Source organism: Spinacia oleracea, chromosome 4, assembly GCF_020520425.1.
Source record: "Spinacia oleracea cultivar Varoflay chromosome 4, BTI_SOV_V1, whole genome shotgun sequence".
NCBI lineage: Eukaryota > Viridiplantae > Streptophyta > Magnoliopsida > Caryophyllales > Amaranthaceae > Spinacia > Spinacia oleracea.
Window position 1 is genome coordinate 26,963,855 of NC_079490.1, and position 72,089 is coordinate 27,035,943.

At 37.6% G+C, this 72,089-nt stretch overlaps 4 protein-coding genes and 1 non-coding gene across 5 annotated transcripts; 1 reads left to right on the forward strand and 4 right to left on the reverse strand.

Moving 5' to 3' along the window:
• Nucleotides 1-11,950: 11,950 nt before the first annotated feature.
• TRNAE-UUC (transfer RNA glutamic acid (anticodon UUC)) lies at nucleotides 11,951-12,022 on the reverse strand. Its single transcript has one exon. It is a non-coding gene; the product is annotated as a tRNA-Glu (tRNA).
• An 8,956-nt stretch (nucleotides 12,023-20,978) lies between these two features.
• LOC110803983 (uncharacterized) lies at nucleotides 20,979-21,864 on the reverse strand. The gene has a single exon (XM_022009532.2). It carries the CDS (start codon nucleotides 21,526-21,528, stop codon nucleotides 21,151-21,153), a length of 378 nt encoding a protein of 125 aa, XP_021865224.1. The 5' UTR covers nucleotides 21,529-21,864; the 3' UTR covers nucleotides 20,979-21,150.
• A 1,537-nt stretch (nucleotides 21,865-23,401) lies between these two features.
• Nucleotides 23,402-32,853, reverse strand: LOC110803985 (uncharacterized). The gene is made up of 36 exons (XM_056841514.1): nucleotides 32,719-32,853; nucleotides 32,444-32,506; nucleotides 31,982-32,071; nucleotides 31,831-31,890; nucleotides 31,672-31,737; nucleotides 31,510-31,575; nucleotides 31,339-31,414; nucleotides 31,180-31,244; nucleotides 31,017-31,109; nucleotides 30,825-30,905; nucleotides 30,656-30,740; nucleotides 30,539-30,582; nucleotides 30,411-30,473; nucleotides 30,260-30,319; nucleotides 30,119-30,172; nucleotides 29,831-29,890; nucleotides 29,558-29,672; nucleotides 29,354-29,471; nucleotides 26,930-27,116; nucleotides 26,559-26,621; nucleotides 26,218-26,307; nucleotides 26,067-26,126; nucleotides 25,865-25,930; nucleotides 25,693-25,758; nucleotides 25,530-25,605; nucleotides 25,377-25,441; nucleotides 25,203-25,295; nucleotides 25,027-25,104; nucleotides 24,856-24,940; nucleotides 24,718-24,761; nucleotides 24,547-24,609; nucleotides 24,384-24,443; nucleotides 24,202-24,255; nucleotides 23,973-24,032; nucleotides 23,777-23,891; nucleotides 23,402-23,676 (listed from the first exon to the last, which is right to left on the reverse strand). Exons 1-36 carry the CDS (start codon nucleotides 32,845-32,847, stop codon nucleotides 23,543-23,545), a joined length of 2,847 nt encoding a protein of 948 aa, XP_056697492.1. The 5' UTR covers nucleotides 32,848-32,853; the 3' UTR covers nucleotides 23,402-23,542.
• An 883-nt stretch (nucleotides 32,854-33,736) lies between these two features.
• LOC110803982 (sugar transporter ERD6-like 5) lies at nucleotides 33,737-39,067 on the reverse strand. Its single transcript, XM_022009531.2, has 16 exons — nucleotides 38,734-39,067; nucleotides 37,123-37,185; nucleotides 36,940-37,029; nucleotides 36,796-36,855; nucleotides 36,638-36,703; nucleotides 36,466-36,531; nucleotides 36,265-36,340; nucleotides 36,094-36,158; nucleotides 35,870-35,962; nucleotides 35,561-35,770; nucleotides 35,411-35,473; nucleotides 35,231-35,290; nucleotides 35,044-35,097; nucleotides 34,614-34,673; nucleotides 34,381-34,495; nucleotides 33,737-34,231 (listed from the first exon to the last, which is right to left on the reverse strand). The coding sequence occupies exons 1-16, from the start codon at nucleotides 38,890-38,892 to the stop codon at nucleotides 34,107-34,109; spliced, it is 1,425 nt and encodes a 474-aa protein (XP_021865223.1). The 5' UTR covers nucleotides 38,893-39,067; the 3' UTR covers nucleotides 33,737-34,106.
• Nucleotides 39,068-41,303: 2,236 nt separating this feature from the next.
• LOC130471411 (uncharacterized) lies at nucleotides 41,304-48,405 on the forward strand. The gene is made up of 2 exons (XM_056841515.1): nucleotides 41,304-41,366; nucleotides 48,118-48,405. The coding sequence occupies exons 1-2, from the start codon at nucleotides 41,304-41,306 to the stop codon at nucleotides 48,403-48,405; spliced, it is 351 nt and encodes a 116-aa protein (XP_056697493.1).
• The last annotated feature ends 23,684 nt before the right edge of the window (nucleotides 48,406-72,089 follow it).

Sequence of the window (72,089 nt, forward strand, 5' to 3'; positions counted from 1 at the left end):
CCACAAGCCCAGCGCGCACCAAGGCCACGGATGCGTGGGCCGCGCTGCATGGGCTGCTGCTCGCATGCGCATGGGCAGCCCTTGTGGCTGCCGTGTGTGTGTGTGAGTTTGTGCTCATGCGTGATTCCTAAAACTGCAAGAGTTAGTGTGTGATTAAATTCCTATTCCTAATTAGATAAATTAATTAAATAGAATTCATGTAGGATTCTAATTTCAATTAATTCGTATCCTACTAGGATTGCGATTCCTTTTCCATAACTCTATAAATAAAGGCCTAGGGGTCATTATTTATATATAAGTTTATTAAGTATTCAAAACTAAGATTTTTAAGCAGAAAAATCAGCCAATATTCTTGCCTACCCAACCGAAAATATTAGAACCTTAAGGGCGATTCTAGTTGGTCAATCTTAAGGCGGATCCGGACGTGCTGTGGACTATCTACGGAGGGACGACACTTGGAGTCCTAAAGACTTGTTCTTGTTCGGTTCGGGCGCAGCTAGGGAAGGCACGCAACAAAGAGTATGCATCTAAACTATGCTAAATGATTATGTGTAAATAATATGTTTCCTGGCTTTATGGTTTTTCCGCATGATTTATGAACTGTCATATGAATCATAACCTAACAGTGGTATCACGAGCCCCTTATTATTTTCATAATCTAAATTGCATGAACATGGTTAAATATTACAAATTTGCAAGAATTAAAAGGGGTGATTAATTTTCGTAATTGTTAATTAATTGCAAATTGCGTTTATTTAATTATACGTACGCAGTTTTTCGGCAGTTTCTTCGTTACTCATCCAAATCGAGTGATTTTTGTGTCAATTCCGCATGTAAAAGGCATTCTAAAATTTTGACAAAAATAGTATTTTTCTGCCGAACCCAGAATTCTCAAATTCGAAGCCTAACTATGACTTTTCGAAGGTTTTAGTTTTTCGAATGCAAAATTTCGTAAATTTAAGATGTTAAATTAAATATTTGCGATTCTTGTTGATAAATCTTGAATTTTTGATTGACCTACTGCATATGTTTAACAAGTTTGAATGCCTAGTCTTGTTAATTATGCAATCTAATTTGTAATTATGATTAATTTGTTGAAAATTAGAATAATTTAGAATTAATTTGATTTTCATAATTAATTGTAATTTAATTAGAAACCTATGATTAAAAACCACCATAAAAATTGTAAATTTACGATAAATTTTAAATTTTTATGACCTAGACTTGAATCCATAACAATCGGAAATCAATTGGATAATAAATTTTCGATTTTTCGCCCTAAAATTATGAAATTAATAATATTTATTAATTTGTCATTAATTTTAAATATAAATTTTAAATTTTTTTTGCGATTCGTTCATATAACTTGCACGCACGAAGCAATGGACGCTTCGTGTTACCCTTAAGGGGTGTTGTATAATGCGGGCATGCGACGACGAGCAAGGGAGCTCGTCGCCCGTGCGGCACGAATGCAATGAGCAAGGGCGTAGTGCACAAGCACAAGGCAGCAGCCCTGCCTTGTGTCGTGTGCCACAAGCAATGAACGAATGGGCATGGGCGAAGGGCGAGCCAAGGCAGTCGCGTGTGGGCAGCAAGCGAGCTGCGCCACAGCGCGCGCTGCCTCGCACAAGAGCGCGCAGCCTCGCGCGCAGCGAGCGCAAGCTCGCGTGCCACGAGCGCTGCGCCCAGCATTACTCGCGCGCACAGCGCGCGATGTCGCCCGCCCAGCGAGCGATGTCGCGCCCCAGCGAGCGATGGCTCGCGCGCACAGCGAGCGATGTCGCGCACCCAGCGAGCGATGTCGCGCGCCCAGCGAGCGATGTCGCGCGCCCAGCGAGCGATGGCTCGCGCGCCCAGCGAGCGATGTCGCGCGCCCAGCGAGCGATGTCGCGCGCGCGCACTGCGAGCGATAGCTCGCGTGCGATGAGCGCTGGCGCGCGCAGCGAGCACCAATGCGTGCGGAGGCTTGCGATAGGGCAGCAGCAGCTATGCGACGAGCGCATGGGCTGCGCGCACATGGCCAGCAATGGCTGTGTGCGTACGGCCCATGGGCGTGCAACGCGTAGGGTGTTTGCGTTACGATTAGATCGTTTTGAATGTTTAATTTGAAAATTTCAGTTCACGTAATTTTAATTAATTTTAAAATTAATAATTTGAATTAATTTCTTGGATTTTAATTTTGAATATTATAATTATAATAAATGGAATTTATTCTAATTATTTTACTAAAATTAAAATCATGAATTAATTTAAATGCGACTGAAATTAAATTAAATTTTTGGATTCAATTATAAATTTATATGAGCTTTAAATTTTAATTAAATTTGTATGTTTCCGGTTAGACTAGAAATACAATTTTATGTTTAAAATTAGTAAAGCATATGAATTTATTGGTTTAAGTGGGAGCGCTTTTTAGTCATAAACTCTTGATTAGGTCTACAAATCCTTAAGGTTAAAACAACTTGATTAGAATTAATAAGGACTGAATAATTGGTAGATTGTTGGTGCCCTTGATTAATTGCTGCAAATGTTTACGTGATGCATAATGTGTTTTACTAACCAGCTATGTGGGCCATTCATGATAATGAATGGGTGAATGGTATATATTGTACATGTACTGTTTTGCAGGTTATGAAGTGACTAGTATGGCCCAAATAGGATAGAAAATATGGTCTGCGTACCATTAATTTGAATGTAATTGGTCTAAAGCACCAAAGTTATTTTTCAATTCAAATATGGTCTGCGTACCATCAAATAGTTGTAATTAGTTATAGCTTATCCTATTTGAAGAAAATGGTGCCTCCCACGGAGATTTTCAAGACGGACTTTGAAGTTAAAGCTTCAAGATGAAGTCGGGCCATACTAGATCACATTTATCTTATGCATGTTTTAAGTTATTTATTGCTTTAAATATGTCTTAATTATGCATAAGATTATGGCTTGATTATGTTGCATGATTAAGGATTTTAGTTCACTTAAAATCTAACCAACATAGTAAGAGCCTTAAGTTCCAAACTTAAAAATTGAGTTAAAAGGTGCCATGCCAAAATATACACTTGCTTGGATATCCTTTACATCAATCTAGTAATAGTTTTCGCTCAGCGAGGTGTTACTTATTGGTCCTAAAGGGGCAAGGTACACAAATAATTGTGAGTACATGTTAGTTTTGGTGAAACTCAACGATATAAGTAAGGAGTCATTTTATGTCGTGGCGAAATCGATAGGTTTACCTAATAAGTTCTTAGACGTGCCTATCAACCAAGAGTAGTTTCTAGACTATTAGCAAAAGGCTTTTGCTTACCTAAAATGTTTTAGAATTGAGTCGACAAACTGTGCTTAATTCTTCAATGGTTTTAGGGTCTTGGAATCATTTTATTCACACCTGCCGGAACACATAATTCGAATAAAATGCTAATAACTTGTTTGAATTGCATGGTTGCTTTAATTTCAAGTTATTATTCATGATAAATGTTTAGACTTTGCATGCTTCAATGTATGTTTTAATTATTGTTTATAATTAAATATCTTGCACTGCAATAAATCCTTTTAGAAAGGTAACAGTAAATTTCCTCGATTGGTAGTAAATCCAAGAACGATTCACGGAAAAGAGAGAAAGTGAGCAATTTAAAATGTACGTTTCTTATAGCGACTTTTATGGTTGTTTTCGAATATCAAAATCGAATGGCAAACCAATTGGTGCTTGTGAATTCAAAATACACTGTAGTTTTGAGATCATAAAGCATTGAGTTTAATACGCTCAGCTTTACCAATGGTTAACAACCTAATATCTTTGTCCATTTAATTCTCGAATGAGTCTAGTCCCTAGACATTCGAATAGATCGATGCTTAGAGAACTTTAGAAGCTTCTGGTAAGATCATCTAGTTGAAACAAAATATTCAACATAAATGGTAAAGAACCTTGTTGGTGACATTGGACATGTCTAACAAAGTATAAAAGTCAACACTAAAGAATTCAATTCTTAAGACTATAAGAAAGGGTACAAGAAATAGGAAAACAAAGGAACAAATGAAAGGAATTTACGATTCCGGTTCTACCTATAAGTTTAAAGAGAAGTGACCTAGCAATCAAACTTCCTTGGTATCATATACCGCTTGAGGTTCTTACTTCGGTAATAACTCAAACAATGGAAGCTAGGATACACTAATGACCTACAAGTGGGAAATGAAGCATGGCAATGCTACATTAGTTGTAGGGTCATCTAGTTTGTTTTAAGTCCTTTCAAGGCTGGAACTTAATGGCTATTTTGTTCCATAATCAGCATACCTAAATTTCTGCTTCAAACACAGAAAGACTCACATTCAAGAAAAACAAAAACAATGTTTGTTTGTTTATTTGAATGAAATGGTCAATTACAGGTTGAGTCAATATGCTTGATTAAAACAAACAACTCTTTAAAGAACTTTACTAGGTTCAAATCAACCCCTTGATTTGAGTTCCACTAAATCTTTGGCATTGTTGCTTAGACCATATCAACAAGTTAACATTCAAAAGCTCTATTTTAATGGACTTTTGAAAGTTGATTGATTTCTAGATCAATTTAAGACGACAAGTCTTACTTGTTGAAAGTAACAAAAGATATGAACTATTGTTAGAACGCCTAGACAATAGAGTTCAAAGCTAAAGAAAGATTTTATGACTTTATTATTTCACATGGATTTGAGTGAATATAGGTTTATTTACTCAAATGTGATATAAGTTGAATCTGTTTGGCTAGTTCAAAGATTCAGAAGTATAAAATCCACTTGGCAAGAAATCATAAAGATCTAGGTTAGATCATGTTGATGATTACTTAAGACCAAATATGATCATCAATGATTGTGTGTTGTAATTTCACAATCTAGGTCCATAAGATATGGCATATCTAAGTTGGAATGATCGAAGTCGATTAGTACTTGATTCGATCAATGATGAATCATAAAGACTTTTCCTATAATTTCTAAAACAAAATGCTCAACTACCACCAAACTAAACCAAATTCGTCAAAGCTATTGAAAAGTAATTTCAGGATATCTTTTCAATTATATATATATCTAAAGAGTTGCTAAACTCAGTGGGAGCTTAGTGTTTGTTATTCAACAAACTAAGGCTCAAGTCTAGATATATGTTTCATTGTGATTTATTCAAATGAGACACAAGGGTATTGTTTCTACCACGAATTTTTGAGCACATAATGTTTGTTTGCTCGAAATAATGTCCTTTTGGAGATTCGTTTCCAAAATGACAAGTGGGAGAAAATAGACCTCGAAAGTTTTCGAGGCGAACAACAAACATAAACGGACATTCCGGAGGCTTTTCGAAGTGCTTCAGAAAATCCGAACTTATTCTTTAAGGACTTTAGAAGTGGCTTTAAAGAATAGATATCTCTTAGAAGACTTTACAAGTGCTTCAAGGAGAACAGAATATTCAAAGGACTTTCAAGTGGCTATTGATATTCTATTGTTTGATGTTCTATACCCAAGTAGGCATAGAATTCAAGTCACTGAAACTATGAGACTCTTCTATTAGATAGTGAAGAAACATAGAGATCAGGTCAATGAAACTATGAGATTCTTCTATTAAATAGTGAAGAAACCTACAACTTGCAGTCAAACTATTATCATGTAGATTAATTAGTTTGTGACTTGTAAGAAAGCTATGACGAAACCCAGATTCCCTAAAATGGTTAGAGGCCATATATAGACTCAAATGTTTTAAATGGTTAGAGGCCATAAAACATACTCAATGTTTTGATGACAAAATTGAAATTTTGTTGATTTGCAAGAATGGGTTCACACCTATTGGTTGCAAGTTTGTTTTAAGGATAAAAACCATCAAACATGGAATTGTGTTCACACACAAAGCTAGATTAGTTGCTAAAGGTTACAAGCAAATTCATGGTGTAAATTGTGTTGAAACCTCATGCATAATCGTAATGCTCAAGTCTATAATTCAAGCAATGATTGCATATTGGTACATATAGCAATTGGATGACAAAACGTATTCCTCAATCAAATGTTGGAATAAACTATGTACATGGTATGTCATAGGATTTGTGGATCCAAATAAATGCTTGAAAAGGAAAGCTAGCTTATAAAATCTAAGTACAGATTTAAGCAAGCAATTGGGAATTGGAACTGTATTTTAAGTGAAGCTAATAAGCATTTTAGTTTCATAAAATATACATGATTCTTATAGATGTATAAGAAGTTTAGTGGGAGTACATAAAAACTTATTTGGTCCTATGTGTATCACACACATATCTCTCTATTGTGAAATAACATTCAAATGCTAATGACTTAGATTTGAAATTATTCATCAATGATGGACCATGGCGAAACTTAGTACATACTTGGTATTAAGATCTATTTACAAAAATCTTATGATATTGTTTTGGATTAAGTAATGGCATTTACTAAATCAAACACGAAAGTCTCCATTGGAGATATTCGACCCATGTGAATAAATCTAAGTAAAGGATGTTTGAACTATGTATAAGCATTTACTAAGTTAAACATCAAAGAGTCTAAATGAGATTCTTAACCTATATTATATGTCAAAGAATTTAGCTGGATTCAGTATCTGCTGAAATTGAATAAGCTAAAGTTACATGAATAGAATTCAATTGGGAATTATTCTGCAAAAGAATTTATCATGTATGATATAATATGAGGATCGCCAAAAACGTATCGTATGACTTTAGCCATGACGAACATATACCAATCTCTATTGATCTAAGTGAAGATCAACTAGATTGAGATCAAGAATACTTATGGTACTTGAAAAGGTACATAGGAATAGTTCTTGATTCAAGGAAATAAAGATATGCTAAATATTGATGCTACACGCATAAACACTGGCAAAGGATCAAGCAAGACCCTTTGGAGTTAACCATTGATAAGGACGAGCTAGAGAGCATCGTGTTTTGAAATGGCAACATGGATTGGAGACCATGAGTTGTTGCGTGGGAAATTAAAATAATAATTTCTATGTTCTAAGATATAGTTGGAGAGTCTTCCACATATCTATGAACTGCTTGGATAGGTAAATCCAAACAAAGCATCACTAGCAACCTATACAGTTGAAGTAAAAGTAATTATTGCCTAAGAAGCAATAAAACAGGGTTGTTTAAAGTTCTTCACTGAACTTGGGAAGATCACCTATCTGCTGGCTTGATGGTTCTTCATTGAAAAATGCGTAGAACCACTCTTGAAGCAAGAAAAAGGTCTGCTAACTTGATGGTTCTTCATTGAGAAATGCGTAGAACCACCATTGTAGCGAGAAAGACTAGATCACAAAATAAACATACTCAAAAGATCTTATCATCTATCTCGAAGAACATTCGATGAAAAGGATATTAAGATTGGCAAAGCATGATAACTAAACCTATGCAACAAGTGAGAAGCAACACTTACATTGTAGCACTGGAAATCAAGCATAGCTTTGAATTCCATGAATTGTTTTAGAAAATGGGTTTGAGGCCCATGGTTATAAAACATTGGGGTTGAACATTTATCATATATGAAATGTATTTTCATATTCCATTTAATCTTGGTTTAGTATTAAATGATGAGTCCCTTCAATTTGACGATATATTCAAGATAGACTGTCAGGACCAGCCCTGTGACTAAGAAATGTCTGTCAAGTGAACTTGAATGTCAAAGATTGAAAATGGTCCCTAATCGGAGTTTTCTATAAAGTTGGACGCATAGAAAACGTTAGACGATTAGAATGCAAGATGACTAGTAGTTCTGTTTCTTGAACTATGTGGACATGGCAATGTCATAATCATTTGCATAGATACTTACTTTGGGAAGACTAGTATCGGACAAGACCTATGAAACTTTACTGTAAGAGATGAAAATCTGTCATGAGTAAATTTCATTAAATTATTAGACACTAAATCCTCAATACCTGAGTGATTTGAGATTACTTGTTTGAGAACTGGTTGCTTTGACGTTGACCAACCGTCGCACCGTAAAAGGAGGCTATAAAGGCAACGCTCAGGTAATCACCTATCAAACGAAGTCTAATCTCAAGATCGCAAGATTGGGATTGTCCTCCCATAAATCGGGATGAGATGCTTAAAAGTTGTACAAGGCCACTCGGAGAGCTAGAAACTGTGAAATGCATGGCCGTGCTCGGATGAATCATAGGCTATGATTATCTGTTTATTTGATCAGTTGAACTCTGAAACCGAGGAACACCTCTGGACATAATAAGGATGACAACTCTTACCTTATGTTCAAGAGCAAGCATCGAGCGACAAAGGAATTAGGAAATGCACACTTGTCCCTAAGGACAAGTGGGAGACTGAAGGAAATAATGCCCTTGGTCCAAGTATGCATTCTATGTTAAGTCTAATAAATGCGGTTCAGTATTAATTAACAAGTTAATAATTCAGTGAGATCAAGTGAGCTGAATGCCTAGCTAGAGGCCGCTTCAGTTCAAGTGGAATTAATGATATTAATCCACAGCTTACTCTTGAATGAACCCGTAGGGTCACACAAATAGTACGTAAACGGATCAAGTATTTAATGGCATTAAATACTCCATCTATGAATATTCGGAACCGACGGATCTTGGTTTCAGTGGGAGCTAAGATCGTCACAGACAAGAAATGAATACTCCGGAAACGATGATATTGCCGGAAACGGAAATATGGATCGTATCGGAAATATGAATATTATCCAAGTCGTAGATGTTGCCGGAAACGGAAACATGGTACGTATCGGAAAATATTATTGGAAATGGAAATATTACCAGAATCGGAAATATTGCCGGAAACGGAAATATTGTCAGAATCGGAAATATTACCGGAATCGGAAAATAATTCCGGAAACGGAAATATTAAATATTTGTTCGAAACGGAAATTAATTCCGGAATCGGAAATATTAAATATTGTTCGTATCGGAAATAGATTCCGGAAATGGAAAATTAATCGGAAGCGTATCGTACGAATTAGCATCGGACGAGGCCTGCCGGACGAAGGCCCAGCACGAAGCCGGGCCATCGCCCAGCAAGCACGCACGCCACAAGCCCAGCGCGCACCAAGGCCACGGATGCGTGGGCCGCGCTGCATGGGCTGCTGCTCGCATGCGCATGGGCAGCCCTTGTGGCTGCCGTGTGTGTGTGTGAGTTTGTGCTCATGCGTGATTCCTAAAACTGCAAGAGTTAGTGTGTGATTAAATTCCTATTCCTAATTAGATAAATTAATTAAATAGAATTCATGTAGGATTCTAATTTCAATTAATTCGTATCCTACTAGGATTGCGATTCCTTTTCCATAACTCTATAAATAAAGGCCTAGGGGTCATTATTTATATATAAGTTTATTAAGTATTCAAAACTAAGATTTTTAAGCAGAAAAATCAGCCAATATTCTTGCCTACCCAACCGAAAATATTAGAACCTTAAGGGCGATTCTAGTTGGTCAATCTTAAGGCGGATCCGGACGTGCTGTGGACTATCTACGGAGGGACGACACTTGGAGTCCTAAAGACTTGTTCTTGTTCGGTTCGGGCGCAGCTAGGGAAGGCACGCAACAAAGAGTATGCATCTAAACTATGCTAAATGATTATGTGTAAATAATATGTTTCCTGGCTTTATGGTTTTTCCGCATGATTTATGAACTGTCATATGAATCATAACCTAACACAAAGAAGCTGCTGTCTCGTTACCATCATCACTGCCACAGGAGGCAGCCACGGCATTGGCTCGGGCAGGAGGACCACGTGCACGACCAGGTTGAGCAGTAAACGTAGGACGACTGCCAGTGGACCCACTCTTGGCTCGGCGACTCCGCAGCTCCTCATACCACTCCGGCACACCATGAAGTTTGAAACAGGTACTCACATCATGCCCTCCTTGTTTGCAGTGAGAGCATGAAAGCTTGGATTTGTCCTTCTCAAAACGCCTTGGACGATCTGCATGAAGAGCAAATATAGACTGAGATTCAATGGTGTCCTTCGCGGCTTTCCCACGAGCAACTCCTTGAGAACGTTCTTCTTGCGTGAAGGCTAAGTAAGCCTCGTCCAAGGAAGGCAACGGAACTCGCGACAGTAAATTGGTCCGAACAAGACCATACAACTCGTCATCCACACCAATCAAAAATTGATGAAAAATTTCTTCATTGCGATCACCAGCCAGCTTGTTGGTGATACCACACGCACATCCGCCACAGTCACAAGAATGCAGAGGCTTGAATTGAGCCAAATCCTCATACAGACCCATCAGTTTCGTATAATAGTCTTCCACAGACATTGCCTTAGATTGCTTACAGTCAATAATATCAGCCCTAAGCTGTTGTAGACGCGGCCCGTTGGCCACTGTGTATTTCTTAGCCAAGAAATCCCATAATGGTTTAGCTTCCTGAAAATACGGAATCGCAGCCGCGACTTTGGGCTCCATGCTCTTCGTAATCCAAGAGACAATCATGGAGTTCACCGTATCCCAATCGAGAAACTTCTTCTTCTCCGTAGGTTTGCTGATAGTACCATCAACGAACACATATTTGCAGCACGATTTGAGGGACGTCATCATCGCCCTCGACCAATCCAGGTAATTGTCCCCGCGAAGCAAGACATGGGTTATTAGGTTACCAGGTCTGTCTCCGAAGGCGAGAAAATATGGAGATGAAGGATCAATTTTACCATTCTCATCCATCGTGAAGCAAGGTCAAACAACGCTGGTGTAGGCCTTGGTTTCGGTAGAGAGTGAGACAAGAACGTAGAGAAAAAAACGAGATGATATGGTTGCTAGGCTGCTAGCTCCGATACCATGATAGATTAGGTTTAATTGTTTGTTCTTGCGTTTGTATTTCTCAGAATGTGTATTATATACAACCTAAGCCAAAGCCCTAAAGCCCAATATAGAGATAGGCTGTAGCTATTAAATGGAGACATTAATTAACTAATTACATAGTTTAGCCCAATATACAATGTAAGCCTCAATACTTATGCATCTTCCCCTGCATCGTAGTTGCTGTTATTCATGGCCAATACCCCTTAATATTGTTTATGAATTCCTCTTTGTCTGTTTATAGTACATGATCTAACTAAAGTCTTGTCTGTTTTTATGATAGTCTTATTAAGTTTATTAACGATCCAAGGGAGCAGTCCTTCGCCATTAAGGAAACATATCAAGTTCAAGACAAGTTAGCATGCTAATTAATGAAAATGAAGTTGGAATAAATTGACTATATACGTTAATTAATGAAAGTTAAAGAAAAAAAGTACCCCGTTTTATATTAGTAGAGGCAATGATCGATAGAAAAAGAAAATAATGTAAATGTATTTTGTAACTTTTTTTATTTATTCTGAAAATCCATCAAGGCATTGGCCTTGTATTTTGTACAGGTCCCAAAAACTAATTCAATTCTCAAACTCATCTCTACGTACTAAGGGGATCCAAATGAATAAATGTACAATAACGTAGTTGTACCATCAAAAAGTCTTGCGCGCACAAGGTGTACAATAAATTTATTGTACACCAAGACAACTTTTATGCAGTTTTTCGTAACTTTAACCTATTTTTCTGTAACTTTTATATTATAAAATTAAAAAGTTGATAGATAAACATTTTAAAGGGTTAAATGATTAATTTATACATTATTAGTGATTTTGAAGAAATAATTTTTTATTCAAATGAAAAATTTATCATTAAAAAATAGATAACTTTTACATATATAAATGTAACTTTAAAGCATTTTAAGTCAACTTTACTTCGGTGTACAATATTTATTGTACACCCATTATAAATAAGAATTTGTGTTGTACCATACACGAGTTGCATATTTCGTAAGTATCCTTTACGAAGTATTTGTCTTTGTCCGGAAATGCAAAGTCGATCAATATTATTCGGTTTAAAAAAACAGAGCTGTAATATGAGTTGTATATTTGGTAAGTTTCCTTTATTTGTCTTCGTCCGAAAATACAGAGATGTACAAAAAATTCCGATGCCGGGAATCGAACCCGGGTCCCCTGGGTGAAAGCCAGATATCCTAACCGCTGGACGACATCGGATTGAATGATTATAATCCGATTATAACTTATATATATAGTGCTGTACTGTATTTGTCGACTGTAAACACTTGCGTTCCATCAAAAGCACTGTAAACAAGCACTTCCTTCCTCCATTTTTACTCACAACGTTTAGACGTTTACGCTATTCACAAATTTTTACTATGATTATTTTTGGTGATAAAATATAGTCATATGACTCATATGAAATCTTGTTAAATTCTTATAGAAGATATAAGAATATTACGGAGTAGTTAAAATAAATGTTGACACCTAATCATTTATAGAGTGTGTTTTATTCAACTATTTTACTTATATGAACTTTCTTTTAATTATAAATTAATTTATTAATAAGAAGCATGTCATAAAACACATACTACACAAATTAAGAATTTGAATCTATCATATACACAAAAATGGAATCAAATAATAACTTTCTTTCAGTAATGGGGACGACCTTGTGTGTTGAACATTCTTTATACATACGCTTTTTTAATATTGCTGAATTTTACATTCTTCTTTAACGAGGGAGTTTATGGCCTGATTTGTTGTAGCCGTGATCCCATGATGAAGATGATTTCATTTGATTCATCTGAATTCTAAAGTTTTACCTTTCGACCCCACATTAATATCTTTAACAAAAACACAATAACTTATGGAGTATTACGCTAAACTCAGTAGAACAAAACAGCTTTTTTTTTTTTGACAAAAGGACAACAACCAAAACAGGAAAAACTAAAACCGATGCCGAAGAAGCTGACGCCTACGAGCAGCTTCAAAATGTATATTTAAGATAAAGGGACGGAAATGAATTACAAACAAAACTAAACTAAACTAAAGATAAATGGCTTGAAATTGAAACTTTTTTATTTTCGGCCCATATAACCCTAGTTTGTCATAAACTCTTAAAAGAGGAGAGGTAGAGAAAGCGAAAGAGGGAGAGGGAGAAAGAAGAGGAACTACTGTATATTAACTAAATTTTGGCTAAACTTAACTTATCTTATTTTTCTTAAAATAAGTGAGAGTAAGTGAACAGAATAAAAGCTTTGGATTAGGAGTGTTAACGAATTGAGCAGAAATCGAGCTTCGGAAAACTCGGTTTGAGCTCGAAGCTATTGAGCTCGAGCTCCAACTAAGTACTTTATATCCAATCTCGACTCGGCTCAAAGTTCGATAGACTGAACTTCAAGTTCGAGGCCTCATCAAATATTTGATTAAGAAATACTCCCTCCGTCCCGGAATACTCGACCCGGTTTGACCGGCACAGAGTTTAAGGGACTTGAATTGACTTATTTAATTTAATAGGCCAGTAGTAGTTGATAGTGGGGTATTATTTTAATGTAGTTAGTGGGAGGTGGGTTAAGAGGTGGGGTTGGGGGAGAGTAGGGGTTGAATTTTTAATTATTTTTTGTATGGAGTAGGGGGTAGGTGGGTTAATAGGGATGGAGTGAGAAATAATATAATATTGTTAGAATATTTCCATTTTTAGAAACAGGTCAAGTATTAAGGGACGACCCGATAAGGAAAACAGGTCAAGTATTCCGGGACGGAGGGAGTATGTTTATCAAAGATTCCTATTTTCTGGGACTAAATTTAACCAAATAATAATTCAAAATACCTTTTATTTTATTGGAGACTTACAATTAGAGTTGAGAGATAAGAAGTGGCTAGGATTTTTTACTTTGTTTTGTTTCCAAGATATTGTAAGGCTGCGTTCTATTCATCTGATGTCCACTTATTTTTCCTGAACTTATTTTATCTGAACTTATCTGAACTTAACTGAACTTATCTGGACTTATCTGAACTTATTTTAGTTATAAATTGTACTTGACCAACCCTTATTTTTCCTAATTACTAGTAGAAAAAACCCTTATTGCAGCGGGCTTTTAGACCCCTGTTGCAGCGTACATCATATGCTGCAACTGGGGGGCCTGCAACAAGTCTGAACTTGTTGCAGCGTACAATGTTCGCTGCAAAAAGTACTTTTTTGCAGCGTACATATGCATGTACGCTGCAACAAGTGTCAAAATTTTGGCAAAAATAGTGACTTGTTGCAGCGTACAAAGAAGTGTACGCTGCAAAAAACTCCACTTGTTGCAGGGTACATCTATTTGTACGCTGCAACAAGTCTGAAAATTTGCCAAAATTTACACCCTTGTTGCAGCGTACACATATATATGTACGCTGCAACAAACAATTTTGGCCGGAAAATTCTAATTTTGTTGAGGGACTTTGCACCAAATATAGAAACCTGTCGTAACCATAATAGAATATCGCAACCTGTATAACAAATATATAAACAATAACTGTAGTTTTGTATATATTCCAAAATCAAAGTGCACGTACTGATACATTTAAATATATGTACGTTCCAATTTCAACGTACGCATACATTTTAATACAAAATATTGTTCTATAACATCTAAGCCAACTCGATCAAACGCGCTCAGGCCAATAATAAATACTTGCTGGTAAATAACTTAGCCCATTGCTCACGAACCACATCAATTTCCTCACTAGCATAAGGCGCATTCCTCGTAGTGTAGACCTTCAAAAACAAAAATTTGATGGGAGCATTAGATTAAATATCATTTTAGTCTAAATATGAACTATAACGACCCAATGATCCTTAAATGTGCATAAATAGATTGAAATGAGTATTTGAAAACTTTAAAAATAAGCATATTAAACATGTAATAAGTTTGAAATAAGTCATTAGGTTCTTTAGTTCACAGTTGGGAACGAAAATGTCATTTTAGTCTAAATATGACCTATAACGACCCAATGAGCCATAAATGTGCTTAAATAGATTGGAAAGAGTCTTGGAAACTTAAAACTAAGCATATTAATCATGTAAAGGGTTTAAAATGAGTCTTTAGGTTCTTTAGTTCAAGGTTAGGAGCGAAAATGTCTCATTTTAGCCTAAATATGACCTATAACGACCAAACAAGTCTCAAATGTGCATAATAGATAGGATTGAGTCTTGAAAAGTTAAAAATAATCATATGAATCATGTAATAAGTTTGAAATTAGTTTTTAAGTTCGTTAGATCAAAGTTGGGAGCGAAAATGTCATTTTAGCCTAAATATGACCTATAACGGCCAAAGAAGTCTCGAATGTGCATAAATAGATTGGATTAAGTCTTGGAAAGTTAAAACTAATCATATAAAACATTTAATATGTTTAAAATGAGTCCTAAGGTTCTTTGTTTCATATTTGGGAGCAAAAAAGCCTCATTTTAGCCTAATATGACCTATAACGACCAAACAAGCCTTAAATTTGCATAAGTAGATTGGAATGAGTGTTAGAAAGTTAAAACTATTCATATTAAACATGTAATAAGTATAAAATGAGTCCTTAGGTTCTTTAGTTCAAAGTTGGGAGGGAAAATGCTTCATTTTAGCCTTAATAAGACCTATAACGACCCAATAAGCTTTAAATGTGAATAAATAGATTGAAATGAGTCTCAGAAAGTTAAAACTATGCATATTAATAATGTAAAAGGTTTCAAATGAGTGATCATTAGATTCTTTAGTTCAATCTTAGGAGCGAAAATGTCTCATTTTAGCCTAAATATGACCTATAACGACCAAACAAGTCCCAAATGTGCATAATAGATCGGATTGAGTCTTGAAAAGTTAAAAATAATCATATGAATCATGTAATAAGTTTGAAATTAGTTTTTAAGTTCGTTAGATCAAAGTTGGGAGCGAAAATGTCATTTTAGCCTAAATATGACCTATAACGGCCAAAGAAGTCTCGAATGTGCATAAATAGATTGGATTAAGTCTTGGAAAGTTAAAACTAATCATATAAAACATTTAATATGTTTAAAATGAGTCATAAGGTTCTTTATTTCATATTTGGGAGCAAAAAAGCCTCATTTTAGCCTAATATGACCTATAACGACCAAACAAGCCTTAAATTTGCATAAGTAGATTGGAATGAGTGTTAGAAAGTTAAAACTATTCATATTAAACATGTAATAAGTATAAAATGAGTCCTTAGGTTCTTTAGTTCAAAGTTGGGAGCGAAAATGCTTCATTTTAGCCTTAATATGATCTATAACGACCCAATAAGCCTTAAATGTGAATAAATAGATTGAAATGAGTCTTAGAAAGTTAAAACTATGCATATTAATCATGTAAAAGGTTTCAAATGAGTCATTAGATTCTTTAGTTCAATCTTAGGAGTGAAAATGTCGCATTTTAGCCTAAATATGACCTATAACGACCAAACAAGTCCCAAATGTGCATAATAGATCGGATTGAGTCTTGAAAAGTTAAAAATAATCATATGAATCATGTAATAAGTTTGAAATTAGTTTTTAAGTTCGTTAGATCAAAGTTGGGAGCGAAAATGTCATTTTAGCCTATATATGACCTATAACGGCCAAAGAAGTCATGAATGTGCATAAATAGATTGGATTAAGTCTTGTAAAGTTAAAACTAATCATATAAAACATTTAATATGTTTAAAATGAGTCCTAAGGTTCTTTATTTCATATTTGGGAGCAAAAAAGCCTCATTTTAGCCTAATATGACCTATAACGACCAAACAAGCCTTAAATTTGCATAAGTAGATTGGAATGAGTGTTAGAAAGTTAAAACTATTCATATTAAACATGTAATAAGTATAAAATGAGTCCTTAGGTTCTTTAGTTCAAAGTTGGGAGCGAAAATGCTTCATTTTAGCCTTAATATGACCTATAACGACCCAATAAGCCTTAAATGTGAATAAATAGATTGAAATGAGTCTTAGAAAGTTAAAACTATGCATATTAATCATGTAAAAGGTTTCAAATGAGTCATTAGATTCTTTAGTTCAATCTTAGGAGTGAAAATGTCGCATTTTAGCCTAAATATGACCTATAACGACCAAACAAGTCCCAAATGTGCATAATAGATCGGATTGAGTCTTGAAAAGTTAAAAATAATCATATGAATCATGTAATAAGTTTGAAATTAGTTTTTAAGTTCGTTAGATCAAAGTTGGGAGCGAAAATGTCATTTTAGCCTATATATGACCTATAACGGCCAAATAAGTCATGAATGTGCATAAATAGATTGGATTAAGTCTTGTAAAGTTAAAACTAATCATATAAAACATTTAATATGTTTAAAATGAGTACTAAGGTTCTTTATTTCATATTTGGGAGCAAAAAAGCCTCATTTTAGCCTAATATGACCTATAACGACCAAACAAGCCTTAAATTTGCATAAGTAGATTGGAATGAGTGTTAAAAAGTTAAAACTATTCATATTAAAATGTAATAAGTATAAAATGAGTCCTTAGGTTCTTTAGTTCAAAGTTGGGAGCGAAAATGCTTCATTTTAGCCTTAATATGACCTATAACGACCCAATAAGCCTTAAATGTGAATAAATAGATTGAAATGAGTCTTAGAAAGTTAAAACTATGCATATTAATCATGTAAAAGGTTTAAAATGAGTCATTAGATTCTTTAGTTCAATGTTCGGAGCAAAAATGTCATTTGAGCCTAAATATAGCCTATAACGACCCAATGAGCCTTAAATGTGCATAAATACATTGCAAAGAGTCTTGGAAACTTAAAACTAAGCACATTTATCATGTAATAAGTTTGAAATGAGTCATTAGATTCTTTAGTTCAAGTTGGGGACGAAAATATCATTTTAGCCAAACTATCTAGTATATGTAGCAGATACAAAAGAGTACAACTGACCCTCAGACGAAGGTCCATGGTCATTTTTACAGCTTCTGAAGTTCTGATGTTTGAACCATGAACTGAAACAACTAGGTGATATTCATTTGTTTGCTGTATCTAGACAGCAGGAAATTGTATCTGTTACCCAAACTACAAGGTACACAACACACACTGATACAAAGCCAACTAAAAACAAGTAGCTAGGATCTTTCACAGTTCACCACACTACCAAGCCATAAGCTACTACTAAAGCATATATACATACCCTTAAACAAAACCCAACACTTAAATCAGATATATATTACTCACTGCATAACGAGTTCACAAGTTCAATCCCACCTGAAGTGCGGCCAAAGTAAGAATTATAAATATTAATTCGGAAAAAATGCGTAGATACCTTGTTATAGCTTTTGAGTGCATTTGTCGCCTTGTAAATCTCATATTCCATGGACTGGCTCCACGGAAAATTCAGCCAAGATCTCAAGGTACTGAGATCAGTCAAATCATAGGTTGGCAACTGTGCAGCACGGCTAACTTGGTCCATCAAATACCCCTGCACAAACTCCAAACGCACACATCAAACGTCACAGACTCGCTGTGGATCTGAAATACGGAACTTTGCATGCAATAGAGTCCTCCCCTTTGAGCATTCGCTGCAGAACTTATCTGGAACAACTCTGATCAAATATTTAGAGACTGATGGACATGCTCACCAGTATTCGATGTTCGCGTGAGGAGGAAAACCGGTCATACAGCAGCCCAAATTGTTGGCTATCCTAGTTGTATCTCATTATGGAAAATGCAAGTAACTGATGTGCAGATCAGTACGTGCAGATCAGTAGCCAGCTTAGCTGCCACAACTTTGAGATTGGGACCTTGCGCCTGCTCACTCTACCATAAACAACATTGAAGTTCAGGTGTTGCTGCAGATCAATCCAGATCAACATTGAAGTCAAGGTGTTGCTGCAGATCAATCCAGAGCAACCCAATTGAAAGAATTAGCCAAAATTGCACAAAAATAAATAAATAAAACAGTAATTAAGATCTGTAATAGGCTTCATAACCAACACATGTCGATTATTAAAGAAAAAAGGTAGGGAAATTTGCAGCAACAACAGAAAAGCGAATCATAGTATGCTTATCTCTTAATGAAAAACAAGGCTAAACAACAACAGCTATTTCAGTCAATGAATATAATCTTGAATAACATAAACCATTATAACCCAATGTATTACCATGAAGCATAAACATTAAACACCAATGGTCCAATACAATCATAATCCACACACATTTCATACCAAGCTTGAGTCAAGTAAACTGATACATTTACCAAAATATGAATCTCTGAAGTCTAAAATGCAATAATGAAGGCATTCCCCATTATATTAATAAACCGTCATATAAATGTCCCCAAGTTAAATTAACAATCAAAATCGGAAAAAAAAACAAACCCTAACAATCAAAATCGGAAAAAATGTATCAATTAACACAAAAAATAAGAATAATTTATATAATCAAACCCTAAAAATACGAAATTAGGGGAAAAATCAAGAATTGACTAAAAGCAAACCCTAAAAATACGAAATTAGGGAAAAACAAATACAAAAAGTTAGAAAACTATACCTCCTCAAACAGATTCGCGCAGGAGAGAGTAAGGGATCGAAATACTTGGGACTGAGACAGCAAGAACAGAACGCAATGGGGGAGATGAGGCGAGAACACAGACCCATCGGCGAAGACAGCGACGCAGGGCCGAGCAACGCCTGAGTTCGACGGCTGCTGAGTTCGACGGCTGAGTTCGACGGCGGCTGAGTTCGAAGGCTGAGGTCGAAGGCCAGATGCTTGGAGAGAAGGAGTCGAGCGAGCGCTGGGAAAAAGCTATTGGCGAAATAATGTTATTGCAGCAAAATATTTTGAAACGCGGACTTGTTGCAGGGGGCAATAGCATGTACGCTGCGACAAAGTCTAGATGTTATTGCGGGCTTTTATTTTGTACGCTGCAACATACACTTTCGCTGCGAACAATTAAAATGTACGCTGCAATAACCCTTTAAAGGATTTGACCCGCGTTGACCGACTGGTTATTGAAGCGTATTAAGACATGTACGCTGCAACAAGGGGGATGCAACAAGGGTTTTTTCTACTAGTGTAAACTTATCTTATCCGAACTTATCTGAACTTAACTGAACTTATCTAAACTTATTTTTCCTGAAATAAATGGAAATAAGGTGAACAGAACAGAGCCTAAATCATGACCATGAGCACATACAAATGCATTGATTTTTAAGTTACAAGTGGTGTACCTTAAATATTGTATATCAAAGTAAAAGTTAACTCAAAAAGCTTAAAAGTTACACTTATATAGGTAAAAGTTATCTAATTTTTAGTGATAAAATTTTTCATTTTAATAAAAGTTATTTCTTCAAAATCAATAATAATGTATAAAACTAATCATTTAGCCATTTATATATGTTTATCTATCAACTTTTTTTTATTATTTAAAAGTTAACCAATACATATTAAAAAGTTACAAAAAACTAGGTAAAAGTTAGAAATTTTGGGTGAAAAATATTTTGGTGTACTATAAATTTATTGTACACCTTGTGCATGCAAGACCTTTTGATACAAATGTTAATGCAACATGAAAATTTGAGCCATTGTCCCGATTTATTCTTACAGTCCCTTAAAAATATGTCCTCGCAGAAAGTGTTTACCCTCAAATATGACCTATGTACCCGAAAATATTAGAATTTCGTTTAGATCACCGCTTTCCGTAAGTAATGACTCTCGAGAAAAAAAAGTCCACCTGCAGGTAAAAATGGTTGTGGCCCGTGTTGAGCCATGTTTATGGTAGGTTTGAATGGGCCCGACCCACACAAGCCGCTTCGTGGCTGTCCGTGTTAGGCCAAAATGTTAAAAGGCGGCTCAGGCACGACCCAAGCCACATGCCGGGTCATGTCGTGCCTTCGTATCTAAAACTAATTTCACTCAGATGTTGAATTTAACGACCTTCGTCGTGCAAGACTGTATTGATGTGTCTTCGTATCTAAAACTAATTTCTCTCAAGTACTCAATTTAACCACCTTTGCCGTGCCGGATTATATCGGTGTGCTGTGACGTGTCTTGTCGTATTTTTTTTTTAAAAAATGTCCAAGACAATGACTGTCTGCCTTAGCTTTTTTCGTGCGCGAGCCGGTTCTATTCACGCTGCGCCGGGCCCTTTCGACCCATCCCAGTGCCATTATAAGTATTATAACTACGGAAAAATCTCCGGCAAGACGGAAAACAAATCTGATTATATTTATTTATGTACTTCGTACAAAAATTGTTCAACTGTTGCCGTTAATAAACACTAAAATTTCCGGAAGTACAAAACTCCTTCTAAAAAAGTACATAAAAAATCACAATAAATTAAATTCCCAAATCAAATTGACAAGATCTAAAACCCTAGAAATGCAATTCCTCGGTACCGGAGACGAAAACACCAGTCTTTTTAACTGAATCAAATAGAGGAATGACGAGCTTGCGATGATGATGAGGTCGAGAAATCTCCTCTTGAATATCAATTTCGACGTCTGAGACGCCGATTTCCATCAATCGGAGCCCTAGTTTTTCGCCGACACGAGACGCTATTCGGGCGTCCCAGAAGTTATGAGAGCGGGGAAATCGATTCGCATGAGAGCGGTAATGGGATACGAACTCTTGCTCTGAGGAAGAAGCCATGGCGATTATAGATTCCGTCGCTGGATTTGTTACCTGTGCGGTGATTTTCCGGCAGCTTACTAGGAGGCGGAGAATGTGTTGTGGGTTTCTTGCTGTAGACATTGGGGTGTCTTTTTCTTTTTTTTCGGCGAGTGATAGCGGTAATCGAAGTAGAGCGTAATAGAGCAGCTCGTGAACAGTTCGGGTTCGGATTGGCTTGACTCGTAATGTGTTTTTTTGACTCGTAGAGTTGATGATCCGAGTTTGAACAATCGAACGTAAGGTTAGTTGTTTTATTACGAGTTTTATGTTTCCCTGTGTTAATAAAAGTAACACCTAGGCTCCGTTTGGTAGGACGTAAAACGTTTTCATTGTAAAATGATTTTTCATGGAAAACTAGTTTTCCTTTGTTTGGTAACTTAAAGGAAAATGGGAGAAGATGGTGAAGATTGAGGGGAAGAAAGGAGAGGGAGGTAAGGAGGAAAGAAGGAAAAGTGGTTTCCCTCATTTTCAAATGGAAAAAGATTTTCCACCTTTGAGGAAGTCGGGGAAAATTGTTTTACATCCCTTACCCAAACCAAACAACGTAAAATAATTGAAAAGCCATGAAAATATTTTACGCCCTACCAAACGGAGTCCTAGTGTGCAAATTTTATAAAAATCCCATATCATCCACCGAATTTTATGTATTCGGAATACAATTATTATTTTTTTGACGGAGGAATACATTTAAATAGTTACTTATATTTTTTATTTTTTGAAAGGAAAATAGTTGAACATACTTTGTATAACTATATAAGCAACTATTTGCTTATATAGTTATACAAAGTATGTTCTATTTCTAATTACCTTTACATGAGCATGCGAGCTTTTTGTGCAGGCCCGGCCTTAGGGGGTAGGCGAGGGGTGCGACCGTTTAGGGCCTAAGGCGGAAAGGTGCCCTAAATAATTGTCTATCCATTAATTTAGTACTAGTAATAAACAGCGCATTAAGTACATATGCTATTTCCTTGGCTCATTGGTAGAAAGTAGATTCTAAAATTTTGACACTGATATTTTTATATGCTCAAAATGAACCTTTATTTTCAAAAAATATTTCTTTACGCATATTAATTATCTTGTAATTAAGTGAATATTTATTTTATTGAAATATTTCAAGAAATCGACTAGAGTCGGATTTTGAAATTCTAGGATCCTACAAAGGAGATATAGTAAGTTTTTATAGATTTGAATTCTACAATATAATGGGTTTCACAAAAAAAAAAAAAAAAAAAAATTATTTCAGTTAAAGACGTATTGTTTTGAAAGGGGCCCAAATCCCTTATTTCGCCTAGGGCCATCAAAATGTCAGGACCGGGCCCTGTTTTTGTGTATATAATATGGTGCACTTTTTAACCCGATGCATATAAGAAATTACTCAAAAATATGATTGTTTCTCCTGTATTGATTGTTCCTTGACATTGCGTTATTTGTTCCTTGTTCGATCAGTTTCAGCTGATAGATTAGTTCACATTGATTTGATTACTACGGGAAGTATGAAGTATGTAATTTCTTTTTCGTTCATCACCTCTTTAAACAAAGAGTCCACCCTACTTGCTCTTAGACTCTTAGCTACCAAGTATTAATTTGTGCGCGCTTTGTTAAACATCACTACTCTTATCAAGTACTCCCTCCGTCCCGGAATACTTGACCTGTTTTTCTTATCGGGCCGTCCCTTAATACTTGACCTGTTTATAAAAATGGAAATATTCTAACAATATTATATCATTTCTCACTCCACCCCTACTTACCCACCTACCCCCTACTCCATACAAAAAATAATTAAAAATTCAACCCCTACTCTCCCCAACCCCACCCCTTTACACATTTCCCACTAACTACATTAAAATAATACCCCACTATCAACTACTACCTATTAAATTAAATAAGTCAATTCAAGTCCCTTAAACTCTGTGCCGGTCAAACCGGGTCGAGTATTCCGGGACGGAGGGAGTAGTTATATAGCTGTAATTTGTACGCTCAAGAGAGTAACAAAGTTGAAATGTTTACAACATTTTGATAAAGATGTAAGCCACAGAATATCTAAAGTTAACCACATAGCTTTGGCACACATTTGCTACAACTTTTTACATCTTCATTACCAAAAGCGATTTCCCTTATAGCTTATTAGATCTTGTATGTCCTCCAGTGTCCTGCCCTTTGTCTCTGGGACTAGTTTTGCGATAAATAGCAGGGTGGTTATATTAACATGTGAAAACGCGAAAAATGTGCCTGAAAATATCCAACATAGAAGGGGGTTCATATATAAACTAACTAAAAGAAAATTATACGCATAAAAAAATGGGTAAGACTAGGGAGATGATAATTTTACCAAAAGAGCTCCATTGCATCATGAAAATAAATGTGTAGGTGACAATCCAGGCACTTGTGTTGCCGACTACAGTTGCTAAGGTTCCAGCTGCCCCTTTTATGTTTATAGGGAATATCTGAAAACATATACTTGTCATTTAAGGTAATTAAAGTCATAAAAACTAATCAAGGAGATGTATCAGTGGAAATACACATACCTCTGACATTATAATACTTGGTATCCCTCCCATTCCCACCGGATAAGTCGCAGAGAATATCTGAATTAGAATGTGCCAAGAATTAAGAAAATATATCATCTGCATACTGTGTATTGTCAAAGATTTAGCATATATAATGGAGATAGGAAAGTGCCATTGATGAAGACTGGCTAGTTATTTTCAATACTGTTAGGCAATTAGCCTGACATTGGAAGGAGTGGCATCGTACCAGTATTCCAGAAAGGGCAAAATAGGGACTGATATCCATCATCCAACCATGTGTCTGCTCATCAAACAGAATGTATATCAGAAAGGGAAATTGAAATCCAGAACTAGGAAACACTCAAGTTCATATCAGAGTAGAAAAAGTACGCGTATTTGGGAGTGTGTGTGTGTGTGTGTGGAACAAACCTTGAACAAGAAAGATAATGCCATCAAGAAGCAAGCTACGGCCATCCCTGCTGCAGAAAACTATCAACACATATAAATTATGTTACATGCTATTGATTAACAAATTAGTTCACAAACAAAACAAGTTTAGTGGAAAGCTTAATCTTGATTGGTAGTAGCTTACCAGCAAAAGTGGCCGTCTACCATGTTTATCCATCAAAAATACACCGAGAGCAAATGGTGGGAGCTGCAGAGATTGAGGTCCATATGAGGTAATTAGTACAAAGTTAAGAGCGAAACTCTGAAATCAGAAATCAGATTCTGTTTGTTACTTTATATTTTATATAGAAAATACCTGGATAAGACCCATGGCAATAGTTCCTACAGTTTCTGACAATCCTGGTAGGCAGAAAAAACACGAAACATGTCAGTGTTAACTGTCAAATCAACTTCTATATCATAATTTTTTCATCTGCTTATGTGATTGAGTTACCAGCCGATTCAAAGATAGTAGATGCATAAAATAAAATCGCATTTGTCCCGCCAAATGCTGGTAGTGCCATGAGCCCCAGGCTTACCTACAAAAATTAATAATCTTATCTTACAGTAAAATCATCATGTAGCACAAGAAACTAAAATGATCTTGCTAATTTATAGGGCTTACAGTGAGTGCATAAGCATATTTGATTTGGAACACATCAAAGAAATTGTGTGAGTTATTTATAACAGCTTCAGTATGCTCCTGTAAGACAGTCAAGATACAAGATCTTAGATTCACTTCACCACATTGTTCGATAAATTCACTTAGCATATGAAGGTGAATGGCTTAGACGACATCACTTTGATTTCAGCTGCTTCTTGAGATATATCAGTGTTCTTTCCCCTAAGACGTTTTAAAGCTGCTTCATACTCATCTCCAGATCTGGCCTTCACCTTCAAAACACAGCATCATCATATGAGACATTATGAAGGGTCTTTCAGTTAAGGGTTAGAGAAATCGTGGGTTCAACTTACCAACCATCTAGGGGACTCTGGAATGAAGAATACTCCCAAAAGTTGTATCATGCATGGAACAGTACCTAAAAATATGTTATCAAACAAATTAGTTTGGGTATATAGTTAGCACAATACATATGCAAGGCTTAATATGAAATTAACGGTGATTACCGATCAAAGCTAAGTCGCGCCAGCTAGTAACAAGACCAACAAGCAAAGCCACTGTTACACCACAGCTCATCAGTAACTGCAAAGTATAGGGATTAAGTGCCTGATCAAACATCGCCTAGACCTTATATTGAGCAAACTTGGTGTACCTCTAAATATGATTTACCTGATGGAGAAGCCCTAATCCCCCTCGAATATTCTTCGGTGCTATTTCTGTTATGTATACAGGAGTCTGTGTCGCAAACAATTACTGCTATTGTTACATTTCTTTGTACTTGTAGACGTTGTAGTCAAGAAAGCATATAGGATAAGAATTTTAGCAGACAAAAAAGAATTACTGCAAAAGCAACGAGTCCAGTTGAAAAACCAGTAGCTAGTCTGCCAATATAAAGGGACCTTACATCCTGCAACCATGTAAAACCAGTAAGGTAACAGGTAAGGACTAAGGACTAAGGAAAGATGATAACTTATAACACATACTAACATAATAACTGGAATCATTAATAAGTAAAGTTACTGGGAATATAACAAGATTAAAACCTGTGAATATGCTATAGAAAGCCAACCAGCAAGGCAGAGTATGCTTGAGAGCCCCATACTCTGCATCAAACAGCCAAAAATTGATCAGCCACGCATACCCTTGACTCTTTCGAGTAATCAGACATTAAAATGGGAATAAAGAAAAACTTACACCACGACGACCCATTGAATCAGTTAGTTTTCCACATACTAGTGCACCTAACAGTCCTCCAGCCATCAATAATGACCCGAAGAGAGAATACTGCACCAATACACACCAAAGTTAAACCAATCAACATTAATGTTTGGCTGACGAAACCTTCATTTTCATTGAAAGCACAAAACATCATCTACTACATATTAATATTATGCTGTTTAAGGTTTTTACTAGCATTTTACGACTTTGTTAGTAAGTTATAGCATTGCTAGGATTAGCGAGAGTAATTTTCTACTACGTATAAGATAGCAATGTTGAAGAGGGTAAAAGTAGACAGAGATAGACAACGAACTCACATCTGCTGTTGAGAGGTGCAAGTCTTTGATGATTGCAGACTGACAAGGAGAAGAATAGCCTCCCTACATTAGTAGTACATCAATAACAATTTGTTAGATTAGACAACGTACAAATTGTGATTATTGCACCCAGCCAAACAAACCATACAAATTAAGGTAATTGACAACATTTTTCGAATATAGTTCAACCCAAAATTAATCAAATGACTCATCCCTCGAATGACATATATACAACCCATATTCAATTGACTCGAAATCAGCCTAACCAGAACGACTCATTTTCCACCTCTATCAACTAAGATAGTGACATCTCTAATTTTGTTCAACTAAGCTAAACGTTGTTGGTAAAGAGTAAAAGTGAAGAGACTTACACCTAAACCACAAGCAAATGAACCACAAACAGCAACGAAGATGCTAAAAACAAGAACGCAAGTTACACTTCCCTCGCCTTTGTCGCTAGACGCCGTTGATTGGATTTCAATCAACGGTCGCTCTGCCTCCGTATTGTTACCATTATTATCGTAGTACATCATTTGGCTGCAAAATAATTTCTGATAAAGTTGATATTAATTGTTACTTGGTATAAGAGCAGATCATTTATAGTGTGTGTAAGGTATCAGAAATGATTTAGTTTGATTAATCAAAATAGATATGCTAAGATTTGAGCTGATTATGTATCAAAACTGATAATGTAAATTTGAACATATACGTACTACGGAGTACTCCGTACTTTTTTGGAAGCATTTTAAGTTTTGATGTAACTCCTATAATTTGTTTTCCCTTTACCGGTTGTTAGACTTGTTGCCCCACCATTTTTATGTTTTGGGCTTTATTTAGGTTGGCGAATAATGTTTTGCTGGGTTCCTTAAGGTTCTATTTGGTTCATTATTATTAAAGGAAAGAAAGAGAAAAGAAAGGAAGGGAAAAGAAAGAAAAAGAATGGAAGGGAAATGAATTTTATTTCCCTGTGTTTGGTTTAAGGGAAAGAAATGAACGGAAGAGAAAGAAAATATAAATTACAGCTTTTAATTTTCTCTTTCCTTCCAAATTTTTCCAATTTTGGAAGGAAAGAAAAGTGAAATTTTTATAAAGAAGCTTTCCTTCCAATTCCCTTAATTTCCTTCTACTTCTCATATAATTATTTGTACCAAATACAGGAAACATTATTTTTTCTTTCCTTTCTTCTCTTTCCTTCCAAATTCTTCCAATTTTGGGAGGAAAGAAAAGTGAAATTTTTATAAAGAAGCTTTCTTTCCAATTCCCTTAATTTCCTTTACTTCCCATATAATTATTTGTACCAAATAAAGGAAACATTATTTTTCCTTTCCTTTCTTCTCTTTCCTTCCAAATTTTTCCAATTTTGGGAGGAAAGAAAAGTGAAATTTTTATAAAGAAGCTTTCTTTCCAATTCCCTTAATTTCCTTCCACTTCCCATATAATTATTTGTACCAGATACAGGAAACATTATTTTTTCTTTCCTTCTCTTTCCTTCCAAATTCTTTCAATTTTGGGAGGAAAGAAAAGTGAATTTTTTATAAAGAAACTTCCTTCCACTTCCCATATAATTATTTGTACCAAATACAAGAAACATTATTTTTTTTTCCTCCCAACCAAATAAAGCCTAAAAAAAAAAAAAAAAAAAAAGTGAGTAGATAGGTGAGAATTGATGAAAAGAGAGAAGAGGGGGTAAGTATGAAAAGTGATTTTCCTACGTTTTTCAAATGGATTATTTTTATTTTATTTTTAATTTTTTTAATGTATATACGGAGTATATGTTATACTCCCTCCGTCAAAGTTGTGAAAATATTAATATTTTCACTTACTCCCTCCGTCGCGGAATACTCGTAACAGTTTGACTTTTTGCACTATTCACATAACTCACTTTGAGTCTATTTTATTTATATTATATGAAAACAAGTGTTAACATATAATATATTGTTGGTTTCATCTTAATATATATTTTCAAAATATTAATATTTTACAAGTTTTTGTAACATATAATTGAAGATATTGATGGTCAAAGTTGTGCATTGACAAGCATATGTAGTCAAACCGTTGCGAGTATCCCGGGATGGAGGGAGTATCAACGATCTAATTTGTGCATTCCTACGGCACAACTATATATTGATGCATGTAGGGCACTCTTTCTCTCCTCTTTGACATAAAAACGTAAAAGTTAGACGGATTTTAGGGAATAAAGGAATGTGTGTTACATATAGAAGTATTATTTATTTATTTATTACGGAGTAAAAAGTTTGTCATTTTTGACTTTTAGTCACCCACTTGAAAAAATTACTAACATATTTTGTCCGATAGACAACAATGTAGGAAGTAAATAACAGAGCAACGAAGGCCTAAGAGTTCACTGCCGAAGTCAGTTTGGTGGATCATATCAGTATAAACATTCTTGCATGATTGCGGTCCTTTGGACCTTACTTATCTTGTGGGTTGTTTTGCTATTTTGTGATTTTAACGTGCTTTAATCCAACTTGATGGATCGGTAAATCCATCAAACAAAAATGAAGAAGTCAAGGAATGAAAATCAAATCTATTTTGGCATGTTAATCAAAATTGTCAGAACTCATGGAACCTAAAAAAACAAAAAAACTGAATTGGTACAACTCAACCAAGGAAGCTTGGCACATTGGTGCAGTTTTATTGCTGAGGTTGTAGTGTTGTACATTAAAGGAATTGCAATTTTGGCTGCTCATTCTTTTGACTGAATGCTCGAGCAGTAATTTGCAAGGTCGTGCCATCTAAAGAAGTTGGTCGTATCAGTACATGGTTTCTAATACAAGGCACGGGAAAGTGATTCCTGTATTTCCTCCAATGTCCGCCCTTTTGTTTCTGGAACTAATTTTGAGATGAATAGCACAGTAAATACATTGATGCTCATAAATATGAAAAATGTACCTGAAATAATGACAGTGTCACATATGTATTTTAGTGAAGACTCAAACTAAAAAATAGGTTCGGAGAGGAAAAAGAAATGTACATACCAGAAGAGCTCCATTCCATTAAGAAGTTAAATGTGTAGGAGACAATCCAACCACACAATGAGCTAACAACTATTGCTAAACTTCCAGCTGCTCCTTTTACATTCATTGGGAAAATCTGTATAACCAAGCAAATAATCAGAAAAATGTTGAGGTTATTTTTTGGTAAAGCGGAGGGATTTCTCTTACTGATTTTAATCCCTGGCTCTACGAATACTTTTACTTGCATCTTTTGATCATTAATCTACCATTTTCTCAAATAATATTCATGCATACCTCAGACATTATCAAACCTGGTATCGCTCCCAATCCTACTGGGAACGTTGCAGCAGATATCTGTCGTAGTAGAAATACATGATCAAAACTATCAGTATCAGTATTGTACCAACATTACTAGTCTAACTAAATGCAGTTTGCATGTAGTTTTCGGTACCATTTATCCCATAAACATTTCCCGGCTTTTTACAGAAAGCTATAAAACGCAAGGTAATAAGAAAAGATTCAGAAATGATAATTCTGAATCAGAGAGAGGGACAAAGAAAAGTTAGCAGAAGTGGTGTTTACCAAAATGCCAATAAGGGCTAGATAGGGACTGAAATCTTTCATCCACCCATGTTCCTGCTCGAAAGAAACAGTAAAAATCAGACAAAATAAGATTACAAATTTGTAGGAATTAGGAAAGTGCATGTATATACAAAAACATACCTTCATCAAGAATGACAATGCCAATAAAAAGCAAGTTGTGCACATCCCAACCGCAGAATACTACAGATAATTGACATGATGGCTAATGTGATTCTTCATGGTCTTTCCAAATTTTACAATCAAGTTGATTGGATGATTAAAATGTGCGTACCAGCAAAAGAGGCCGCCTTCCAAATTTATCCATCAAGAATACACCAAGAATAGTTGGTGGAAGCTGTATATAAAGGTTCATATGTTAAAGTTGTTGGTTTTGTTTCCAGTTGCAAAGTTATAATATACCTGGGTTAGTGCCATTGCTACAGTCCCTACAGTACCGGAGAAACCTGCAACCAGAGAAAGGTGTCAGTTTTTTTTGTCTCTACAACAGTGTGAAACTTGGAGATACCATTAACTAACCAGCTGATTCAAATGTTGCAGTTGCGTAACCTATAATGCCACCTGCCCCACTAGATCCTGATAGCGCCATCAGCCCAACGCAAACCTACAACAGTCAACAGTACCTAGTTGTTACTTGTTAGTTATTCACCATCTTGGGACGATAGGCAAACCTACATCCATGACTTACTGTGAGGGAACTAGCATACTTCCTCTGAAACACGCTAAGAAATTTATCTTCTGAGATATTTTCTGCGGCTCTTATACATTCCTGCAGGAAATAAAATACAGATTTACATTTTCCTGAACTATACTAGCAGGAAAACTAGTAGAGCTACTGAGCTAGTATAGTTCACTGTAACATAAGTAGGTCAAGATTTACTTTTATTTCAGCTGCTTCATGAAATATATCCATGTTCTTTCCTCTTAGGCTTTTTAAAGCAACTTCATAACCTTTATCTTGACCAACTTTCACCTGCAGGAAATGGTGTTCAGAAATTTGGTGCCTTATTGCTGTATGGTCTCCTATAATTCCATTAACTTACCAACCACCTAGGAGACTCTGGAATGACAAATAATCCGAAAAGCTGTACCAGGCATGGCAGAGCACCTAACAAATAATATCAACTGAATAGTTCTGAAGAAACCAATTAAGGTTTTGATGGAGCTGATATAACTATGAAACAAAATAAATAACATATTACCAATCAAAGCTAAGACACGCCAGTTTGTCACAAGCCCGACAATGTAAGCAGATGCCAATCCACAAGATATCATCAACTGTAAGAAATGGAAACTGAGTAAATAATCAGTTGATGAAATTCATTTGCGAACGCTGTAGGGATTTCCTCATAGGGAAAGTGCTTGAAATTTACCTGATGGAGAAGCACTGCCCCTCCTCGGAGGTTCCTTGGTGTGATCTCTGCTATGTAGACAGGAACCTGTTTTTTGCAAACAAATTATTTTATTTTCATTGTGTGATCTGGATATAAAAATAGGGAGTGCAGATCACAAGTGTACTGTATTGAAACTGTTACCACATAAATGTTTAATCCTCCTGCCATACCCAAGGCCAATCTACCAAGATCGAGGGACCAAGCATGCTTCAATTAACCCCACACAATGTTAGATTCCCTTCAGGCTTTCGAACCAAAAGCAACTGTATAAGCATGATCCTATAGAGAAGAAATGAAAACCTGTGAAAATGCTATAGCAAGCCATCCGATCAGGAACAGTGTGCTTGACAATCCCATTACCTGCACCAAAAGCAATGAAAGTTGATAACCTACTTACTTGGACTAGTCAATACTCGATCAGGCATGAAAAAGGAAAAAAAAAACAACTTACACCACGGCGACCAATGTAATCTGTTAGTTTCCCACATAACAGTGAGCTTATCAATCCACCAATTGTCAGTATTGATGCAAATAGGGAGTACTGCATAAAAAGCAGAACCCCGTTAAACCGGCCATCAGCTGGAAAAGCTAGCACTTGTTATCAAACTTTTCTAAGTCAAGTTCTATAAATTAATCCCATTCTACCTCAGTTAGTTAAGAGGCAACTTTCAGTTACACAGGTAAAAGAATAGACACTTGTATCAGTGTAAACTGTACACAATAAACTTCATCCATTTACAGTGAACTAAATAAACCACGATAACATATATACAGCCTACAATTGTAAGTGAGACTTTGAAGAGCATCCAACACGCGAGAATGAAAGAAAAGGATTGAGTTTTTATTGATCATTCACTTGGCTTTAAAGCAGCAGTGAACATCCGTTAAGATGATAAAACATTAACCGACTTACATCTGCTATTGTGAGTCCCATGTCTGCGATGATTCCAGACTGAACAGGAGAGGTGTAACCCGTCTGTAGCAATGATGAAAGACTATATTAGTTTACTGACTACTCATAGACTCTACTCTATCCTGTATTCCTGCAAGTTACAAATGTAGTAATATCATCAAAATAGAAGTTTAATCCATAGTTACGGAGCATTCTGTAACACTAACTTTGTAATGTTGGATGAATTGTTTAACAAGAAATTTGGTACAAAGAGAATAGAAAATACAAGAACATACAGCAAAGCCTATGACGAAGGAGCCACAAACAGCGGTGAAGATGCTGTAGATGAGAACCAGGTTAATGGTGGTGCTGCCTTCATCAACATCAACATTACTAAGAGGCCCCTTCTCCAACTTCAACAACATATCCTCCTCGCTTCTACTGCTATTACTGTTCTCCATGTTCAGATTCACAGCTATCCTTAGCTTCCTGTAATGATCTTAATTTGACTTCTACAAAAATGTTTAATTTATCATAACTTGACATATAATCCATCAAATATAATAAAGAAGGTGCGTTTTTCGTGTGATCCCAGATCATTATCAAATTGAAAAATATGTAATTAATTTCAGATATTAATTTTTGCTGTTTATTTTGTCAGATCAGCAAAGTATTTGTTTATTTTCGTTATACTAATCCATTATTACTTAGCTATTTTGGTCAATGGCCAAAAAAATTATACTTTGTATTAAAAAATATTGTTGAAATCTTTGATTAGGATTTTGCTTGATTTTTCATATGACCTTGGGCATTTAACAAATGCATATTAACATATGGTAAAAAAGAAGTTATGAACCTGAAAATCTGATGTTAAAACTCCATATCTTAACTTAACCAAGTTCTCTTACCTACTTAATTAACGAGTCCAAATTAACTTTTGTCGTGTCATAGATAACATCAACCCAAAGGGTTTTGGATCCTCTAGAGTTCTAAAATAACTCCTATTTTTTCTCATCAATATGAGTCATTGATTTTAAAATGTATGGTTTAGATACAACTCTACCCTGTAGAGTTTGATTAAAACTCTAGAGGATCCGGACTCAACCCAAAGGTATCGGCTAAAAGAAAAACAAATGCACCCCGGTAAGGCTCTTGGTCCCTTCCTTCTCCAGAACAGAAGTGTTTGATCCTTTCAAAGTTGGCTGAACAACACAGCTAGCTAGGTAATTAAGTGGAGGAATATATAGTGTAAGACTCTTCGCGACTACAGAATTAATTCTATTACTCGTATAATTGGCTGATCGAATACACAAATTGTAGTCTTAACCACACAATATATAACTTCTCATAGAATTTACTCATTGTATGTGTAGAGCAGGCTACAAAAATGTACACAACACGCAAATCACCCGAACAATTACTCGATATGATGAGCTATACATATATGTGTAAGAATTTTCTTACCAAGTACTCTGTATTATTACAAAGATTTCACCCTTCATCACTTTATATCTTCATACACACTTTAACACTTTTTACACTTAAACTAGGTTGGATTTATATACTCTTAATCTCCAACAAAAAATTGTTAAAAAAAATCATATCCTACTACTACGTATATGAATAATAAATTTGAATATATATATGTACATGTATATATATTCTCCTATAACATGTACATGTTCTAATAGAGAGTATGAGTAAGTGATTCTTGTATTTCCTCCAATGTGCGTCCCTTTGTCTCCGGAACTAGTTTCCACACAAATAGCAATGCCAGTAGATTGATGCTAGTAAAGGTGAAGAATGTTCCTAAAATTGAAAATCATATGAAATATAGTTGGTAAGTTCACCGATAAGAACGGGGTGGAAAACATAGAAATGATGCGTTTTATTCAGTAGTTGATTATTAAGTTGGTTTTGTATCGGGTAAAAAGAGAGGCAAAAGAATGAATGTTCACCTGAAGAGCTCCAATCCATCATAAAGTTGAAAGTGTAGGAGACAACCCAACCACTTGACCAATTGACTATAGTCGCTAAGCTTCCAGCTGCCCCTTTTACGTTGATTGGAAATATCTGCAAACCAAACCACAATTTTGTTCATACGTAGTTTAGAAACACTCCATACATGCACTTTACAATGCATGGATGATGGATGTATAAGAAATTAAACCAACAAGAGAAGAACGTCTACCTCTGACATTATAACAAACGGTATCCCTCCCATTCCCACGGGATATGCTGCAGAGAAAATCTGTAGTAGATTCATGACAAACACCAAATTGTTAAAGTTGTGTCACTCTTTATATACATTAAAGTACATATCTGAGTTTGTGAACAAGTCATTATTGGTCGCTTACAGGTCTATTTGGATTGATTTTAATCAGTATCAGTATCAGTTAGCTTACTTTGGTTTCAGATGGGGTAATTTCTATACAAAGGTTCAACATTGTCAAGTCAATTTATTAAGCTAGCATATAACAAGATTAGGCTTTTATATTGATTATAATCATGGAATATGAGGAACATTTCAGTTTTATATATGTGACACAGTTTCATATACTTTTTTCATGAAGAAAACGGTAAGATGAAAGTACTTAATTCATTAAGCAAAGATGCTATACCAGAATGCCGACTAGTGCCAAATAGGGACTGAAACCCGTCATCCACCCATGATCCTAAACACACACACATGTACAACAGATGAGTGGATTACGCCAAGGAAGAATCAAAGGACGTTACTCAAAATAAGATTAAGTTTTCAGAGGTGCATCGTGAATGTAAGAAAGCATGTAATGTGTAGACACAAACCTTCATCAAGAAAGACAAGGCCACGAATAGACAAGCTGTTCCCATCCCAATGACAGAACCCTACAAGAACAATTGACAAACCTCGGTAAAATAAAAATAAAAACACCTTCCAAGGGAAAGTATCACTTAAGCAAGTTGATTAATGCTGGATTAAATGTCAGGTCATCTAGTCATACTCACCAGCAAAAGTGGCCGTCTTCCACATTTATCCATCAACAATACACCCAGAAAAGTTGGGGGAAGCTGCAGGGTTTAACAGAAGAATGAAATTCGTTTAGAATTGCTGATAAATGATAATGGTGCTGTTGTCCTGATTAAACCCTTATATACCTGGATGAGAGCCATTGTAACGGTCCCCAAAGTGCCTGAAACTCCAGCTGATTCAAATATTGTATTTGCATAGAATAGAATCCCATTTGTCCCGCCAAATGCTGATAGCGCCATTAACCCAATACTTATTGTAAGCGCGAAAGCATATTTCATTTGGAAAACGTTGAAGAAGCTATCTTCAGAGACATGTTCAACAGTTTCAGAACAATCCTGCAAGAAATTCAATACATCAATCTCATAGGCATCATTTGCAATTTAATCCCCCCAATGAAATAATTAATACTACTCTGAAGTTCTGTTTTTCTTTACTTTGATTTGAGCTGCTTCTTGAGCTATATCGAATTTCCTTCCCCTGAGTCTTTGTAGGGTAGTTTCACAACCTTTGTCATGACCAACCTTTATCTGCAACAAGAGGTGTTTTATAGCTTAGTTAACACAATTTGCATTGCCTCAAATCAATCTGCTGTACCTGATCAATTATCCATGAAATTTCTCATTTCTCAAGTGTAACTTGAATAAGCGTAGGGACTTACCAACCATCTAGGAGACTCTGGAATGAAGAATAAGCCCAAGAATTGTATGATGCAGGGTGCAGCACCTGAAACAGCATATACATACATGATGTATGATACGTCAACTATGATATAACCAACGCAATAGATGATCCAAAGATTGACGGAAGATAACATAAATATTCAACTTACCAATCAAAGCTAAGGCGCGCCAAGTTGTTGCAAGTCCTAAAATGTAAACTAGAGCTATTCCGCAACTTAACATCAACTGGAATAACAGATAGACATAATAAAATTCATGATTAGTTGCTTAATGCATTGTTAAGAAAATGATAAGCGCGCTAATTAACAATAGTCATATGGAATGCTGGACTCTGATGTGTTTATCTTTACCTGAGAAAGAAGAACAGACCCTCCACGAAGGTTTCTAGGGGTAATTTCTGCAATGTATACAGGAACCTGTTTCGGAAAAATGGATTCATTCATATTTTTCATCTCAAATTTTAACAATGACTACATTATTATGAAGAAGATGTATTTGAACATATTTTATGCAAAAAATTACCACGTAAATAGTAAGCCCCATAGCAAAACCCACGGCTAGTCTGCCAATGTCAAGTGACCAAACACCCTTCAAATTTACACCAACATCAAGTCAGATTTGGAAAAACAAAAGTAAACTGCTAGAATTATTCATTCTGATTTAAATGTTACGAGAAAAACCTTAGAAAATGCTATTGCAAGCCACCCAGTGAAGTAGAGTATGTCAGATAACCACATAGTCTGCAACAAAATTGATGAGTTTAAACTCCATTCGAGTGAAAATCATGGTTACAACTTACAACGGTTAAAAGAAGAAGAACTTACCCCTCGACGGCCAATGTAATCAGTAAGTTTACCGCAAATTAGTGAGCCTAATAATCCTCCAACAGTCACCATTGATCCAAACAGGGAATACTGTAGAAGAGCAAAAGGGTATTGGGTTTGGGTCAAACAAAAGATAAAAGATATAATCGCAGAAGAAGAGAAAGCATAAACAAAGCAACTTACAGCTGCTGTGGAGATATTCAAGTCAGCCATGATTCCAGACTGTACAGGGGAGCTATAACCCAGCTATGTAAATCAATAGCGAAAACTAGATTAGTTTACTAAATAATTATCTTGCTTGTCAAATTCAAGGATATATAACACAAATAGTAAAAGCGGACAGTAAAAAACTGAAAATGATGACAAGTTAACAACAACAACATACACTTGTTTTGGATTGTTGTATTACAATACTCCTCCGTACTTTTTAAAAAGAATGCTACTTTTTTTTTAACATGAATGGTACTTGTTTTTACATGAATGATATTTCATCTTTTTCCTTTGTCGTTTTGTTAATTGATATGTGTTTGCAATACATATCAGATGACCGCCTCACCAACCTCATACACTCATATAGGTGTGCGAAAATGAGAGTGGGGGATAGCTCAGTTGGTTAGAGTTTACTTTCCGATTTCAGGTGATTGTCGGATTGATTCTCATCCCAATCATTATAGCTCATTTGGACCCAAAAAATATAGGTGTGTCAAAATTAATAAGACTGTGATATGACGAAAATTAATAAAAAAATTAATGTTACACGATCTATGACATGATGGCATAGCTCTTGCAGCATGCAGGCTACACGTGGTTATTTTACTTATACTCTTAGAATGTACGCCTAATGAATGCGGAGTACATGACATGGTTTATAAATTACGATCACCATGTCATATATTCCTTAGACGTAAATATTTACATACTTTCGTACTCCCTCTGTCCCTTAATACTCGCACCGGTTCGGAGTTTAAGACATTTGAATTGACTTATTAGTTTAATGAGTGTTTGTTGATAGTGGGGTATTTTTTTTAATATAGTTAGTGAGAAATGTGTAAGGGGTGGGAGTGGTGAGTGAGGGGTGTTGAGTTTTAAATGATTTTTTTTTGTAGAAAATAGGGGTGTAGGTGGGGTAGTAGGTAAGTATGAGAAATAATATAATATTGATAAAGATTTCCATTTATAGAAGCGGTGCAAGTATTAAGGGATGACCCGAAAAAAAAAGCGGTGCAAATATTAAGGGACGGAGGGAGTATATTCTAACAATACCCCTTAAAATGCTAAGCCGACAGCAGTAGACTTGGAAATTCCAGCTGCCAAAATAAAATTGAAATTTTGCTCCAAAAGTACATCATTATTCAGTTATTTAATCACTGATTACTTACTCCGTATTAATTAATTACCCAAATTAATCATTTAGAAACGTGCAGCACACTAATATGGTCAACCACCTGGAAATTCTCTGTAATAATTAATCCCTTTTCTACTCTTGGAAAGAAAAGTAAGAAATTAGAGATCATCTCTTCAGAAACTGGATTATTAGTTACAGATTAATATCAACTTAAACTCTAACTATAGAAGATTAGAGATACATGTAACATGTTGATGATCTATGTTGATCAATAAGTTTAACCAAATAATTGATGATTTGCATTCAATTGTTACCTGGGTTTAACTCTTTTAGCATTACCATATATCCTTTATTATCGCGTACTTATATAATGACAAATTGACAATATGACATGGTGATCATAATTCATAAACCACGGGAGGAGTGGAGAGAGAAAATGGATAACTTACAGCGCAACCGCAGACGAAGGAGCCGCAAACGGCAATGAAGACGCTGAAGAAAAGAACAAGGGTGGCGCCGCCGTCATAATCAGCGGCAATAGTGGCGCCGTCCTCCAACTTCAACAGAAGTTGTTCCTGCTGATCATAGTTTTTCTTCTCTATTACCATTTGATCTTAGATATTAGATGTTTGGAGAGAGAAAGAGAGATTGAATGATTTGAGGAGTGGCCTGCTTAATTGGTAAACATCAATCCATATTGAAGTGTTTATTATAATATAATGTTAATGGAATAAAGGAAAGAGAAGGAAACAGGGGAGGAAAGATTCAAAGATATATCGGTGAGTTGGTGGGAACGGAATACGGTTCATATGTTATTATCTATCGAGGTCCCACTAACAAACAAGTCCTAACAACTACTACTCCGTAACAAAGATGATAATGAAACGTGATACATGCATGATTTTGAACTGTTTTTACTCCGTCCGTCCCATAATAACGGTTGTGATTGACTTTTTACGGTGAAGTACCCATATAATTGTACTCATTCCGTTTTTTTTTGTAATTTAATTTTTGTTGGGTCCTAAAATATTATTTACATTTCCTTTTATATTATCGCATAAATGATTTAACATTCTATTAAATTTTTGTTCAATGATTATTTTAACCAATTAAACTCATTAGGTCATTTTATCTCTCACACATCAGAATTTTGTTAAAAGCGAAAACATGATTGTTTAAATAAAAAATAGAGCAATCTCAATGCACATTAATTAATCGTTAAAATTCATGTAAAATATCAAACGTAAAGAACAAAAGAAACGGAGGGAGTAGCTACTAGCTAAACCCAAATTATTTTTTAAAAGTTGTGTACAATAAATATTACAAATTTTTCATGAAATGCCCCTGCGTTTTGACTTAATGCACTAAATACCCCTAAACTTCCCAGAAAGCACCAAATACCCATGAAATTTTAAAAAATAACACAAAATACCCTTATTGACCATTTTTTGCCAGTGCCGTTAACTTTTTCGTTAACATTAAATTAATTTTTTTTCCATTTCCATTTTCTTTTTCTTTCTCTTTCCTTTATTCTGTCACCTTCTTCTTCCCATGGAGTCTGGAATTTTTTTTCCCATTCTTTTTTTCTTTTCTTCATCTTTCTCTTTCCTTTTCATTTATTCACATCCTCCTTGGCTTCTCTTTCCTACACATTCAATTTCTCAATCACATCAATCAACAATTAATATGTTATAACGGAAGCAAATAAAGATAAATAACGTAAATAAAAAACGCAGAGATTTAACGTGGTTCACTAACAATGTGGTAGCTACGTCCACAGATAGAGGGGAGGAAAGTTTTATTTATCTTGAGGAGTACAAATTACACAATACAACTAGGTTATGACCTACGGAGTTTATATAGTACTCTTTAGACAGATGCGGAGAAAACCAAAAAAGTAGGTCCAAACACAGATAACCCTAGTCCAGAATAGCGAGATCCCCGTGCTGGGGCGTTGTAGTAAGGGGCTTGACCGATTTAAGATATTATTCTAACAAATCTCCACCTTGACTTGAATCCTCTAACAAATATTCTATGTACCAGATGCACCATTATAATACCAGATGTACCAGAAATTCCTCTACCTCACATTTTTCCCTCAAAAGAGCAATCAACAACTCCTAACATTTAGCAAGTCCAAAAAATGTTGAAACTTGCTATGTGGGGCTTGACCGATTCAAGGCATTATTCTAACTTGAAAAAATTAATCGACAAAAACAAGAAAAGAGAGCTCACCACCAAAGCACCAGATTCAAACCTCTTGGCGAAATCCTCTGCGGCTATAGAAGAAACATCAACCTTCTTCTGCAAAGCGACGCACTTAGTCTGAGTAGACAACAACTCCTCAGCGGCTGCCAAATCATCACCATCAACAACGGCGGAAACAGGCGGTGGAGTAGGCGGCAGAACAAGAACTTGAACTCCGCCCACTTCTCCCATTTTCCGTTTCCTTTGACCACCCACACTCCCCAGCTCTTTCTCTCTCCTCCATTACAAACTCCGACAGTCGAGCTTTAGGAGCTCGAACTCCGTTCCTTCAAATCCACCGATTTATTTTATAAAATCACCCCATCAACATCTACATGAAATTGCACTATTAACGACGGAAAATCCCATCGCGAAAGGCCAATAATCGTTGATTAACGACGGGATTTCTTGTCGCGAACCCGTCATAAAAGGGGGTCGTCGTTAATAGAAAATCCCGTCGTAAATCCTTCGTAAATCCGTCGTAAAAGACATTTGCGACGGTTATTCCCGTCATTGTTTGGTTGTTAGCCCCATCGCAAAAGGCTTTTGCGACGGGATTTTTGACCCGTCGTAATTAGGTTGTCGTTAAAGATACAAATTCTTGTAGTGTTTCTCCTCCAAATTCAATTTGTTTGAGGTAGGAGATTTTTAATTTGAGTTGCTTGCAATAAATTGGGTCTGAAATAATCTGGGTTTGAGGAAAGAATCTGGGTTTTTAATAATCTAGGTTTGAGGAAAGAGAATGACAAGGTGAAAGAGAAAGATTGTAGAGATGATGATGGTGGAAGAAGAAGAAAAAGAAGAAGAAGATGATGATGATGATTTATGGCGTGAAGTGAAAAAGAAGAGCAAGTGAAAGAAAGTCAAAAAAAAGTTTTGGGTGTTTTATAAAATAATAGTAGTTAATTAATTTTTTGGGGGTTTAATTAATAGGAAAATTTGGTAATATTAATCCAACATTTGGCCGATTTTCTTTTATTAATCCCACCTACGACATATTTTTTAATATTCCCACCTTTACTATCCAACGACTTTTATTGGGCTTAAATGAGCGGTAACCGGTGAAAAAGTCAACGAGATGGTTATGAATTGATGATGATGACTGAATATATTTGAAAGAGAGTACTGCCATATAAGGACATATTACCGCCCATTACAGGTTTATTAACTGTTGGGCCCAATGAAAGTCGTTAGGTAGTAAATGTGGGATTATTAAAAAATATGTCGTGGGTGGGACTAATAAAAGAAAATCTGCCAAAGATTGGATTAATATTACCAAAATTTCCTAATTAATATAATTAAGTGTTAATATTAGGATTAGTATAGAAAATGATTGAGTAAGGGAAAAAAGTAAATTCACAATAACGAAGATTTAGCGTCTGTTAGCTCAAGGGCATTTTGTGTTATTTTCTAAAACCTCGGGGGTATTTGGTGTTAGGTTATGATACATATGACAATTCATAAATCATGCGGAAAAAACCACTAAGCCAGGAATACATATTATTTACACATAATCATATAGCATAATTTAGATGCATACTCTTTGTTGCGTGCCTTCCCTAGCTGCGCCCGAACCGAACAAGAACAAGTCTTTAGGACTCCAAGTGTCGTCCCTCCGTAGATAGTCCACAGCACGTCCGGATCCGCCTTAAGATTGACCAACTAGAATCGCCCTTAAGGTACTATTATTTTCGGCTAAATGGGCAAGAGTTATGGCTGATTTTTCTGCTTAAAAATCCTAGTTTTGAATACTTGAAAACTTATGTATAAATAATGACCCCTAGGCCCTTATTTATAGAGGTATGGAAAAGGAATTGTAATCCTACTAGGATGTGGATTTGTTAATTAGAACTTTATTAGGACTCTAAAAAACAAAGCAATTCTAATAAGATTAGGATTTTAATCTTCGCACGAATCCCAATAGAATTAGGATTTCCGGCATACGCATCGCACAAGCCGTGCACCCGCGCAGGCCTTGCGGCCCACGACAAGCGCACAGCCCATGTGCGGTGCTGCGTGCGCGCGCGCGCCCTTGGCTGGGCCTGGCCTTGCGCTGGGCCTGGTCGAGGCGTGCGTTGCGTGCGGCTTGCTGGGCGATGGCCTGGCTTCGTGCTGGGCCTTCGTCTAGCGGGCCTCGTCCGATGCTAATTCGTACGATACGCTTCCGATTAAATTCCCGATTCCGGAATTCATTTCCGATACGAACAACATTTAATATTTTCGATTCCGGAATTAATTTCCGTTTCGAACAAATATTTAATATTTCCGTTTCCGGAATTATTTTCCGATTCCGATAATATTTCCGTTTCTGACAATATTTCCGTTTCTGGCAATATTTCCGATTCCGGCAATATTTCCATTTCCGATAATATTTTCCGATACGTACCATGTTTCCGTTTCCGGCAACATCTACGACTTGGATAATATTTATATTTCCGATACGATCCATATTTCCGTTTCCGGCAATATCATCGTTTCCGGAGTATTCATTTCTTGCCTGTGACGATCTCAGCTCCCACTGAAACCAAGATCCGTCGATTCCGAATATCCATAGATGGAGTATTTAATGCCATTAAATACTTGATCCGTTTACGTACTATTTGTGTGACCCTACGGGTTCAGTCAAGAGTAAGCTGTGGATTAATATCATTAATTCCACTTGAACTGAAGCGGCCTCTAGCTAGGCATTCAGCTCACTTGATCTCACTGAATTATTAACTTGTTAATTAATACTGAACCGCATTTATTAGACTTAACATTGAATGCATACTTGGACCAAGGGCATTATTTCCTTCATTTGGGGCATTAAGTCAAACCTCAGGGACATTTCATGAAAAGTCCGTACATATTATATATTGGAATAAAATGTAACTAAAAAATGTTTAAAAGTATATATATGTAAGATTCATTAATTTTTTAGTAAATAAATTCATAAAAACTATTTCTTCAAAATCACTAATAATGTATAAAATTAAACATTTAACACTTTAAATTTTTTATCTATCAACTTATTTTCATAATATAAAATTTAATCAAAACGTATTAAAAATTACACAAAATTAGTTAAAAGTTATAAAAAAAACCTGTATAAAAGTTATCCAGATACATATAATAAATCATTGTTTTTCTTATGCGCGCAAGACCTTTTTTTAGCTAAAGATAATTGATGTGATTTGTTAAACTGTTCAAGAGATTCACTTTTAGATTCATCGTGATTACTCCCTCTGTACCGGAATACTCGAAACGGTTTGACCAGCACAGAGTTTAATGCATTGTAATTGACTTATTATTTAATCAGATTGTAGTTGGTACTGGGGTATTTTTTTTTAATATAGGTAATGGGATGTGTGTCAAACTTTTAAAGGGGTAAGGGGTGGTGGTGGGGGTGGGAATGGGGTTAGTTGAACTTTTTAATGTTTTTTTAGGGAGTAGGGATGTAGGTGAAAGAAATATGTCATTCACTCAAGGTGCATTAGTCTAATACCAAGGTTAAGATTAATTACGAATAATTAATTCAGTAAGATCAAGTGATCGGAACAGCTAGCTGGAGCAATGCTTCCGTTAAGTGAGCTCTAATCCTTGTTAGGCTCACAACTTACTCTTGACTGAACCTACAAGGTAACACCAATGACAGGAAACCGATCGCTGGATTAAATGAATCGGGAATTCATTTAATGGCTTTTCGGGAAATTAATTCTGAAAACATAATTATACGATTTAACATTGGATTGTGAAATCGTATATCGTATTGCGTGTATTCGTAAGCTAGGTGAAACAAATAATCGTATCCTACGACATTTGATTGTCAAGTACGAAAAGATAAATAAATTGTCGAAGGATAATTTAATCGCAACACGAAAGCAACCCACGAGCTTGAGAGCACAAGCGCAAGGCCCATGGGCGCAACGCGCATGGCAAATCAGCGCTGGCCCAAAGGCCTTGGCTGTGTGGCGCACACGGATCAAAGGAAGAGGCAGCAGCAGCGGCCCACGGCCCAGCTGTGCGCACCTACTGTACCTCACGTGTGGGCTTGGCCGACCAACTTGGTTCGCTTTCCCACCAAGTTGGCTTGCTTGCTTATTATTACTTCTAGGTTATTTTAATAACCTATGTACACTTTTCAACACACTAATTAAGATTATTCACAACCCTAAGAAAAGAGAAAAACCCTAATTTCTCTTTTGCCTCCATTGTTGAATACTTCCCAAAATCTTCAAACCTTGTACAAGATCTAAGGTATCAACAATCTAGGCGAATCTGCACTATTGGTAAGCCAGTAGAGGAACTAAGATTGGAGTTCTTGTTCGTGTTTGCTGACATAAGTGGATAACATGCTACAAACGTATGTATGGCTTAATTTGTGCTTTATACATGTTTCCTTGCTTTAGGGTTATTCTGCTATCATGTTATATATATTCAACTGTAAACCCCCACAGTGGTATCATGAGCTTCACGTAATTAAGTACTATTTAGCATGTTTATATGTTTGTGATATTGTCAAAAAAATTTATGAATTTTTTCGTGACTTTTCGAATGTTTTTCTTGACTATTGGATGAATCGTTGAAAAGCTGCTGTATCCGTAAAGTTTCAGAATTTCGACTTTTCTGACCCTAATCTGATTGAAAATGGCGTTTTAAAATCAATTCATGAGAACTGAATGTCAAAAACAGGCCCCAAAGTTGGATTTTTTTGGCGTTTTTGTTGTTTAATGAATTAAATTATTAATTTTGATACGTTTTTCAATTAATTATACGACCAAATAAATTTATAATTAATTGAAATTTGGTTCTACTGTTGTTTATAATATTATGAACCTATGGTAATTTTTTCGTTCATAAATTTTAATTATAAACCCTAATCCCAATTTAACCTAGATTAATGGATTTTAGATCGAAAATTAATTTTATTAATTGGTTAGATCTGAAAATATATTTAGGTGAGAAGGGGAATATGATTTCATGTTTAAATGACATACTTAAAAATTGAAGGATTAAAATTTTGATTGGATTCGTTAAATTTAATCGTTCACCTAAACCAAATTTGATAAAAATCTGAAAATATAAATGTTTAGAACGATTTAAATGCTTGCATTGGATTATCAAAGTTATTCAAATTTTTGTTGATGTATCGTTCGTTAAATTTGAATATTCGTTAGTCTAGATTTTTAATTTTCATAAATTGGATTGTTTGAGATTTAATTAAATCACCCACTTTATTATGTTTCGTAATTAAAACGATTAGAGTTATTAATATTATGAAAAAAATAATTCGTGCAATTTTTCTTTTCGAACATTAAAATTGATTTTTCTTAATCGGACGAGCAAGCGACTCACACTTGGCGAGGGGTAGCTGCTGTCTGTGCGAGACGAAAGGGATGAGAAGCAAGTGGCACGTAGGCAGGCCCATGGGTACTTGCCTTGCGGTGCGCGCTGTGTCTGCAGGCAACGTGCCATGGGCGACGAGCCTTGTAAGCGCTGGGCGAGGCATCGAGCAGCAGTTCAACGACACAGGGCGCGCCAGCCTTGTGCGCCACTACTGGGCTTCGTGCAACGACGTGGGCCTTCGTGCCGGGGCGTTGGTGCGTTGATGCGATGCACTGCGCATCGTTTGGGCTGGGCGGTTTCCTAGCCCAAGATGCATTAAAATGTGTATTTTTATAACCCCTAACTGCTATACCCGGGTACAGCCAACTCTGGCTGTACCCCCCAAAACAACGACGCGCCTGTATTGTTTGTTCTTTACCCAAATACATGTATTGTTTGTCCTTTCTTCTGAAATTTATGTTCTTTTTTATATTGTTTGTTCATTTTTGTTGAATTACTTGTTCTTTCTTGTTTATTTATTTATTCATAATAATCATCTGGTTATAATTTCTAAATTGGTTGAATAAATGAGATTGCCAAATAATTAGATAAATGTTTATATTCGAATGAGTAGAAAATGTTCATTTTCAAATAAATAAATAAATGTTCATTTCCAAAATAAGAAAGTTCATTTCCGGAATAGTAAATGTTCATTGCCAAATAAATAAATAAATGTTCATTTTCGAAATAGTAAATATTCATTTTGGATGGGGGTACAACCAACTCTGGATGTACCCGGATATAGCCAAAAATTTGCGGTATTTTTGCTTTGCTTTAATTCAAGGCCTAATTTTTGGGCTTTGGGCTTATATTTGCACGAAGGGGTTAACGGTGGACTTTTTCATTATTTATTATATTTGACTTGGGCTGGTTTGCGAGTTTGAATATTTAAAATTAAAGGTCCAAAATTAAATATTGAATTAAGTTGGAGCCGTTTAAATGAAATTATTTGAATTAATTAATTTTAATTAATTTTTCGTAGGACACTTTATTTTAATTAAATTAATTTTTGATTAGAATAATGCCAAGGATTAATAATTTGGAATTGATTAATCTTTTAAGATTTGTTTACATGAACGTGATTTTAATTATTCATGTAAATACTTGCATATTTACTCGGGCCATTCGTTTTAAGATACGAATGGGTGAATGCATATATATAATTATTATGTGTCGCAGGTATTGAATGTGACTATTATGGCCAAACTAGGATATTTAAATTCAGTTTGCGTACCATTTTATCTTTGAATGTAAAACTTTAAATATGGTATGCGTACCATGAAGGTTTGATGTAATAATTAGATTATTAAGTTTAAGTTCTTCTAGTTTATTTAAAATTTAAGTTAGCTTTTTGAATGAAGTTCAAGACGCTGCCAAGCTAACAAGGCGAAGGGAAGATTGGATGCTTCAAGACCAAGTTTATGGGCCGTATTAGTTCACCAAAATAATTTATGATATTATATATTGATAAATGTGTATTGTGCATGAATGCGTTGTTTTTATGTTTGATTAAGGATTTAGTTCACTAAATAATCAAACCAACATAGAAACAACTAGGTCCAAGTAATATTGAGTTTAAAATTGCCTTCCAAATCAAGAACTTACGAAATCTTCGAACCTAAGATATTAGGTTTCCGCCAAAGCGAGGTGGTATTTTAGTATTCCTAGATGGTAAGGTATCCAAAGGAACACGTTGATTTTGGTTTCAACTCAAACAATATTGGTATATGTTATGGCAATAGAATAAATTAAGGCATTAATTTATTAATCAAGAGTAGTTTGAATATTACTAGCAATTGGTTTTTGCTTACCTAAAATCTTAAAAGGCTTAAGACAAGCTAAAGCATTCTTAAGACTTAGAGACTTTTGGTGTCTTGGATTTGTTTCATTCATTATGGACCATGTTTTATTATGCATGAACGAAATGTTTAATAGCTTTAATGATTGCATGATTGCTTTTATTTAAAATCTATTAAAGGAATATTAAATGTTATTTATTGCCAATTATTTTCAAATTATAGTAATCAATGGCCGCAAACAATAACAACTCATTCAATTTGAGTTCAATTCTCGACAAAGAGAAGTTGAATGGAAACAACTTCCTCGATTGGCAAAGGAACTTGAAAATAGTTCTAATGCATGAGAAGTATGTCCTTGAGGAAGAGTTACCGGAAGCTACTGGGCTGGAGGTAACTCAAGCTTCCCTTCATCATTGGATCCAGGCCAATTGGGATGTCAAATGTTGGATGTTTGCATCCATGAACCCTGAACTGCAGAAAAGGTTCATCAACTCGGATGCTTATCAAATCATCTTGGAGTTGAAGAATATGTTTCAGGAACAGGCCAGAAATGAAAGATTTGAAACTCAGAGGTTGATCCTTGAGACAAAGATCAAGAAAGGAGAACCGGTGAGCGAGCATGTTCTTAAGATTATTGGATTGTTTGAGAACATGAGGGCTCTAGATTCTGATGTCTTCAATGAGATGGTCATTGACATCATTCTCCATTAACTTCATAGTGGATATGATCAATTCAAGTTGAATTACAACATGAACAGTATGGAGAAAACTCTTACTGACCTTCACGGTATGCTGAAAACCGCTGAAAAGACGGTTAAGCAAGAGAATTAGCAAGACATTCTTATGGTGCGTAAGGGCAAAGGCTTCAAGAAATATGGCAAGGGAAAGGGAAAGAAGGGTAAGAGAAAGTCTACGCCCACACCTAATCCCAACGTCACCAATTCTGGTAAACAGAAGAAGGTGACTCGTTATCCCAGCGACTCAGAATGCTTCTATTGCAAGAGGAAGGGGCATTGGAAGAGGGATTGCTTGAAGATAAAGGAAGATGATAAGAACGAGAATGTTGCTTCTACTTCAGGTATATATGTTATACATTGTAATCTTGCTAATTCTACTTCTTGGGGAATAGATACTGGTTGTGGCTCACACTTATGTTCCAATTCACATGGACTAAGGAGAAGTAGAAGGCTTGATAAAGGCGAGATGGATTTACGCGTGGAAAATGGAGCACGGATTGCTGCATTAGCCGTAGGATCTTATTTTATATCTTTGCCTAATGGTTTTGTTAGGTTATGATACATATAATTGAATATAAATCATGCGGAAAAACCATAAAGCCAGGAATCCAAATTAATTGCCACATAACAATTAGCATAATTTAGGACACATACACTTTGTAGCGTGCCCTCCCTAGCTACGCCCGAACCGAGCAAGAACAAGCCTAGGACTCCAAACGTCGTCCCTCCGTAGATAGTCCACAGCACGTTCGAATCCGCCTTAGATTTAATTAACTAGAAATGCACCTAAGGTTCTATGAATATGTTCGAATATTTTAGGCAAATATTAGACTTAGTTTTAATCCTTAAAACTAGGTGTATAATTGAAATTATGTGTTCTTAAATTTTTGAATGCCATCACATATTTATAGAGTAGGAATAATGGAATTAGAAGTCTACTAGGATTCAAGTATTCTAAATCTATTAGAATTAGAGTTTACTTAAAACTAGTAACTTAGGAAATTAATCTTTTAATCTAATCCTAATCGCTTAAGGATTCGATGCATGCACAAACTCCAACACGCACACGAGCACGGCCCACAAGCGAGCAGGCCATGCCCGCGCGCGCGAGAAGCCCATCGCAGGCTTCGCAGCCCACACGAGCTCGCTGCCCCTTGCTCGCAGCCCGCGTGCTGCTTCGCAGCCCAAGGGCGCGCTGGGCCTGGCCTTGCGCTGGGCCTTGGTTGCCTTTGGCTGCTGTGTTGCTCATGCCTTGCGCGCTGGCCTTGCTAGGCGTGGGCCTGGCTTCGTGCTCGGCCTTCGTCTAGCAAGCTCGTCCGATGCTTATTTCGTACGACGCGCTTCCGATTAATTTTCCGATTCCGGAATTCATTTCTGATTCGAACAATATTTAACATTTCCGATTCCGGAATTAATTTTCCGTTTCGAGCAAATATTTAATATTTCCGATTCCGGAATTATTTTCCGATTCCGATAATATTTCCGATTCTGACAATATTTCCGTTTCCGGCAATATTTCCGATTCCGACAATATTTCCATTTCCGATAATATTTTTCGATACGTACCATTTTTCCGTTTCCGGCAACATCTACGACTTGGATAATATTTATATTTCCGATACGATCCATATTTCCGTTTCCGGCAATATCATCATTTCCGGAGTATCCATAAACTGCCTTTTGACGATTTCAGCTCCCACTGGAACCGAGATCCGTCGATTCCGAATATTCATAAATGGAGTATTTAATTCCATGAAATACTTGATCCGTTCACGTACTATTTGTGTGACCCTACGGGTTCAGTCAAGAGTAAGCTGTGGATTAATATTATTAATTCCACTTGAACTGAAGCGGCCTCTAGCTAGGCATACAGTTCACTTGATCTCACTGAATTATTAACTTGTATAATTAACACTGAACCGCATTTATTAGACTTAACATTAAATGCATACTTGGACCAAGGGCATCATTTCCTCCAGGTTTTGTTTTGGAACTAGAAAACTGTTACAATGTTCCTAGTATCACCAAAAACATCATTTCCATTTCAAGTTTGGATTTTACAGGTTTTTAATTTTCAATTTAAAGATAATAGTTGTTCTTTTTCTTTGAATGGAATGTTTTATGGTTCAACACAACAAGAAAATGGTCTATATGTGCTAGATACAAGAAAACAAATCTATAACATTAATACCAAGAAGGCTAAAACTGGTGATTCAGATCTCACATATATGTGGCATTGTTGATTAGGCCACATAAACACAAAATGCATGAAAAGAATTCAAAAGAAGGGAATTCTAAAATAATTCGACTTAGAGACGATTGATCAATGCGAATCTTGTTTAATTCACAAAATGACAAAGCGACCTTTCACAAAAGTGGGAGAAAGAGCAAGTGAACTACTAGGGCTAATACATATGGACGTATGTGGGCATATGAGTACAAAAGCTAGAGGTACGTGATTTCAACTATTTTATAACGTTTACAGACAATTTCAGTAGATATGGCTGTATTTACTTAATGAAACACAAGCCTAAATCGTTTGCGAAATTCCGAGAATTTCAAAATGAAGTAGAGAATCAACATGGCAAGAAAACCAAATCTCTAAGATCAGATCGAGGAGGTGAATATCTTAGCCACGAGTTTGATGACCATTTAAAAGAATGCGGTATTCTTTCTGAATTGATTGCTCCAGGGACACCTCAATGGAATGGAGTGTCGGAACAGAGAAACAAGACCTTACTAGATATGGTCAGCCCAATGACGGGTCAAGCCAAACTTCCTTTTCAATTTTTGGGACATGCATTGCAAACATCAGTACTCACACTAAATCATGCTCCGTCGAAAGCTGTTGAAAAGACTCCATATGAATTATGGAATGGGAAACTTGCAAAGTTGTCTTTTTAAATATTTGGGGTTGCGAAACATATGTCAAGCGATTAATTTCGGACAACCTAGAACAAAAATCTGATAAAATTTTCTTTATTGGGTATCCAAAAGAAACTAAGGGGTATTACTTATACAACAAGTCAGAGAACAAAGTATTCGTTGCTCGTGATAGTGTCACTTTGGAAAGAAATCACATTTCCAAATTGACAAGTGGGAGAATAATATACCTCAAAAGGATTCGAGACAAACAACGAATCAAGAACTCTTTATAATCAGTTCAAGACGAAGAACCTCCATGGCCTTTGGAAGAGCCAATGCGAGTAGTTCCTCAAGACATTTTTTCTCCTCGTAGATCACATAGAACTAAGGTTCAGACGGATAGATGGACATACGTCCTCTTGTTCGAAAACTTAGAAGTTCTCGTATTGGATAATGATGAACCTATGTGCTACAAGCAAGCTATGACGAGCCCAAGCTCCAAAATGGTTAGAGGCCATGAAATCTGAAATAGACTCCATGTTTGAAAATCAAGTATGGGATCTTGTTGATTTGCCGGATGGGTTTACACCTACCGGAAGAAAAAGGGTCTTCAAATTGAAGAAAGACAAAGATGGAAATGTATACATATACAAAGAAAGATTGGTAGTAAAAGGTTACAGACAAATTCACGGTGTTGACTACGATGAAACCTTTTCTCCAATTGCAATGCTTCAGTCTATTCGGATAATCCTTGTGATTGCCGCATTTCATGACTATGAAATATGGCAACTGGATGTCAAAACTGCCTTCTTGAATGGTTTTCTTGAAGAGACTGTGTGTATGACGCAACCAGAGGGTTTTGTTGATCCAAAGAATTAAGGAAAGGTATGCAAGCTTAAGAAATTCATTTATGGATTGAAGCAAGCATCAAGGAGTTGGAATATACGATTTGATGAAGCAGTCAATGAATTTGGCTTCATCAAGAATCAGGACGAATCTTGTGTATACAAGAAAGTCAGTGGGAGTAAAATTGCATTCCTAGTCTTGTATCTTGACGACATACTACTTATTGGAAACGACTTTCCTATGCTGGAGTCTGTGAAGACTTCGCTTGGAAAGTGTTTTTTAATGAAGGACTTAGGAGGGGAACAATACATATTGGGCATCAAGATCTATAGGGGATAGATCTAAGAGGATGATTTGACTAAGCCAAAGTGCTAGCTCGGTTTAACATGATGGAAGCCAAGAGAGGCCATCTACCCATGCCACATGGCATATATCTAAGCAAGACTCAGTGTCCCAAGTGTAGACACCTACTTTTGTCCCCATTCCCGAAAGGGAAAGGTTCGATGATGAAAGCATAAATCTCCACTTGACAACGCATCTCCTATAAAATAAACGAATCTCAATTCCCCTTTTCATTTCACCCGAAATCTGCTATTTATGGAAACCTGCTAAAAAAAGTAACTACCGTAAAAGGTAGCTTCTAAAAGTGGCAAATCATAAAGGATAGAAACCTGGCAGAATTAGGTGTTGCATTCCAACATAAATCCTAAATGAGATAGAAAACTGCGAGAATCCTATTCCTAATATGATTCGGAAATAAGAGTTACGTATTAATTAAAATCCTAACGAGCCTAGAGTTCGTAACGGGCCCAGACGCATTCCGTCATAAAATTGATACGCGCTAAAAGACTCGATTAAGTCTCAAACTCTACGGATTTCAGGAATCCGAATCTGACTAAAGAAAACAGCCCAGACCCTATTTTCAACGCCTGGCTCTGCGCCGAAATCTTCGGCGCCCAGGCCTGGGCGCTGAAAATACCTGGGTACGTGTTTTTTTCCTAATTCTTTGTGGATTAGAACTCTGCAATTCTATCTTTCCACGAACTCTTCCCTATAAATAGACCCCTAAATTCGACGTGAAAAAGACACACAACACAATTCATATTCTGAGTATTGACTCCAACCCTTAGCCTAAGCCTCTCGCTGCGAAATTGTTCACGCGTTCTGTCGCAATCGATCCATAAATCGAACAGAACGTATCTTGTCCCATAATTTGCGATTCGTTAAATAAAAAGGAGAAATAGCAAAGTCAAAGTGGTTAGTTTTCTGAGAACCGTGACGCACCTCTCAAGGGTGCGTCGTAATGTGCCCCTTTTCGATGATTTAACTGCTTTCCTCGCCCTTTTTATGAACTGTTAAACTAACTAAATCTGATTGTTCTATCACGCCTAACAAATATAATATTTTTGGGAAATCGGATTATCATGCTAGGTCCCTTAATGCTATTTAAATCAGATAATCACGATCGAATTAGTATTATATGTTGCATATTGCTAAAATCAACTCAGATTAGTTTAATAGTTAACGCATGTCCCTTCAATTATTTATGCTGAGCTAGTAAGGATATCCTGCCTCTGGAGTTATCGACGAGCGAAGTACTCCTCTCGGTAGTTACAGTCCCCCGAACCCTCAATCTCTACCTTGCGGGTGTATGTTGAGAGATCCCCACACCAGGGATCACAAGGGAACCTACGGCCGTCGTGGTCAAACATAATTGCACTCCCTTTATGTCACGATAACCGGGTTTTGTCAGTTTTTCTCATTGTCGTTAAAAACTGAATGGCGATTCCTATATTACTAGTCAATTGGGTGTAAACTCACAGGAAATCCAATTACACTTGATTGAATAAAAAGAATCGTCACACCCACGAGGGACGAGGTCACGCATTAGCCTCGCGCTTTTTTGACCCCCTCACAGTGGCGACTCCACTGGGGATAGTGAAGGAAATACTCGTGCTTGTAGGTAATCAAAATAGCCGAAGGGTGAAACGATCCTACCCCGCGTTTATTTCCCCATCAAGTTGGGACGACCTGAAAATCAGCATATTAATGTGAACGGGCAGAACCGCATAACGAATCTCGGCTCCCTCGGGAGTTGGGACTAAGGATACCTTTTCCGCCAATAGGGGGTGCATACGCCGCGCATGTTTCCCACTCGGTACTTGTGCAGGTAGTACACCTATCCCGAACCCAATCGCTCGCTCATTAGGTCCCTCTCGCCTGCATGCCCCCTTGGCTTGCACTTGCGGGTTGGCCTCTTGAGCGAAATTCGTCTGTTGAAGACACTACCTCGACCGGGGCATGTGTTGGATCTACGATAGAAGCGGTACCAAGCCAGGCGCAAATAAACTACCCATAGAAGCCTATCATAAACTACGTGGCATATTTAATTTTCAAATCCATGTTTGTAATGTAGTTATGTATAGCGAAATATGTGATTGTGTGCGACAAACTATCCTAGAAAACCAACGACCTTAAAAATTGCCCAAACATTCATAGACTAATTTGCCAAAGAGTTATATCGAAACACGTGTTCCGCAAACTCGAATGATCGCCACAAAAATGAGCGACGCTCGGGATGGCCTGTAACGAATCCACAAACGCTGCCACGCGTAAAGGACGTTATTAGGCAAGCACGCAAATCAAAGTCGCATAAACAGAAGACAGAAAACGAGAACCAGCCAGGGACGCATTTTCAACGCCCCTGCCTGGGCGCCAGAATTTCTCACGCCCCTCGTTGGGCGCTGAAGTTGCTGCTTGGCCTTCTGGTCAAGCGCAGCTGCCTCGGTACCCGCGCGAAAGGAAAATACGTAGCACAAAAAATGTTCGTAAAAAGAATTGCTACGAGGGCGTAAGAAAAGCACTCGATTTCAAAAGCGACTCGTGAAAAAATTAATAACTCTTTGTGTCGTTGTTAGGCCTCCTACGACGACAATACTCGGCACCAAAATCGAACGTGCTAATAACTATGAATGTCACACGGGCAAGTGTTTCGAAAATCCAAAGAATGACCAAAATGAAAAAAAAAACCAAAAAGTGTACCGACAAAAGAAAGAGTGAAAAACCAATTTAGAGAGTCGAAGTCTAGACTAAGTAATGCTTGAAACTTTGGGAACCTAAACTTTAGCTTATCTTATGCCTAGGACTGGTCCTGCCACTTGGTGCCGATCAGGGAATCAACGGTTAGTGCGTCTCGAAGATACATCGCCAACACCAGGTTTAGTGACTCCAAGCTCCGTCCGTCATCCCTCATTTCAAGGATCTCCGCTTCCCCAACCTCGATTCGCACCTTCAAACATGTCCATAGAAGATTTGCAAGAGCAGATGGCTCAAATGACCCGACTCATGGGCCAACTAAAAATGGAAAATGAAGCTTTAGCGGCTGCGCAAGCCAAAAATGACCTCGATAACGAGAAGAGGATTGAAAAAATGGTCCTACAGCAAACCATGGGGAGAAAATACTTCTCCCTCGATCCTGAACCTTTTCTTGGCAAACTACCAGAAAAGTTCAGTTCATCTGACTTACCAAAGTTCAAGGCCACGGACAACCCCCGTGATCATCTACTGAGCTTTGTGAATGCCATGAACTTGAAAGGCGTGGACAAGTCCATGTACTTACCTGCCTTTCCTTTGTCCTTGGAACCTGTGCCGCTCAAATGGTACTATCACCAGGACCCTAAGCTCTTCCCCACTTGGGAAGACTTTGTCAATGTCTTCATCAAGCAATACTCGTCGAACATGGATTTCCAAGTCACCATGCGCGAGCTGGAAGTTCTCTTCCAAAAGAAAAATGAGGGTTTCACGACCTACTTTGCTAGATGGAGGGACCAGGCAGCCCAGCTAATCAATAGGCCTCCCGAAACAGAATTGGTCCAAAAATTCATTGACAACCTGGACCCGGCTTACAGACAACACCTTAGGTACCTGGGACTTGACACTTTCAAAAGAGTTTATGATGTGGGAATAAAGATCGAGGACGACCTCGCCAAAACCATACAAAGCAAATCCACATATAAGAACAATACCTATAATCGGGGTAACACATCCCAAGCCCAAGAAGTCCATGCTGTAGAAGAGACTCCCGCCCGAAGAAGCCCTGGAAGATGGGTCCGAGACCGAAAGTTTGCCCCACTCGGGTCGACTTTGGTACAAGCCTTTGAAAGACTAACCAATCAAGGAAAGTTGAGACCTATAGGCCCCACCCGTGACCCTCATGTCAAAAGCAAATATTGGGTCGAAGGTACTTACTGCAAATTCCATCAGGGAAATGGGCATGACACTGAAAACTGCTGGAATCTAAAACATACGATCCAGGACATGATAGAGGATGAAGTGATACCTCTCCCTAACGTTGGCAAACCCAACAACAACAAGAGCCCACTCGGCTCTTGTCACATCTCTCTCGACCCACCAGAGAATTTCGACCCCACGGTGTATATTACACCTCAAGGTGCATCACTCGCTGTGGTCCCTATGGATCGAATCGAGAGGGAAGTGAGCGGTGTGTGGAATGATGATGCTGAAGATATTTACCTATCTCAAGTGTCGGGCCAGGACCTCTTCACTGAAACTTGGCCCGGGTATGCTCTCATTGACACCACCCCTCAGGAGCCCGAGGTCGACAACCTCACCCGATCCGGAAGAATATACCAACCGGATATTCACCCACCTCCTATGGACGACATCCCGGTTAGGCAAACTCCTGAGAATGGACGGCACGCCACCGTCGCAGAAGTCATTGAAAATCCTCTCCTGAAACAACTAAAAAGAACCAAGGCCGAGATTACCATCTGGGATCTTATGTGTACTTCAAAGGAACATCGCGAAAAGCTTATTCGCTCACTTGTCCTCATCTCAGTACCTACAGATATCACACCTGACTCATTGGTTAGCCATGTCACGAGAGATGCCGGAGAAAAGGCCATAGTTTTCACCGATAAAGACTTACCCAAAGAGGGGGGTGCTCACAATAAAGCCCTTTACCTAGTGGTTGGATGCAAAGGACAAAACATCCCCCTAGCGCTCGTAGATAATGTTTCGGCGGTTAATGTCTGCCCATTGCGAACCGCCCATTGCTTGGGGCTAGGATACGATGACTTCCAAACCTCCACGCAAGGGGTACGAGCTTATGATAACTCCCGAAGGCCTGTATTGGGAAAAATCAACCTTACCATACAAACCGGGCCTGTGGCACGCACCACGGAGTTTCCAATAATCGACATCAAGCCCACTTTCAACCTCCTCTTGGGGGGACCTTGGCTCCATGACTTAGGAGGTGTGGCTTCTACCTTGCACCAAATGGTTAAACTTAACCATAACGGGGTAATACTACAAATCCGCGCCCCTCCTCTCGACGTCAGTTGCACTATGGTTGGAACGGCCGAAACTGCAGACGACCTTTACGGGTTTCAAATGGAAGAAACAATCCAGTTCATCGAAGAGCATTCCTAGACCCGCATGCATCCCGAGTCATCCCTAGAATGCTGTTAGCTCAAGGTTATTTCCCAGGAACCCCATTGGGCATAAGGAAGAAGGAATACACATTCCATCCTTTTCCCGACAAATCTACTCCCTTTGGCTTAGGTTATGAACCAACGGAGGAAGATATTGCTGACCGCCTGTCTAGGCTACGCCTTAACAAAGCCAAACAAACCACCCTCCTTCCCCCATATCAAAGGACCCTTAACGGGATGTTCGTTCGGGAAGGAGAAGAACACCCATGCTGTGATTTTCCTGAACCCTTCGTTCAGGATGGCTTGCTAAAACCCGGATTTGAAAATTTCCATGACTGCCACACCTTGGATGAGGTACCCCACCTCACCAAGACTAAAACAGCTGAAATATTGGACAACCAGGCTCTATGGACATTGTTTAACGAATCGAGGCCTATGGAGAACGAGACTGTGATGACTACCCTAGCTTTACAAGATGAAAGTTTAGATCCAACCCGGTTAATCTCTCCTGCATCAACACTAGAAGAGGTCGAGAACGGATGGGTGAAGACATATCAGTGGGTCAATGCAAAAGGAATGGAATTCAAGATGAGTACCGGTGAAGGACCAAAGTTTTATGAGACTAAACCCCAGGCTTGAGCCACATAGAGCACCATTAGTAAAAAGCCCCTAGTAGTTCTTTAGATTGATAGAAAAAAAATAATAGAGACTTTACATGGTCCTAAGACCCCTTAGAATATGGGTCAGTTTTATTTCAGTGTGTTTTCCTTACTTTCCGAATCAATAAAGGCGTAATATTTCTCCTAAATTTTTTTATTCTAACACTAAATAAACACCAAATATACTTGCAAAATACAAAAATAAAGAGGCGGCCCACTCCAGGCCCAACAAACAAAGCCCACTCGGTTTTGAAATAGTGCCATGGGAACCAATTCCCGAAACCCACGAAATAAACCATACTATCCCATTCATATCCCCAAAACCTAAAAAGCCAAACCAGTGTCATCATAAGAGTCAATCCATGCAAACCCAGAATCAAAGGAAATCAAAATCCAACACAATGCAAATGTTACCAAAAAAAACAGATTCATAAAACATAGATTCCATCATACCCTTCACTAACAACACCTCAAAAACCTACACAAAGATCTTCATAACTTCCGCACCCTAACCCCATTTTCAAAACTGTTTCAAGTCACGAATAGAAAAAATTGATTCGGACAAAAACGCATTTCACGCTAACAGTAAAAAAAGCCTCCAAAGTAGCCTCAAAATTGGCCTTTAAATACGAACAAAATATCAAGGCACAAAAAAAAAAAAAAGAAATTGATATATGCGTTTTATATAGAGTTTTTACCCCCGTCCCTTAGTACTTTTTGATCTCAAATGAGCTCTTCGGAGCGATTTTAGTACTAATGTGCTCCTTGTAGTGTGTTTGTAGTTTCAGGTTCATCATTGTAGGAATTAGCATATTTTTGTGCATTTCCTACTCGTTTGAATCAATACAAGAGATTATATACTTTCGAGAGCGCAAACATTGAGTTGGAAGAATTTTCATGCAAAGCGAATAGTGAAAGAAGTAGAAAACTGAATGTCGTCCACTCTTTTGATCATAACTCGAGTTATACAACTCCAAATGCAGCGATTCAAATTGGGTTGGATTCTAGACTTCAAGAGCTTTCCAACGAGTGGTCACTCGCCTAATTCCGACTTATAACGAAGGAGATATGGTGTTTTTAAGATAGAGGATCGTGCAGTTTCAACACGCGCCCGATCGGGCGGGCTTCGCCCGATCGGGCGGTTATTCTGGGCGCTGTTCTGGGAATTTTGCAACCGCCCGATCGGGCGGAATTTTGCCCGATCGGGCCGACTATCGAGCTTCGCCCGATCGGGCCACGCCAACCTCCAGCGTATTTCGCGAGATTTTATTTCCGATTTTGGGCTCTATTTTGGGCAAACTATAAATACTAGCCCCTTATATTTTTAGTGACATCTTTTATTCTAGTTTTCTAATTACTTAGTCTATTTTAGTTCTCTCTATTTTCTCCAAACACTTAGTTTTAATTTTAATCAAAGATTCAAGCTTTATTATTCCATTGTTCTTCAAGTCGGTATTGTTTCTTGCTTTAATTTATCTTATTGCTTGATCATGTTTTCTATTATGTTAATTGCTTTGTTATTTATTATCATGAGTGAGTAGTTTAATTTCTAGGGTTTAGGGGATCCATGAATGCATGATTGGGATTATATGTGGACTTGATTAATTGATTGATTGATTATAATTTCTATAGCTTATTATTATTGCTCGTCAATTCTGTTCGGCCGGACTATTTTGATTTGAGTTTGATTAACCTTAGATTATGCGCCGAGAGGTATAAATATGATGTTTTTTGGTCTGTGGCTATTAGATAGGAATTATTTCTAGTATGTAGCGAGAGCCCGCTAGTTGTTCTATCCTAAGGAATTCATAAGATTCGAGAGATGCATGTTTTCCTAATTATGATTGTTCATTGATTGTTATTGTCCGTTGTCCAATCCTGCTCTGCATTTATGGTGAACCGTTGCCCTAGATTCCTTTAATATTGTTATTTTCCGATTTGATTATTTGCTTTAGTTTAATATACAAACCAATCCAACTCTTTGTTACCAGTAGTCTAGATTAGTTAATTAATAGTAGAAAGAACATTGTTTCCCTGTGGATACGATCCCTGCTTCCCTTACTATATTTTTAGTTGGTGAACGTTAGGTTTATCTTTGATAGGAGTGCGATTTAGCCTGTCAAATTTTGGCGCCGTTGCCGGGGAAACGGTTTAATTTTCTGCTACTAATTTTATGATCTAGATTATTTTCTTGAGTCTCATAGAACTTCCTGTTCTTTGAGACCATGTATATATTTTATTTTCTTTATTTTCTTTATTTTATTATTTTTTATTTTTAATTTTTTAAATTTTTTTTCCCCTGAAAAAAATGGATTATTATTCTTTCCCTCAATTCTTAAATGAGCCTTTTTGGGTGTATTTCGATAGGCTAAATGATTTTATTGGTTACCACAATTTTAATCTTTGGGATTCTTGTGGTTTTGCTTATGGTGGTTTAAATGAGTATACAAGGAATGTGATAGAAAGTAGATTTAATGGTGATTTTCGAGCCTTGTCTTTGGATGATATGTGGGATTACTATATGTGGTTTGCAAGGGATTTGTATGAGCGTGAAATGGCGATTCATGTTACATGTGCTAATCCAAATTATGAGCATAATCTACATGTTTCTACCCCCTCTCCCTTGAATGCTTGTTATAATGAGGTGCATTCTAATGTTTATGATAATCATGTATATTCTAACGACTTATCTAACCCTTGCATGGATATCAATGTTTTGCCTCATGATTCCACTGTTGCTTCTCCCGTGTATTATTGTGAACCCTTGCTCAATCTTGTTCAACCCGAACCAGAAAGCAGAGATAGCTTCTTAGAGGAAATAAGAAGATTAAACTCTGAGATTGAGATTCAGTGTACTAGATCTCAAGAGGCTACTAATGAGATTATTAAAGCTAGTAAGGCTACTCTTGAGAGATTTAGAAAAGTTCAAGAAATTATTGAAAATAATGATTCGAGTTGTGTTGGGGATGGGGATCAACTGAGTGAACCCATAGGCAACCAAGAGTGGGAGGAGCTTATAACAGAGACTGAGGATGAGTGGGAGGATGATGATTTGACTGTTGGATCAATGGATGAAGGATTTGTTGAAACTGAAAAGCCATATGTCATAGAGCAAGTCCATGAGGAAGTTGAAGTTGATAAAACCCTTGTTGTTGTGTCAACCCCTACCCCTCATATTCCAAGTCCAAGAAGGGTTATTCTTAGCCCCGTTTACACCGTCTCACTCCCCTTCTCTTTCCCCATAAAACCTTTACTTGAGGATCTTCCTCCTCCCCATGAAAATCAAAAGCCCAATGACCCAATAGAGTATGTTCCTCTTTGTGAATCTTTCGCAGGTACTTACAATAGTTACAAAGAAGAGGTGGATGCTTTGCAGAGAGCTCTATATGGTGAAGAGCCTATCCACCATGAATTCCAAAACACAGAGAGAGCTATTTCATTGATCATTGAGGTTGAAGAATCAATAGTCCGTAAAAACAACTTCCATAAGGAGAGTATGCCTACTTTCTCTTTTCCTTCCTTTTCTTATTCTTCTTTTATTGTTATTTTTTCTTTTTGTTCTTCTTCCTTTAGGCATCCTATTCCTTACTGGCATAGAGTTCATTCGGACTTTATGCAAATGTTGTTGTTGATTATCGTGCATGTCTTGTTGCACGAAAGTTGTGCGAGTGCGCATGACAAGCTTCTGCGCTCGTTCGTTGGTTATTTACTAACCAATCTCTTTGCGGGAGGCACGATTTGATGATGCTGAGACCCGAAAGGCCGAAAGCTCGGTGAACGGTGGGCACCGTATTCATGATCGGGGTCGTGGTCTGTCACTTCCCGCGCCACATAGCTCATCCAAGGCAATTGATTCGACACCAGATGGCACCATCTTTGGTGCCCCCATTCGATGAGTTGTCGTGGCTCTCATCCCCTTCCTTTCGTTGTCTGTACATAAACTAAGATTGTGAAATGGGGACATTGCATCAATATAATAGGGGATGAGTATTTCACTATCCATTTATTGCTTTTCGTAGTGTATTTTTCGCTTTTGTTTGTGTGTTTTAGTATAATTTTTGAGCAAGTGTGTGTTTCATTGTAGTTTTTGGTGTTAGAGAGGTGAGAAGAGGGTATTTTACGGTTTGGACGTTTAATGCTGTGCAGGTCTAAGGCTCCAAGTTCGAAAAAGTTGAATTCAAGCTGAAACGGAGTAGTCTGCGTTTTGCCCGATCCGGATCGGGCGAGGAGCGCCCGATCGGGCGCGTGTCGATTCAAGGAAAATGTTGGAAAATCGCCCGAACGAGCGACGGTTGCCCGATCCACACAAAAGGCGAGTGAAATGCCCGATCGGGCGAAATTCCGCCCGATCGGGCGAAATTCCGCCCGATCGGGCGGTTGATGATGACGTCGTAGAAAGGTCAAGGAAGGATTCTGGGCTGAGAAAAGTCAATAAAACAAGGCATTGCATTTCGCCCGATCCGGATCGGGCGAGGTGCGCCCGATCGGGCGCGCACAGATTCAACGGAAAGGTTCGAAATTCGCCCGATCGGGCGATCTGCTGCCCGATCGGGCGATATGCTGCCAGATCGGGCGATCTGCTGCCCGATCGGGCGATTTGCGAATCAGCGACAAATAAGCCACGGTTTGCTCACTTTCCTCATGATAGCCCTTGAGCCAATGAGGACATTGTCTGATTTTGCTTTGGGGGGTGTTTCACTCACTTGTACATATTAGGTATGTTTTTCCTTTTATTTTTGCATTTACTTATTTTTGTGTGTTTATTTTGGTGTGTTTAATGTTTTCTAGAGTAGTTTATTGCTTTGAAAAAAAAAATACAAAAATACGTTCCGATGAATACAATATCATGCTTCCCTGTGCCCCTTTGATTGAAAATTGTTTTGATTCTTGGTATTTGATGACGAGCAATGTGGATGTGTTAGCCATGATTTGATATTCGATTGCTTTGATGCCTTAACATGAGTCAACTCTGACTAACTATTCGTGGACTTGGTGCTTGGCTAGTTGACTTGGTTAGGATGTGTGATAGCTTCCTGGTGTGTCATTGATTTTGAGTATTGGTTTGCAACTGTTAGTAGTGTTTTATGACTCATATACATGCACATTGTGGAGGACGAAGGTATTTTTCTGTTTAGGTAGCCTTCAGATTAATCTAGATACATTTGTTCCCTCCTTTTCTACCCATGTTGTTGCTTGTGCCCCTTTATTCGGTGACTAGCCATATTACAAGCCCATGAAAGCCCCATTGGTTACTAGTCCCAAGCCTAGCTTGGGGGAGCTAATAGTAAGTGAGGTGAGGGAGTTGTAGTGTGCTTAGTTTTGAGCACAAAGTGAGTGTTGAAAAGGAAATAAGAGAGTTCTTCTTATCTTGTTTGTTGTTTGAAAAAGAGAAAAAAAAAATAATGAAGAGTGAAAGAGATGAGAAGAATAGAAAATATGAAGGTTTCCAAAGGGAAAAAAAGGAAATTGAAAAAAATAAAAAGAAAAAAATTCATTACTCATAGAAAAATTTAAAGCATTGTTACACTCAAGTATTGTAATTTCTTATCTTTATGAGTGATTGATTTTAATTGTGAAAGAAAGGCAAGAAAGTATAGTGTGGTTTGTTTGTTGTTTCATCATGTATTGAGTGGGAGAGTTGTGGTCATCATTTGTGGTTGATCATGGTTTTGCTAGGATTTATGCTCCCCAAAGCCAAGGCTTTAAGCTCACATTTTACCCAAATTTACCGCACCCCTACCTAAGCCTATCATTACAAGCTTTGAAGACCTTCCGACCTTTGTGCATAGAGTCATATTAATGTGAAAGTAGTTGTTTATCAATGCAAGTTATGACATGACATATTCCGAGTCGACTATTAGGTTGAGTGTATGTTTTTCTAGACACACGAGTGTTGTGAGTTTTGGGAGGGCATTGTACACTTATATGTTGGGAGTAGAGCGAACGGGTACATCTTTTATCCGCCACATAAATGAGTGACGAGTGTGTGAGCACTAGTCTTGAATTCCATTGTGCATTTGTGGTTCGCTTTGCGTGACGATTGTTAGGGAGGATTTGTGGTTGGTGGATTTGATTGGTTGACATTGATGCATGCTCGTTAGATTTTGCCTTGAATTATGTCTTTCGTTTTGAAATATGTTAGGGGTGAAGTTGATCTTGTATTCATCGATGATTTCCTTCCTTAGGGACAAGCAAGGATCTAGCTTGGGGGAGTTTGATATATGCGTTTTATATAGAGTTTTTACCCCCGTCCCTTAGTACTTTTTGATCTCAAATGAGCTCTTCGGAGCGATTTTAGTACTAATGTGCTCCTTGTAGTGTGTTTGTAGTTTCAGGTTCATCATTGTAGGAATTAGCATATTTTTGTGCATTTCCTACTCGTTTGAATCAATACAAGAGATTATATACTTTCGAGAGCGCAAACATTGAGTTGGAAGAATTTTCATGCAAAGCGAATAGTGAAAGAAGTAGAAAACTGAATGTCGTCCACTCTTTTGATCATAACTCGAGTTATACAACTCCAAATGCAGCGATTCAAATTGGGTTGGATTCTAGACTTCAAGAGCTTTCCAACGAGTGGTCACTCGCCTAATTCCGACTTATAACGAAGGAGATATGGTGTTTTTAAGATAGAGGATCGTGCAGTTTCAACACGCGCCCGATCGGGCGGGCTTCGCCCGATCGGGCGGGCTTCGCCCGATCCGGATCGGGCGGTTATTCTGGGCGCTGTTCTGGGAATTTTGCAACCGCCCGATCGGGCAAAATGGCGCTGTTCTGGGAATTTTGCAACCGCCCGATCGGGCGGAATTTTGCCCGATCGGGCCGACTATCGAGCTTCGCCCGATCGGGCCACGCCAACCTCCAGCGTATTTCGCGAGATTTTATTTCCGATTTTGGGCTCTATTTTGGGCAAACTATAAATACTAGCCCCTTATATTTTTAGTGACATCTTTTATTCTAGTTTTCTAATTACTTAGTCTATTTTAGTTCTCTCTATTTTCTCCAAACACTTAGTTTTAATTTTAATCAAAGATTCAAGCTTTATTATTCCATTGTTCTTCAAGTCGGTATTGTTTCTTGCTTTAATTTATCTTATTGCTTGATCATGTTTTCTATTATGTTAATTGCTTTGTTATTTATTATCATGAGTGAGTAGTTTAATTTCTAGGGTTTAGGGAATCCATGAATGCATGATTGGGATTATATGTGGACTTGATTAATTGATTGATTGATTATAATTTCTATAGCTTATTATTATTGCTCGTCAATTCTGTTCGGCCGGACTATTTTGATTTGAGTTTGATTAACCTTAGATTATGCGCCGAGAGGTATAAATATGATGTTTTTTGGTCTGTGGCTATTAGATAGGAATTATTTCTAGTACGTAGCGAGAGCCCGCTAGTTGTTCTATCCTAAGGAATTCATAAGATTCGAGAGATGCATGTTTTCCTAATTATGATTGTTCATTGATTGTTATTGTCCGTTGTCCAATCCTGCTCTGCATTTATGGTGAACCGTTGCCCTAGATTCCTTTAATATTGTTATTTTCCGATTTGATTATTTGCTTTAGTTTAATATACAAACCAATCCAACTCTTTGTTACCAGTAGTCTAGATTAGTTAATTAATAGTAGAAAGAACATTGTTTCCCTGTGGATACGATCCCTGCTTCCCTTACTATATTTTTAGTTGGTGAACGTTAGGTTTATCTTTGATAGGAGTGCGATTTAGCCTGTCAGAAATGCAAGAACATGTCAAGCAAAGCGTCGAAAATCGACCGCCCAAGTCATTTTCAGCGCCCAGGGCTGGGCGCCGAAATTTCTGACGCCCCAGCCTGGGCGTTGAAACTCTCTGCCTGACAAAAATTTTCTTTTCAGAAAGTGCTCGTCATTTTATCCGCACACAACGGAAAAATAACGAACACTTGGGGGGTACAGTACGTATCCAAGTATCCAAATAGGCTTACCAACCAAGAATATAGCCATACAAATTAGTCGGATTTCGAGTTTCATATTTTACGCGACTTATGGCAAAAAAAACGGCAGATGAAAATAATGATAATGCTTCACTCATTTGACCGATTAAGTAATATGTTTCCACCTCAGGGCATATCTACCGAAATCCGGCATACTAGAACTTATTCTAAAGCTAGAACTACGCGCGACCTGATTCTGACAAGATACTTAGGCAATCCTTACCAAGGATTCGGTCCAATAAAAAAAAAGAATATTCTTTGTGCAAAAAGTGTTAGACATATAAAATACATAAAAAAAAGGAGAAACAAAAATAAATGAAAATGAAAAATAAAAATACGCCTTTATTGAGAAATAATAAGAAGGAAAACAAAGTGCTGGGAATAAAAACAAACACAACTGAAATAAATAGAGGGCACCTACACCCTAGCAAGAACTACATTACTCTAGTTCTTCCGGATCATCAAATAAAGTCTTGTAAAGAGCAATGTTCGCAGGATCCACCCCCACAGTCTTCTGCGCTGCCCCAATGTCAATCTCCACAAGAACCGGCTCCTGGACACTGACTTCCAAAGATGCCAAGGCTTCAGAAATATTCTCAGTTATAGCCCGCTCGGCCTCAAGGGCACAGACAATGGTGGGAGAAGGATTATTATCATCAACTTGACTAGCCACTGTTTCTACAGGCGGCTGAGCCTTCCTAACCCATACATTGTTCCGGCGACGATCTCCGCGAAAGCTTGCATTTCTTTTAACAACAGCAGGCCCCTTCATGTTAGGCATCTTTTTAGGCCTAAAACTGGAACGGGGAGGAACTTCCTTTCGCTTTCGATCAGGACGAGCTTTCACAGTCTTAATACTATAGGTACGAGGTCTGGCAGAATCAGGACCCTCATACTTAACACGAATACGAGGTATCAAAAGCTCAGCCGGCTCCTCATTACGAGCCTCGGTCCTCACATCTTTTTCATCGGAGCTCATCCACAACTTGTAGTTTTCAGAAAGACCCACAAAGACATTTGTAGCTACGGCCCAACGCGGGAGACCATCATAATACTTGGCCCACGCTAGGACCCGTGTTTGTGAAAAGGCCGCTACCTTAGGTGGTACCGTATCAGAAAAGGGGATAGTCTGCCTTAAACCATATTGACGCATGACTCGGTAAAGGAAAATATAAATGGGACGAGATAGCCCCAACAAAGAAACATAAACCGATACATCAGAACCACCTGTCATAGTAGTCAAACCCCACCATGGTACCACCCACTTAATAGAACAAATGCCATAAGTAAAAAAGGAGGTCCATTCGGCCTCGTCCTGGCCTTGGTGCAAGAATTTTCGGTTACCCAAGGCTATAGGGCGATAATGTTTAGGATCGGCAGGAGCTTCCAAAAGTCTAAGCCGTTCCGCAAGCCAAATCTGCGAAAACAGGTACAATCGAATCAAAAGAATAAAAAAAATAAAAAAAAACGGTCCCTGGGGCGCAGTTTCAACGCCCAGGACCAGGCGCCGAAAACTCCTGCGCCCAGCCCTGGGCGCTGAAACTCAGCCCCAGGCAAAAAATATATATGCAAAAGTGGTGTATGCGTGCGCAAAGAAGAAAATTGATTACCTGCAGTAATAGGGGGCTTCCCTTAAAATGTTCGGATTTGGCATCCTTCTTCAGCTCATCCGCACTCAACAAAGTCTCGGCAATAACCAACGGCATGATAGAATAACAACTTTCCATCTGGCTAATCAATGGGATCAACCTTATGTCACCGAACTCACCATTGTTATTCGATAGCAAATAATGATTCAACAAGCAAAATACAAGGGCTCGAATATTCAATTTCTGTTCGGTCATATTCTTACAAGGCCTAAAGTGATATTTTACAAGTTTTGCCAAGTTAACCTTATCATCTACAATAATTTCAGCAAACATGTTATCATCTAGTCCTAGGAAAGCCCTTATGGTTGTTTTACCCTCTTCAATAGTGCCAGGGGTAACAGGAGTAGCATTAGTAGGATAACCAAGGATCGCAGCAAATTCATCGGGCAAAGGACATATTTCGTTTCCCCGAAAGGCAAAAACATGATGATCGGAGTCCCAAAAGCTTAGGGCAGCATGCAGAAAGTTATAATCAATATTAATTTGTTGTAAGCCTTAAAGTGCCTCTAAGTGGTATTCTTTTAACAAAGCTTTTTCTGTGGGAGTAAGGGCCTGTAGCCAACGCCTAACAGTCCGTTGGAGTGAGAATGTAGGGATCGACATGGAAAAAACAATGAATAATTAAAGCACAGCAAAAAGGAGAGAAAGAATTTGAGAGTGGTGGAAAATAGGGACGTATCTAGCCCCTATATATAGCTGAACGCACCCAATGACATCCTGATCCCATTCGGAAACGTGTTAGGAAATCCGAAAGTCAAATATCACCAGGAAAAGACTTTCAGCACCCAAGGCTGGGCGCCGAAATGTTTAACGCCTGGCCTTGGGCGCTGAAAATGCAGCCCAAGGCCCAAATTTCACAAAACACGGAACAGGAAAGGACTTAAGACCGTGTTGCTAAACACGAGGCCCTATTGCAAATAGGATCAAGCCCAAAGCACCTTTAGCGCCCAAATAAGCAAAAAAAATAAACATTAAAAACTTGGTCGAAACCTAGACTCGTCTCAGAAAATGCTTATGTACACTTTTCAAAAAAAAAAAAAAACACGTTAAACGTCATGGTCATTCTTCGAAACACCAAAAATGTGCATCGTTAAGTCGTTGGTTTTCCAAATAAAAAATGTTTGTCAGTCAAAAGATTAATCCGGGCCAAGCTAAAACCGGATGTCGCCTGAAAACTAAAGTTGCACCTCACGACTTTGTCAAGAGTAGCACACCACTACAAAGATCGCTCGCACTTACGAGCACAATCCCAAACACGATCAAGGACATTACAAAATGGGTGTCCCCAAGGAACCTCTCCAAACAAGAAATGACTGTCAAGCACGAATGCTTGGGGGCTTGAAAGAAAATATATATTATGCAAAGTAAAAACAATATTCCCAGACTACGCTGTACGAAGTCCCGTGTCTGGATGTCTCAAAAAATAAAACCGGTTTACGACCTCAAGACAAAGGTCGCTGTTGATGCTTATACATAGTCCCCTAATCAAGGACACAGGTAGTGGCAAGATTGAGCCGTAAAAGACTAGCTCAAAACCATGAAAGATGATGACCACAAGACAATGGTCCGTCTAAGCACGTTGTGAAGGAAATAATGCCCTTGGTCCAAGTATGCATTCTATGTTAAGTCTAATAAATGCGGTTCAGTATTAATTAACAAGTTAATAATTCAGTGAGATCAAGTGAGCTGAATGCCTAGCTAGAGGCCGCTTCAGTTCAAGTGGAATTAATGATATTAATCCACAGCTTACTCTTGACTGAACCCGTAGGGTCACACAAATAGTACGTAAACGGATCAAGTATTTAATGGCATTAAATACTCCATCTATGAATATTCGGAACCGACGGATCTTGGTTTCAGTGGGAGCTAAGATCGTCACAGGCAAGAAATGAATACTCCGGAAACGATGATATTGCCGGAAACGGAAATATGGATCGTATCGGAAATATGAATATTATCCAAGTCGTAGATGTTGCCGGAAACGGAAACATGGTACGTATCGGAAAATATTGTTGGAAATGGAAATATTACCAGAATCGGAAATATTGCCGGAAACGGAAATATTGTCAGAATCGGAAATATTACCGGAATCGGAAAATAATTCCGGAAACGGAAATATTAAATATTTGTTCGAAACGGAAATTAATTCCGAAATCGGAAATATTAAATATTGTTCGTATCGGAAATAGATTCCGGAAATGGAAATTTAATCGGAAGCGTATCGTACGAATTAGCATCGGACGAGGCCTGCCGGACGAAGGCCCAGCACGAAGCCAGGCCATCGCCCAGCAAGCACGCACGCCACAGCCCAGCGCGCACAAGGCCGCGCATGCGTGGGCCGCGCTGCGTGGGCTGCTGCTCGCATGCGTGGGCAGCCCTTGTGGCTGCCGTGTGTGTGTGAGTTTGAGCTCATGCGAGATTCCTGAATCTGCAAGAGTCAGTGTATGATTAAATGTCTATTCCTATTGGATAAATTGATTAAGTAGAATTCATGTAGAATTCTAATTCCAATTAATTCGCATCCTACTAGGATTACGATTCCTTTTCCATAACTCTATAAATAAAGGCCTAGGGGTCATAATTTATATACAAGTTTCAAAGTATTCAAAAGTGAGTTTTTTGAAAAAAAATTCAAACACCCATCTTGCCCCAAAAGTGCCGAATTTTCTGAGTACCTTAAGGGCGATTCTAGTTGGTCAATCTTAAGGCGGATCCGGACGTGCTGTGGACTTTCTACGGAGGGACGACACTTGGAGTCCTAAAAGACTTGTTCTTGTTCGGTTCGGGCGCAGCTAGGGAAGGCACGCAACAAAGAGTATGCATCTAAACTATGCTGAATGATTATGTGTAAATAATATGTTTCCTGGGTTAATGGTTGTTTCCGCATGATTTATGTAAATGTCATATGTATCATAACCTAACAGTGGTATCACGAGCCCCTTATTATTTTCATAATCTAAATTGCATGAACATGGTTAAATATTACAAATTTGCAAGAATTAAAAGGGGTGATTAATTTTCGTAATTGTTAATTAATTGCAAATTGCGTTTATTTAATTATATGTACGCAGTTTTTCGGCAGTTTCTTCATTACTCATCCGAATTGAGTGATTTTTGTGTCAATTCCGCATGTAAAAGGCATTCTAAAATTTTGACAAAAATAGTATTTTTCTGCCGAACCCAGAATTCTCAAATTCGAAGCCTAACTATGACTTTTCGAAGGTTTTAGTTTTTCGGATGCAAAATTTCGTAAATTTAAGATGTTAAATTAAATATTTGCGATTCTTGTTGATAAATCTTGAATTTTTGATTGACCTACTGCATATGTTTAACAAGTTTGAATGCCTAGTCTTGTTAATTATGCAATCTAATTTGTAATTATGATTAATTTGTTGAAAATTAGAATAATTTAGAATTAATTTGATTTTCATAATTAATTGTAATTTAATTAGAAACCTATGATTAAAAACCACCATAAAAATTGTAAATTTACGATAAATTTTAAATTTTTATGACCTAGACTTGAATCCATATCAATCGGAAATCAATTGGATAATAAATTTTCGATTTTTCGCCCTAAAATTATGAAATTAATATTATTCATTAATTTGTCATTAATTTTAAATATAAATTTTAAATTTTTATGCGATTCGTTCAAATAACTTGCACGCACGAAGCAATGGACGCTTCGTGTTACCCTTAAGGGGTGTTGTATAATGCGGGCATGCGACGACGAGCAAGGGAGCTCGTCGCCCGTGCGGCACGAATGCAATGAGCAAGGGCGTAGTGCACGAGCGCAAGGCAGCAGCCCTGCCTTGTGTCGTGTGCCACGAGCAATGAACGGATGGGCATGGGCGAGGGGCGAGCCAAGGCAGTCGCGTGTGGGCAGCAAGCGAGCTGCGCCACAGCGCGCGCTGCCTCGCACAACAGCGCGCAACCTCGTGCGCAGCGAGCGCAAGCTCGCGTGCCACGAGCGCTGCGCACAGCATCACTCGCGCGCACAGCGCGCGACGTCGCCCGCCCAGCGAGCGATGTCGCGCACCAGCGAGCGATGGCTCGCGCGCGCGCAGCGAGCGATCTCGCGCGCCAGCGAGCGATGGCTCGCGCGCACCAGCGAGCGATGCAGCGCCCCAGCGAGCGATGGCTCGCGCGCACCAGCGAGCGATCTCGCGCACCAGCGAGCGCGGTAACGCGCGCGCGCTGCGAGCGATA

Bases quoted from the DNA above. Each gene is read 5' to 3' on its own strand.
- LOC110803983 (XM_022009532.2), bottom strand. From the start codon at position 21,528: ATGTCTACAGCAAGAAACCCACAACACATTCTCCGCCTCCTAGTAAGC.
- LOC110803985 (XM_056841514.1), bottom strand. From the start codon at position 32,847: ATGTTGTTGAAGTTGGAGAAGGGGCCTCTTAGTAATGTTGATGTTGAT. The intron at 26,127-26,217 runs GTAAGTTTTTCT...TGTTTGATGCAG, and splicing joins ATTCAATGGGTCGTCGTGGT to AGTATGGGGCTCTCAAGCAT. The intron at 25,606-25,692 runs GTAAATCATATT...TATACTTTGCAG, and splicing joins GATTAGGGCTTCTCCATCAG to TTACTGATGAGCTGTGGTGT.
- LOC110803982 (XM_022009531.2), bottom strand. From the start codon at position 38,892: ATGGTAATAGAGAAGAAAAACTATGATCAGCAGGAACAACTTCTGTTG. The intron at 37,030-37,122 runs GTAAGTTGCTTT...GCTCTTCTACAG, and splicing joins TGAATATCTCCACAGCAGCT to TATTCCCTGTTTGGATCAAT. The intron at 36,856-36,939 runs GTAAGTTCTTCT...ATTTTGTTGCAG, and splicing joins ATTACATTGGCCGTCGAGGG to ACTATGTGGTTATCTGACAT.
- LOC130471411 (XM_056841515.1), top strand. From the start codon at position 41,304: ATGATGATGGTGGAAGAAGAAGAAAAAGAAGAAGAAGATGATGATGAT. The intron at 41,367-48,117 runs GTGAAAAAGAAG...CATTGGATCCAG, and splicing joins ATGATGATTTATGGCGTGAA to GCCAATTGGGATGTCAAATG.